This window comes from Cervus canadensis, chromosome X (genome assembly GCF_019320065.1).
Source record: "Cervus canadensis isolate Bull #8, Minnesota chromosome X, ASM1932006v1, whole genome shotgun sequence".
Taxonomy (NCBI): domain Eukaryota; kingdom Metazoa; phylum Chordata; class Mammalia; order Artiodactyla; family Cervidae; genus Cervus; species Cervus canadensis.
This window is the reverse complement of record NC_057419.1, coordinates 114,110,867-114,182,955: the sequence shown is the minus strand read 5'-3', so window position 1 is coordinate 114,182,955 and position 72,089 is coordinate 114,110,867. Positions and strand designations below refer to the sequence as shown.

General features: G+C 41.0%; 1 protein-coding gene and 1 long non-coding RNA gene across 2 annotated transcripts; both read left to right on the top strand.

Annotated features, from left to right (window-relative positions):
* The first annotated feature begins 25,070 nt into the window (after window positions 1-25,070).
* LOC122435042 lies at window positions 25,071-36,374 on the top strand. The gene is made up of 3 exons (XR_006267564.1): window positions 25,071-27,724; window positions 31,898-31,984; window positions 32,389-36,374. It is a non-coding gene; the product is annotated as an uncharacterized LOC122435042 (long non-coding RNA).
* Window positions 36,375-49,610: 13,236 nt separating this feature from the next.
* ETDB (embryonic testis differentiation homolog B) lies at window positions 49,611-49,790 on the top strand. Its single transcript, XM_043459039.1, has one exon. It carries the CDS (start codon window positions 49,611-49,613, stop codon window positions 49,788-49,790), a length of 180 nt encoding a protein of 59 aa, XP_043314974.1.
* The last annotated feature ends 22,299 nt before the right edge of the window (window positions 49,791-72,089 follow it).

Here is a 72,089-nt window from a genome sequence, read left to right as displayed (position 1 = left end):
GATTGTGTTAAGCATATTCACTGTTTGGTTTTAAACATAGATTCTGCTAAAGTAGTTTGAGAAGTGCTTGGAAGCAGTTTATGGTGTAGATCCAGCATGTTCCTTACAGTCTGTGTCCATCTGGCTCTCAAGGTAGATAGAATGACCTAGGACAACTGGCTATCCTTTGAACAGTGTTGGTAACCCCTTGCCTCCCTCAACAAAAATGCCCCTGCAGTTTTCTTCCTCCTGCCAGAATGGCTCTGTTAAGCATTATTCCTTTGTCTATACCACTTGTATCATCCCAGGTCCTTTTTTGTGATACAAATGTTTTGGGGGAGGCAACATTTTGCAAGAATTAATCATGATCTTGAAAGCATTTGAAAGATTCCACAAAGGGACAGAAGAAGAAATGGCATTTGTAAATAGAGAAGGGAGGTTATTTTTCATTAGTGTCTCAGTTCAGTCTGCTATAATAAAATCGCATAGACTTGGTGGCTTAAACAACAAAACATTTCTTTCTCAGAGTTCTAGAGGCTGGGAAATCCAAACTCAAGGTGCAGGTATATCAGGTGTCTTTTGAGGGCTCATTTCATGGTTTGGAAGTGGCTGCCTTTTCTCTGTATTCTTACATACATGGTGGAGAGAGAAGGAGAGAGAGAGAAGTCCTATCTCTTCCTCTTTTTATAAGTACACTAATCTCATCTGGGCACTGCAATCTCATGCAACCTTAGAGCTCATCTAAGCCTAATTACCTCCCCCAATGCCCTACCTTCAAATACCATCACTTTGGGGATTAGAGCTACAACAGAAGGATTTGGGAGGAGGAATACAAACTTTTTCATAGCAATTACTTTGCCATCTCACCTATTACAGTTGTCATTCATGGTTTGTTTCCCTAACTTCCTTCTCAGCAATTAACTCTGTCCTCCACCATTAAGCCCCACCTCAGAAGTGAACAGCAAAGGAGAGAAAAACATAAAGACTGATGAAAAGAAGGGGAAATAAAACATAAGATGCATGAGGAAAAATGCAATTAAACTTTTTTTGTGATAGGGCTTGGGGCCAATATTGACTTGAACTCTAAAAGTCAAGATATTACACAAATTTTGTGACACATATACAAAAAATTTCATATAGGAAATATAGACACAGAAGGGACAAAGTGGCCTTTGAGTGATGCGTGTCTTGAGATCTTAGATTCCAAAGCAATCCCTGTGGAGAAAACTTGTATAATAAGTAGTTTGCAAGTATAACTCTCAGACTGTTACAACCATAATTCTCACACAACTTGTTGATGAGTACCTGTCAAAATTATTTAATGCATTATTCAGGAAACCAGTAGAATGACAGAGCCCATAGGAAAAAAAATCATTTATAGATTTGGGGAAAAAGAATGCACTAACATGATTGTTAATTTATGTACAAACCTGGTCAATGTCTAGAAAACTATCACTTCTTAACTACATTTCTACAAACTAATTCCTTAAATCTACAGAAGTGTTTTTATTTTTTGCAATTTTCACAAGACTAACTTTCTTCTATTTTAAAAATGTCCTTGAATTAGAGACGAAAGCCTATATCATAGCAAAATGGACAGCTATATTGAGATATAATTGGAATACCATAAAATTCAGCCATTTGAAGTGTACAAGCCAATGGCTTTTAGTTTATTTACAGAGTTATGAAAAGTGCTCAACATAACTAACTTGCATAATCAGGGAAATGAAAATCGAAGCCACAATGAATGTCACCTTACACCTGTTATGATGGTTATTATCACAAAGACAACAAATAAATGCTGGCAAAGATGTAGAGAAAAATGAACCTTGGCACACAGTTGGTGGGGATATAAAATGGTGCAGCCACTATGGAAAACAGTATGGAGGTACCCCCCAAAAAGTTAAAACAGAACTACCATAAGATCCAGCAATTCCACTTCTGGATATTTACCCAAAGGAATTGAAATCAAGATCTTGAAACGAGACCTACACCCACATGTTGATTGCAGTATTATTCACAATAGCCAAGATATGGAAACAACCTAAATGCCCATCGATGAGTGAATGGATAAAGAAAATTTAGTACATACATACAATGGAATATTCTTCAGCCTTAATAAGGAAACAAACTCTAGTTGGCTTGAACCCAGGTAATTCCCTTTGCACTCCCTGGTATTCCCTTGCTCAATTTCAACTGTTAATTGCTGCACATTTGTAGCAACCCCAACCTATAAGGACATGGCTGGCAAGGACTCAAGCCCTCATGACCAGCTAAGCCATCAAGACCTACAAGATGAAATCTGAAAATGATGGAATTTTAGGCTAGATAGTGGAGGAGGAAGAGAGCGAGTCACAATTGTGGCCTGGAGATCAATGACAGCAACAGGGGTTGTAGCTCATTACACTAACCTACATCTTCTAACGGAGAAGGGCATGGCAACCCACTCCAGTGTTCTTGCCTGGAGAATTCCATGGACAGAGAAGCCTAGTGGGCTACAGTCCATGGAGTGGCAAAGAGTTGGACATGACTGGGCAGTTAAGCACACATCTTCTAAGTTTCCTCTTGCGAAGAGAGGCCATAGGAACCATGAAGAAGATGCTCCCCTAACCTGCACAGAGAAGTAGATCCATGCTGCACAAGACGCACACTGAAGTACCCACAGAAGATTACCACTCAGATCTCCTTTCTAGACAACCTTTTATGACAGTAAGAATGAGTAGCTGCCATCCAGCTGCTGTACTTTTGGACCCAAAGTAGTCTTCACACTGAGGTCATGCTCTCTTCAGGCTGCTACCAGCTAATGACTGAGGAGAGGACGGGTACTAGAGTTGGACTGTTCCTGTCTGACACAAGACTCCAATAACAGACAATATTTGCCTGAATGATGTTTTTTTCAGAGTAAGGCTCTTTCTTTCTTCTCTCTCTCCTTGTACAGCCTAGCATCATGGACTGAAGGCTCTTCCCTCCTGTCCCTTCTTCTCTTCTTTATCTTCCACAGGTGTTTCCCCCAATAAACTACTTGAATGTCTAATTCTATCTCAGCATCAGCTTTTTGGAGGGCTTCAAATCACAAAAGACAAAAATTATAAACTGGACTTTATATAAACTATGAAAAACATCATACTCGAAAATTAAACTTTCAGAAAATTGAAAAGCAAGATACAGATCTAGAAAAAAAACATTTGGAATACATATATCTGACTAACGACTGTTACCTAGAATATGTAAAGAACCATCATAACTCAGTAATAAGAAGAAAAATGACAATCAAAAAATGGCTAAGAGATGTGAACAAACCCTTCATCAAAGAAGATATATAAATGGGTAATAAAGGCACGAGTAATAGGCATAATATTACTATTCATCAGGGAAATGAAGATTAAAAATACAATGACATAAGATTCACATGCACTAGAATGTCTAAAATTAAAAATACATTAAAATAGTGACAATACCAAGTATTGGTGAGGATGTGGAGGAACTGAAACTTTCATATATTGTGGTGAGAGTGTGGAAAAACCATTCTGGAAAACAATTTGGCAGTTTCTTAAAGTTAAATATACATCAATCATGTATCTTAGAAGTTTTCCCTAGAAATAAAAGCATGTGCCCAAATAAAGACTTGCACTCACATTTTCATCAAAAAGATTAATAAATAAAACAAATATGGTATATACATACATTGGACTACTATCTAGCAATAATATGCAGTGAACTACTGATGCATGCTATAACATGGATGAATATTAAAGCATTGTGCTAAGGTGAAAGAAGCCAGGCATATTCCATTTATGTGAAGTCCTGGAATAGGAAAAATTACTCTATAGTGCTAGATTGCTTGGACTATGGGTGTGACTGGCTGCAAAGTAGCACAAACATTTTGGAGTGACAGAAGTTCTATATCTGGATTACAGTGGTATTCACACACATATACATATGTACATACATCTTTACATATGGTGGTATAAGGCCTAAAGTTAAGGCCCAATATTGTGTGCTCCCTCAACATCTAGGGAAACCAGGAGGACCTCAAATGTCCTAACCACAAGTTCCCCTCTCCAATGTGCTTCCATGCAGAGGATCCTCCAAACAAGCAACTCCTTTGATCACGGAGACCAGGCACAATTCTTGCTTATCCCCGAGTAGAGGGTTTCAATTTCCCACCAGCATGAGGAATTATTCGAACAAGCCAATCATATCCTTCCCTGGGAAACAGGGGCACTGTATCCTCTTGATATTACAAAGCCTGCCCCCAAGGCCCCTGCTTGCTCCCTCAGTTCCCAAATGCAACCCCTCATGTGGTATGCAGTGTCTTCCTCCCCTGAGTTGTGAGTATATGTGACCAATAAACTATTATTGATCTTGTTGGCCCAGTGTCAAGTGTCATGTGCTCAGCCATCCCCATAACCCTAGAGAAGGAATCCCTCCCTCGCCAGCAGGATGCATAGGAGGCAATTAAAACACACATACACTTATACACATATACACACATCCCTGGGGGGTATGTTCCAATACCCCCAATGAATGCTTGAAGCCACAGATGGTACCGAACCCTCTATAGACTATGTTTTTTCCCTATACATACATGCCTATGATACAGTTTAATTTATGTTAGGCACAGTAAGAGATTAACAACAATAGCTATTAGTAAAATAGAACAAGTATAACAATATACAGGAATAAAAGTTATGTGAATGTGGTTTCCCTCTTTCTTAAAATCTTATTGTACTGTACTCACCCTTCTTTTGTGATGATGTGAGATGATAAAATGCTTACAGATGAGATGAAATGAGATGAACGATGTAGGCACTTGACACAATGTTAGACTACCGTTGACCTGATATATCAGGGGGATCATCTGCTTCAAATGATCCTGGATCATCAAGCTATGATGATGTGGAGTGCTGGATGGCAGGAGCAGATGATGTCATGCCTGGGGATACCAGGTGGTCTGAAGAGGGTGGAGTGGGCCATGATGATGAGATATTTGATCACGTTATTCAGAATGGCACTCAATTTAAAGCTTATGAATTGTTTAGCTCTTGAATTTTCCAGTTACTATTTTCAAACCACAGTTGGCTGCAAGTAACTGAAATCACAGAAAGAGAAACTAAGGACAAAGGGGGAATCTTGTAGGTACTATATATTACTTCAAAATGCATTTCAAATTGTATTGACATGTAAACTTAACATGGGTGATTTTATTGCATGTAAACTGTAACTCAATCTACAGTTGATTTTTAAACCTGTAAAAAAAAATTGAGTTGAATATCCACAATTTAATGAGTCATTCTATTTCAACATGCTGCTGCTGCTGCTAAGTCGCCTCAGTTGTGTCCGACTCTGTGTGACCCCAGAGACAGCAGCCCACCAGGCTTTCCCGTCCCTGGGATTCTCCAGGCAAGAACACTGGAGTGGGCTGCCATGTCCTTCTCCAATGCATGAAAGTGAAAAGTGAAAGTCAAGTCGCTCAGTCATGTCCGACTCTTAGCGACCCCATGGACTGCAGCCTACCAGGCTCCTCCGTCCATGGAATTTTTCAGGCAAGAGTACTGGAGTGGGGTGACATTGCCTTCTCCACTATTTCAACATAGTGCCGTACAAAAGGTGGAGGAACTATGAGATGCTTACTAGAGACACTACCAAAATAGACTTGATGGCTCAGGAAGAACTTCTGAGAGACACGAACAGATCCTGTGAGTAGGAACTGGTCTGGTGAAAGTTATGGGACAGCAAAGAGGAAATGAAAAGTGTCCCAGGGAAAGGAGTTGAAAAGCTAGAGAGAGGCTAGCCTATGTCACATCCAAGAATGGTTCAATTCCTAAGCCAGAAACTTGGTCCCATCCCAGATCCTTACGTCTCCCCAACTTCCACCTTCCGACCAATCATTAATACTCCAATGATGTCACTTTTATTTCCCCATCCTCTTTGTCTCTAAGCCCTGGAAAATTATCACTTGCAAAATACTCATTACTGGACTTGACCTACATTCCATCTTCCCAGAATCTATCTACAACATCAGCCCCAGGTGAAGGTAAAAAGGTGAAAGGGGTGAAAGTCTCAGCCGTGTCTGATTCTTTGCAACCCCATGGACTGTAGCCCACCAGGTTTCTCTGTCCACAGAATTTCCCAAGCAAGAATACTGGAGTGGGTTGCCTTTTCCTTCTCCAGGGGATCTTCCGAACCAGGGATCAAACCAGTGTCTCTTGTATTGCAGGCAGATTCTTTACTGTTTGAGCCACCAGGGAAGCCCTAAAGTGAACAATAAAAGACAAATCTAATCATATCAGTCCCCTATTCAGTATATTTCCATTGTTCCCCAGTGAATACAGAATAATTGATATATGCCTTAAAATTACATGAGATTTTTCACGATGTAGTTTTGTACTTTTGCTATCTCAACTCCTACCGTGACCTCTTCCTGACTTTTATATACTAACCACATTCTCTCCTTCTTCTGAACTTCAGATTGAGGTGACCCTCTTTAATTGGCATCACATCTCAACACATTTACTACTTCCTCTATTAAGATGGCCCCTGACTCATCTAGGGCAGATATAAGTATTCTTTATCTTATGTTCCCACTGTATTATATAAAGCCCCAAGTCATTATCATAACCTAAAAATAATTTAAATTCTTACCGTTATTATAGTTACAGCAGGTCCTACATACTGAGTTCTCAGATTTTATATTTGTTATTTACTGAATTCTCAAAAGGAATCCAATACATATGTATTATTTTACCCACTTACATAAGAGGAAATATGGCTTAGGAAGGTTAAGAAATTTGCCTAATGTCATACAGGTGGAGTGACCAAGAATGGGTTCAAGAACTTCTTAATTAAATCAAAAGCTGAGATTTCATATAGACATTTTTTCCACTACAGCTATATGCACTCTAAATTCCTTGAAGACTTAGGCCATAATTTTGTAATGGTGAATCCATAGTTCATAGTAAAATGCCTGGGGCATAGGAAGTACCTGATAAATAATAAGTGCCTGACTGTCAATTAGTGAACCAATCGTTTAATCAAGATTTGCAGAGAAGATAGAAAAGGGATAGCAAATGAATTGTGAAGGCATTATACTAATGTTAGGCATTATATCATATGTTAACCAACTAAGACATACAATCTGATAACGATTAGAAGGCAGAATGCACCAATGTAATATAATATTTCAAATTTCAATATGTTGCTGTAAAAACATTAATCCGTGTTGTTAGCACTCTATGTTGCATAGAGATTTTGGAATGTACAAGATGAAGCAGCAGCACTAGTGATTGAACAGGTTAGCATGAAGAGAAATAGTAAGGAGTATCATTTTTGCTTTTCTGCCCATTGCAGAAAGTTATAATTTTATTTTCCTGCAGACTCTCAACCAGGTTTCTACCTAGATTAACAAGAGCAGTTCTGCACTCCCTTCTCTTCCACTTATCAAGGCTTCATAAACGTAAATGCTTTTTCTGAACTGTCATTCTAATTTCCTGAATAATAGACTGAATAAAACTTTGACAGGTGTTCACCAACAAATGTGTGGGATTCATCATTTGTAAAAATTAGCTATTCTGCTTTCAAAAGCAGCTTTTTGGAAAAGAGAAACTCTTTCCCCAAAGTCTCCTAGCTGATTTCTTCCTGACATTGCCTTAGCCAAAATTTGATCCAGATCCATTTCCCAAGGAAGGAGCATGGAACTGATGGGTTTGGAAGAGTCAGCATCTGAGACTGAGTGATCACCAGCAGGGTCTCCATCACCAGGACCACCACAGGGCTATCTTTTTTGCTGAATAATACAAGACACCACATCAGCCACAGAATGGCAGGGGACATACCTTCTGAGCAAGTCATGGACCCCACTTATTGGACCATGGAGGGAGAGGTGTCATACTCATGGAGACTCAATTTCTTTCTTAACATCGTCTGACATTTATTGAAAATAAGGGGAAAAAAAGTTTGTCCCGGTAGTGTAGAAGAGCTGGGAAGAGTGCAGGGGTTACTGTGCTCAACAAAAGGCACACATCAGAGAGACAGCTGCACATTCAGAAGAGAACTGGATTCTGGGTGAAACCAACAGGTCCACCGGAGACAATGAGTGACTCGATTTGGCTGCCAGGCAGCCCTGGGACCTAGTGGTCACACCCAACAGGAACAGAAGATGTCTCTTGGATAGGGAAGATCTGGGTCCCATCACAGGTGAAAGGCTGGCCGGCCCCTCCAGGATGGTGGCGAGCTGTTGGAATCCTTGTTTGTCCAGAGGCTGTGGCCAGCTCAGACACCTCCTCCCGGGTGAGTCCAGATCGCCAAAGGCTGCAGGCTGCAGGTGGGATGCGGTGCACGGTGATGGCCGCCGCAGCTCAGATTTCTGGCCACCCGGAGGCGGGCCTGGGAGTCTGGCAGGGGGCGGGCAGTTGGCAGCGGCCGGGTGTGGGTGGTCTGCCCAGTAGGTAACAGGAGCCTGGCTTGCAGTTGGAGCGCAGGACCGAGTCCAAGTGTGCATGGAAGAGGCTGGGCTGACCCGAGAGGGCGGCGGCAGCAACTGGAACCTGGAGAGCTATTCCTGGAACAAAGGCAAGCACTACGCGGGAGGGGACACGAGCACGGGGGAGATCGCGGCCACCCGAAGGTGAGGGGGGGACACGGCGGGAGGACGCCTGTGGCGATCTGGGAGGCGGCGACTGGCGCGGCGGACCCTCTCCCGAGCACCCGCCCCCAGACCCGAGGCGCTCCAGGCCTAGAAGTCCTCGTCCTCCACCCATCCAAACACCCGCTTCATCTCGGCCAGGAAGCCCCGGTAATCATTGAGGAGGGGGCTCTGCTTCCTGATGTAGGGGATCACCCACTGCAGGGCTGGCCCAGTCATGCGGGTGATGAGGAATGTCACCTTCAGGGCATCGTTGGTGAACAGGTTCTCGTCCACTAGCATGTAGGCGCCCGTCTGCACGATAAACTCCGGGAGCCGGTCGGTGTCGCCATCAAACGTCTCGGGGAAGGGGATCGGGTTCCTCCACCGACGCGTCTGGGGCCGAATGGGCAGGGCCAGGAGGGCCTTGATCAGCTGCACTCGGCCGTCCATCAAGCCTCGCTCTCTTTGCTGGGCTCAGCGAGGTTGAGCGGAGACTGGCAAGGAGGTGTGACGGGAAGTGCGTGTTTACGCAGGCAGACCGGTCCCCGCGTGGGCGGAGTCGTGGGCGGTTCCGGCCGCAGTTTAGCTCCGCCCAGGTGGCCTGGCTGTCACTAGTGCGCAGGTGCAAAATGGAACCTAACAAGGGCCAAAGAGGCCCCCGAAGGGGCGCTCTGCAGGAGAAGGGGGCGTGCCTCCTTGGAACCAAGGAGGCGGGCAGTGAGGGCAGTGTGCAAGGGGCGGGGACCAGGGGAGGAGCCTTGGACACCTGGCTCTGCATAGTGAGGGAGGAGAGAGTCACTGTCTAAGGCGTTGGGTTGGCCTCCACTTCACTGTTTCCACCCCTCTGTCTCCGCCCTAGTCTATCGTCTGCCTCGACCTTACGTAGCCACTTGAATGCAATTCTGTGAACATGTTTTCCTGCTTATTCATGGATCTCTCAGAGAAGAATTGCACCGCTGGTTGTAGATTTCTTTGCCTTGCACCATAGTGGGACTTCCCAAATATTAGTCAACATAATCAAGAGCAGCATATTCAAAGAATAGTGCACCATGACCAGGGAATGTAAAGGAGGCTTAAATGTTAAGAAATCTCTTGATTTGTTACAAAGCTTGCTGGAAATTCTGCCAGTTGCCCACTCTAGAGACAATTTACAACACTGCAATTTGCTTTTTATGGCCAGCAGGAGATGGAAAAGGAGTCAGCTTAGAAGATGGAGTTGTGTATAATGTAACCTATTCATAGGGGTAACATTTGTCATTCTATGGGTTAGAAGCAAGTCACAATTCCCACCCACACTCAAAGGCATCATCAGGAGGTTGGGACAGACTCTAATGTCTGTCGCACTGTGGGTGTATGTTCTACAGTTTGGTGATTCATTCATCAGTTGAAGGGCATTTGGCATGTTTAAAGCTTTTAGCAATTATAAATAAATCAGCTATAAACATTCAGATTTTTTGTGAGCATATATTTTCATTTCTCTAGGGAAAATGCCTACAAAGAAGATTCCTATGTCATATGATTCTAAAAGAAGAAAAAAAAAAAAAAACCTCTCATCAAACTAGGAATAGAAGGAAAATCTTCTATTTAATAAAGGGCATCTACAAAAACCTACAGATAATATACTGTAAAATGTGAAGGCTAGAATGCTTTCCAACCTTATTCGAGAATGGAAGCATGCCTATTCTCACCATTCAATTCAGTATTGTACTGGAGATTCCAACCAGTGAAATAATGGAAAGAAAGAAAGGTAGGAAGAAAAAAAATGAAGGAAAAAAGAGAGAAGACAAAGAATCAGAAGGCTTCTAGATCGGCAGGAGAGAAGGCAAACTCCTTGCTCAAAGAGGACATGATCATGTATATAGAAAACAGATTGCCTAGGATCTAGGCTCAACAACAACAAAAAACTAGAACTAATGAGTGAACTGAACATGTTTGCAGCACACAAGGTGAATACACAAAAATCAGTTGTGTTTCTAGTAACAAACAAGAGAACTTTGAAATTAAAAATGTTTTTGTTGGAGCGGCTGGGGCCACGATGGAGCGGGACGGCTGCGCGGGGGGCGGGAGCCGCGGCGGCGAGGGCGGCCGCGGCCCCCGGAAAAAAAAAAAAATGTTTTTGTTGCTTTTCAGCCATGCCACTTGGCATGCAGGATCTTAGTTCCCCAACCAGGGACCGAACCCATGCCCCTTGCAGTGGGAGCATAGAGTCTTAACCATTGGACCACCAGGGAGGTTCCAGAAACTAAAGAAGTTTTAAATACCATAAAAATGTTAAACATTTAGAGTTAAATATGACCTTCCTGAGATAAATGACAATACATCTGAGTAATGGAAAGATATCTATTCATGGGTTGGAAAACAATATTTTTAAGATATCAATTATCTCCAAATTAATTTATAGTATCAGGAAATTTTTCAATGTTAATATGTAAAAGTAAGTGTTTCTAAAGTGAAGTGTGAAAGTGTTAGTCACTAAGTAGTCTCTGACTCTTTTGCTACCCCATGGATTGTAGCCCGCCAGGCTCCTCTGTCCATGGAATTCTCCAGGCCAGAATACTGGAGTAGGTAGCCATTCCCTTCTCCAGGGCATCTTCCCAACCCAAGGATCGAACCCGGGTCTACCACAGTGCAGGTAGATTCTTTACTGTCTAAGCCAACTGACGCTAAAACTCATATGGAAATGCAAAGGACACACAATGACTAAAACTAGTTTAAAACAGAACTAACTTGGAAGATTAAGAATGTTAGGGGGACCACAGACTGAAACCACCCACCCTAGCCAGGTACCATAATAATGACTTTCGAGAGTTATCTTACAACATACCTTACAACATTACAGTTATCTTACAACATGTTATCTTACAACAACAGGAAGTCCTGTTAAGAAATGCAGAACTAGTAAGCTACCACCAACCAAAAGAATTTGGAAAATGTCAAAAGAATCCTTCTCTCTGGAATTCATCTTGGCTGAGCATTGTACAGTCACCAGGAAGGACTCAAGTCAGAGCAACCAGCCAGAGAAAACCAGAGATAAACCCCATTACAATGAAACGTGAGACTTCAAGCCACATGGCAGAGCAGTTCTCCTGTTCCCTTACCCTGCTGCCCTCCTCCTGGTTGCCCCTTCCCAATAAAGTCTCTTGCTTTTCCAGCATGTGTGTGTCCTCAGACAATTCATTTCCAAGCATTAGACAAGAGCCCACTCTTGGGCCCTGGAATGGGTCTCCCTTCCTGCAACAATACTATTTGACGTCAAGATTTATGATAAAGCTACAGTAATTAAGACAGTGTATATTGTCATCAAGATAGACAAATAGGTGAATGGAACAAAATATAGAATCCACAAATAGACCCACACATATATGGAGGTGTCAGTGCAGATCTGTGGAGACAGGATAGTACTTTCAGCAATGATACAGGACCAATTAGATACCCATATACAAAAAATAAATTTCTGTCAATACCTTATTGTACTTGTGCTCAGTCACTCAGTTGTGTCCAACTCTTTGCAACCAATTGAACTGTAGCCCATCAGGCTTCTCTGTCCATGGGATTTTTCAGGCAAGGATACTGGAGTGGTTGCCCTTTTCTCCAGCAGGGGATCTTCCACGACTCAGGAATTGAACCCATGCCTCCTGTGCCTCCTGAATTGCTGAAGGATTCTTTACCCCTGAGTTATCAGGGAGGCCCTATCAATACCTCATACCATACACAAAAATTAACTCAAAATGGTTCATAGATCTAATGGCACAACCTAAAATTATAAAACTCCTTGAAGAAGAAAGGAAAAAACCTGAACAACTTTAGATTAGGCAAAGATGTCTTACCTGTGACATGAAAAAGATAATCCATAAAAGGAAAATTGGGTAAATAGGACTTCTTAAGATTAAATTTTGTGTTCTTCAAAAAACACTGTTAAGAGAATGAAAAGAATAAGGACAGGCTGGGGGCAGGCGTAGGGGCGGTGTGTGTAAATCACATGCCTTTATAAGACTTGAATACAACTTGTGGAGTCCTGCCCCAAGGCCACAGATGCGAGGCCTTGCACCAAGGTCACAGAAGTGGAACCCAGAACCAAGGTCACCTCCAGAACTGACTGAGCCCTTTATAACTATTGCCAAAAGACTCCCTGATCTTCACCAGCAAACTTTGTGACCCCGAATTAGGTGAAAATGCCCACCATGGTACTCATCCTACAGTGCCCTAGCCAATCACCTAATGCCACCTTTCCAGCAGGAACTTTCTTTGTCTTGAGGCTATACAAATTGGCTACTAACCCACAAAAAGCATTTACTCTCCCTTGAGCCAGCCCACTGATCTAACAGCGTCCAGTTGGCTCTCCCTGGCCTGCTCCATTTGCAGTGCCTTCATTATCTCTGCTCCCTGATCTTAATAAAGTCACTCCCTTCTGAAATACTGAGTCTGGAAAGTCTTTTCCAATCCATGCTCAGACTGCCACAACACAACTCACCATTAAAAAAGTAAACATTCCAACTAAAAATGAGCAAAATATTTGAACAGACACTTCACAAAAGAAGATACACACACACACACACACACACACACACACACATATGTATATATATGGTAAGTAAGCACACAAAAAAAGATGTTAATCTTTAAGAATTAAGAATTGCTAGAGACACAGACATAGAGAACAGACTTGTGGACACAGCAGGGGGAAGGAGAGAGGGAAAAATTGAGACAGTAGCATTGAAACATACTTTACCATATGTAAAATAGTTAGTGGGAAGTTGCTGTATAACACAGGGAGCTCAGCCTGATGCTCTGTGACAATCTAGAGTGGTTGGATGGGGTGGGAGGTGGGAGGAAGTTTCAAGAGGGAGTAGACATATGCATACTTTTGGCTGATTCATGTTTTTGTATGTCAGAAATCAACACGACAGTGTAAAGCAATTATCCTCTAATTAAAAATAAATTTTAAAAAAGAATGGCAAACTAAACCCACAATGAGTTACCATTTAACAGTTACTAGAATGGCTAAAGTAAAAACAAACCAAAATCAGAACCACACACACACACACACATACACACACAAAACTTGACAATAATGTCACTGTTTGTTTTTTTTTTTAATGTCACTGTTTGAAGAATAAATTAATTTCTCATAAAATGCTGATGGGAATACAGAAGAGTAGAGCACTTTGGAAAACATTTTATCTCTTTCATAAGGTTCCTTTATGCAACTCTGCAGAATATAATCCCCTTGTCTTGTTGTTCAGTCACTCAGTTGTATCCGACCCTTTGTGACCCCATGGAAGACAGCAAGCCAGGCTTCCTTGTCCTTCATATCTCTCAGAGCTTGCTCAAACTCATGTCCATAGAGTCAGTGATGTCATCCAACCATCTCATCCTCTGTCATCCCCTTCTCCTCCTGCCTTCAATCTTTCCCAGCATCAGGGTCTTTTCCAATGAGTTAGCACTTTGCATCAGGTGGCCAAAGTACCGGAGCTTCAGCTTCAGCATCAGTCCTTCCAGTGAATATTCAGGATTGATTTCCTTTAGGATTGACTTGTTTGATCTCCTTGCAGTCCAAAGGATTCTCAAGAGTCTTCTTCAACACCATAGTTCAAAAGCATCAATTCTTCAGCACTCAGCCTTCTTTATGGTCCATTCAGGACTGATTTCCTTTCGGATTGACTTGTTTGATCTCCTTGCAATCCAAGGGACTCTCAAGAGTCCTCTTCAAAACTATAGTTCAAAAGCATCAATTCTTCAGTTCTCAGCCTTCTTTATGGTCCATACATGACTCCTGGAGAAAACATAGCTTTGACTAGATGGACATTTGTTGGCAAAGTAATGTCTCTGCTTTTTAATATGCTGTCTAGGTTGGTCATAGCTTTTCTTCCAAGGAACAAGTGTCTTTTAATTTCATGGCTGCAAGCACCATCAGCAGTGATTTTGGAGCCAAAAAATTAAAGTTTGTCACTGTTTCCATTGTTCCCCAGTTATTTGCCATGAAGAGATGGGACAGGATGTTATGATCTTTGTTTTTTGAATGTTGAGTTTTAAGCCAGCTTTTTCACTCTGCTCTTTCACTTTCATCAAGAGGCTCTTTAGTTCCTCTTCACTTTCTGCCATAAGAGTGGTGTCATCTGCACATCTGAGGTTACTGATATTTCTCCTGGCAATCTTGATTCCAGCTTTTACTTCATCCAGCCCAGAATTGTGCATGATGTACTCTGCATCTAAGTTAAATAAGCAGGGTGATAATATAGAACCTTGTCATACTCCTTTCCCAATTTGGAACCAGTCCATTGTTCCATGTCTGGTTCTACCTGTTGCTTCTTGACCTGCATACAGGTTTCTCAGGAGGCAGTTAAGGTGGTCTGGTATTCCCATCTCTTTAAGAATTTTCCAGTTTGTTGTGATCCACGCAGTCAAAAGCTTTAGCATTGTCAAAGAAGCAGAAGTAGATGTCTTTCTGGAACTCTCTTGCTTTTTTCTATGATCCAACGGATGTTGGCAATTTGATCTCTGGTTCTTCTTCCTTTTCTAAATCCAGCTGAACTTCTGGAAGTTCATGGTTCACGTACTGTTGAAGCCTGGCTTGGAGAATTTTGAGCATTACTTTGCTAGCGTGTGAAGTGAGTGCAATTGTGCAATAGTTTGAACATTCTTTGGCATTAGCCTTCTTTAGGATTGGAATGAAAATTGACCTTTTCCAGTCCTGCGGCCACTGCTGAGTTTTCCAAATTTGCTGGCATACTGAGTGCAGCACTTTCACACCACCATCATTTAGGATTTGAAATAGCTCAACTGGAATTTCATCACCTCCACTAGCTTTGTTCATAGTGATGTTTCATAAGGACCACTTGACTTTGCACTCCAGGATGTCTGGCAGTAGGTGAATGATCACACCATCGTGGTTATCTGGGTCATTAAGCTCTCTTTGTATAGTTCTTCTGTGTATGCTTGCCACCTCTTCTTAATATCTTCTGCTTCTGTTAGGTTCATACCATTTTTGTCCTTTATTGTTCCCATCTTTGCATGAAATGTTCCCTTGGTATCTCTAAATTTCTTGAAGAGATCTCTAGTCTTTCACATCCTATCGTTTTCCTCTATTTCTTTGCTCTGATCACTTAGGAAGGCTTTCTTATCTCTCCTTGCTGTTCTTTGGAACTCTGCATTCAGATGGGTATATCTTTCCGTGTCTCCTTTGCCTTTAAATTCTCTTCTTTTCTCAGCTAATTGTAAGCCCCACTAAGACAACCATTTTGCCTTTTTGCATTTCTTTTTCTTGGGAACGGTTTTGATCACCGCTCTCTGTACAATGTCATGAACCTCAGTCCATAGTTCTTCAGGCACTCTGTCTGTCACATTTAATCCCTTGAATCCATTTGTCACTTCCACTGTATAATTGTAAGGGATTTGATTCAGGTCATACCTGAATGGCTTAGTGGTTTTCCCTATTTTCTTCAATTTAAGTCTGAATTTTGCAATAAGGAGTTCATGATCTGAGCCACAGTCAGCTCCAGGTCTTGCTTTTGCTGACTGTACAGAGCTTCTCCATCTTTGGCTGCAAAGAACATAATCAATTTGATTTCAGTATTGACCATCTGGTGATGTCCATGTATAGAGTCATCTCTTGTGTTGTTGGAAGAGGGTGTTTGCTATGACAAGTGTGTTCTCATGGCAAAATTCTCTTAGCCTTTGACCTGCTTCACTTTGTACTCCAAGGCCAGACTTGCCTGTTACTCCAGATGTTTCCTGACTTCTACATTTGCATCCCAATCCCCTATGATGAAAAGGACATCTTTTTTTGGTGTAGTTCTAGGTCTTGTAGGTCTTCATAGAAATGTTCAACTTTAGATTCTTTGGCATTAGTGGCTAGGGCATTGACTTGGATTACTGTGGTATTGAATGGTTTGCCTTGGAAACAAACAGAGATCTTTGAGATTGCACCGAAGTACTGCATTTTGGACCTTTTTTTTTTTTTTTTTTTTTTTTTTTTTTTACTGTGAGGGCTACTCCATTTCTTTTAATGGTTTCTTTTCTGCCATAGTAGATATAATGGTCATCTGAATTAAATTCGCCCATTCTGGTTCATTTTAGTTCACTGATTCCTAAAATGTCGATGTTCACTCTTGCCATCTCTGGTTTGACTACTTCCAATTTACCTTGATTCATGGACCTAACATTCCAGGTTCCTATGCAATATTTTTCTGTACAGCATTGGACTTTACTTTCACCACCAGACACATCCACAACTGGGTGTTGTTTCCACTTTTGCTCAGCCTCTTCATTCCTTCTGGAACTATTTCTCTGTTCTTCTCCAGTATCATATCAGGCACCTACCAACCTGGGGAGTTGATCTTTCAGTGTCCTATCTTTTTGCCTTTTCATATTGTTCATGGGGTTCTCACGGCAAGAATGCTGAAGTGGATGATTGTCTTGAGATAACCAACATTCTGTATTCTATAAACATTTAGTTTTGACTATTCTTAACATTGATATAAAAAAGGAATCATATAAGTCTATACTTTTTTGTCACTAATCATCAGGAAAATGGAAATCAAAACCACAATTAGCCATCATCTCACACTTGTCAGAATGAATATCATCAAAAGAACACAAATACATGTTAGTGAGGATGTGGAAAAAAGGGAACCCTCTACTGTTGATGGAAATATAAATTGGTGCAGCCACTGTGGAAAACAGTATGGAGGTTTCTCAAAAAACTAAAAATAGAACTGCCATATAACCCAGCAATTCCACTCCTGGGTACATACCACCCAAAAAATAAAACCACTAATTTGAAAAGATTTATGTATCCCAATGTTCATAGCAATGTTTTTTACAATTGCCAAGATATGAAAACAACCTAAGTGTTCATCAATAGATAAATGGATTTAGAAGATGTGGTATATATATACTATGGAATACTGAGCCATAAAAATGAATTTTTGCCATTTGCAACAACATGGATGGACTTGAAGGATATTACACTAAGTGAAATAAGTCAGACAGAGAAAGACAGATACTACATGATGTCGCTTATGTTGCTGTTGTTGTTGTTTAGTCACTAAGTCTTCTCTGACTCTTATTGTGACCCCATAAACTGTAGCCCGACAGGGTCCTCTGTCCATGGGATTTGCTGCTGCTGCTGCTGCTAAGTCGCTTCAGTCGTGTCCAACTCTGTGCGACCCATAGATGGCAGCCCACCAGGCTCCTCTGTCCCTGGGATTCTCCAGGCAAGAATAGTAGAGTGGGTTGCCATTTCCTTCTCCAATGCACGCATGCATGCATGCTAAGTCGCTTCAGTCGTGTCCAACTCTGTGCGACCCTATGGACAGCAGCCCACCAGGCTCCTCAGTCCACAGGATTCTCTAGGCAAGAACACTGGAGTGGGTTGCCATTTCCTCCTCCAGGCAATCTTCCAGACCAGGGATAAAATTTGTGTCTCCTGCATTGGCAGGCAGATTCTTTAGTGGTATGGAAATCTAGATACTACAACAAACTGGTGAATCTAACAGAAAGGAAGTCAGCTCTCAGATATAGTAGCTACCAATAGGAAGGAGATTGAGGAGGGTCAGTATGGGATAGGTAATTAAGAGGCACAAGTTATCAGGTATAAAATAAGCTTCAAGAACGACTTCTCTAGCAGTCCAGTGGTTAAGACTGCCCTTCCAACACAGGGGGCCTGGGTTTGATGACCGATTATGGAACTAAGATCCTGCATGCCATAGGACATGACAGAAGTAATAATAAGCTACAAGAATATATTGTACAACACAGGGAATATAGCCAATATTTTATACTAATGATAAATAGAGTACAATGATATATAATTGGGAATCACTCTATTATAAACCGGTACCTTATATAATACTATACTTCAAAGAAAAAATAAAATATGATAATAGAAATAATTTGATATTAAACAGAAAAAACATTGAGTGTCTTTGGTTCTGACCCATGCCCCTGCCCCTCCCACCCCGCGAGAATCCATTAGCTCCGCCCCCTCCTCCGGCATGGAGCCCCACCCTGTGGATATAGGCTTCCTGTTGCGCCTGCGCATTAACAACGGCCAGCCCCTGTGGGCGGAGCTTCACTAGCGTTGGAGACCGCCCATGGCCCAGCCCACCCCAGGCCTGGGAAGACTCCGAATACACACACTTCCTGCCACGCCTCCTCGAGGACCATTGTGCACCCAGCAGAGCCCAGCAAAGCGAGCGAGGCCCAATGGACCGCAGAGTGCAGCTGATCAAGGCCCTCCTGGCCCTGCCCATTCGGCCCCAGACGCGTCGGTGGAGGAACCCGATCCCTTCCCCGAGACGTTTGATGGCGACACCGACCGGCTCCCGGAGTTTATCGTGCAGACGGGCGCCTACATGCTAGTGGACGAGAACCTGTTCACCAACGATGCCCTGAAGGTGACATTCCTCATCACCCGCATGACTGGGCCAGCCCTGCAGTGGGTGATCCCCTACATCAGGAAGCAGAGCCCCCTCCTCAACGATTACTGGGTTTCCTGGCCAAGATGAAGCGGGTGTTTGGATGGGTGGAGGACGAGGACTTCTAGGCCTGGAGCGCCTCGGGTCTGGGGGCGGGTGCTCGGGAGAGGGTCCGCCGCGCCAGTCGCCGCCTCCCAGATCGCCACAGGCGTCCTCCCGCCGTGTCCCCCCCTCACCTTCGGGTGGCCGCGATCTCCCCCGTGCTCGTGTCCCCTCCCGCGTAGTGCTTGCCTTTGTTCCAGGAATAGCTCTCCAGGTTCCAGTTGCTGCCGCCGCCCTCTCGGGTCAGCCCAGCCTCTTCCATGCACACTTGGACTCGGTCCTGCGCTCCAACTGCAAGCCAGGCTCCTGTTACCTACTGGGCAGACCACCCACACCCGGCCGCTGCCAACTGCCCGCCCCCTGCCAGACTCCCAGGCCCGCCTCCGGGTGGCCAGAAATCTGAGCTGCGGCGGCCATCACCGTGCACCGCATCCCACCTGCAGCCTGCAGCCTTTGGCGATCTGGACTCACCCGGGAGGAGGTGTCTGAGCTGGCCACAGCCTCTGGACAAACAAGGATTCCAACAGCTCGCCACCATCCTGGAGGGGCCGGCCAGCCTTTCACCTGTGATGGGACCCAGGTCTTCCCTATCCAAGAGACATCTTCTGTTCCTGTTGGGTGTGACCACTAGGTCCCAGGGCTGCCTGGCAGCCAAATCGAGTCACTCATTGTCTCCGGTGGACCTGTTGGTTTCACCCAGAATCCAGTTCTCTTCTGAATGTGCAGCTGTCTCTCTGATGTGTGCCTTTTGTTGAGCACAGTAACCCCTGCACTCTTCCCAGCTCTTCTACACTACCGGGACAAACTTTTTCCCCTTATTTTCAATAAATGTCAGACGATGTTCAGAAAGAAATTGAGTCTCCATGGATATGGCACTTCTCCCTCCCTGGTCTAATAAGTGGGGTCCGTGACTTGCTCAGAAGGTATGTACTCTGCCATTCTGTGGTTGATGTAGTGTCTTGTATTATCCAGCAAAAAAGATAGCCCTGTGGTGGTCCTGGTGATGGAGACCCTGCTGGTGATCACTCAGTCTCAGATGTTGACTCTTCCAAACCAGTCAGTTCCATGCCCCTTCCTTGGGAAATGGATCTGGATCAAATTTTTGGTCAAGGCAATGTCAGGAAGAACAGCTAGGAGACTTTGGGGAAAGAGTTTCTCTTTTCCAAAAATCTGCTTTTGAAAGCATAATAGCTAATTTTTACAAATGAAGAATCCCATACATTTGTTGGTGAAACCCTGTCAAAGTTTTATTTAATCTATTACTCAGGAAACTAGCAGAATGACAGGTGGTTCAGAAGAAGCATTTACATTTATGGAGCCTTGATTGTTAAATGGAAGAGGAGGAAGTTCAGAACTGCTCTTGTTAATCTAGGTAGAAACCTGGTTGAGAGCCTGCAGGAAAATAAAATTATAACTTTCTGCAATGGGCAGAAAAGCAAAAATGGTACTCCTTACTACTTCTCTTTATGCTAACCTGTTAGATCACCAGTGCTGCTACTTCATCTATGTCTGCTGCTGCTGCTGCTGCTGCTAAGTCACTTCAGTCATGTCCGACTCCGTGTGACCCCATAGACGGCAGCCCACCAGGCTCCCCTGTCCCTGGTATTCTCCAGGCAAGAACACTGGAGTGGGTTGCCATTTCCTTCTCCAATGCATGAAAGTGAAAAGTGAAAGTGAAGTCGCTCAGTTGTGTCTGACTCTCAGCGACCCCATGGACTGCAGCCTACCAGGCTCCTCCATCCATAGGATTTTCCAGGCAAGAGTACTGGAGTGGGGTGCCATTGCATTCTCCGTCATCTATGTCTAGGGGAGGTTAAAGTTTCTCAGTAGAGTCTGATAAAAAGATAGAGTTACAGAAGGATACTGAATCAACTCTGCCTCATTTCTAGTTTGGGTGATTTTTCCCATACAGGGCAGAGAAGAATCAACCATTACAGTGGTTTTTCACTTTATTGACTCTCTCTTAATTTGAACAGGTAAATTTGAGCACTGGTTCATATGACTTACGTGGAGCTGGAGGTACTAATACATTATCCTCATTTTGTATTAGAATTTTTTTTTTCAGTATCACCAGAAATAGTGGAAACAATATTAACTTGCCTTTGGCTTATAATAGGCCAAAGTTTTAAAGTGAGAGGCAAAATTTGCATCACTTACTGAATTGGAGTTTTATGATGCACAAGTTCTTAAAATAATTGACAGCTGACTAATTTTGAGATTCCAATTTAAGTTGCTGGAGGTCAGCCATTCTGGATGGTTGTGAAAGATGATTGTGTTAAGCATATTCACTGTTTGGTTTTAAACATAGTTTCTGCTAAAGTGGTTTGAGAAGTGCTTGGAAGCAGTTTATGGTGTAGATCCAGCATATTCCCTACAGTCTGTGTCCATCTGGCTCTCAAGGAAGGTAGAATGGCCTGGGACAACTCGGTATCCTTTGAACAGTGTTGGTAACCCCTTGACTCCTTCAACAAAAATGCCCTTGCAGTTTTCTTCTTCCTGCCAGAATGGCTCTGTTAGGCATTATTCCTTTGTCTATACCACTTGTATCATCCCAGGTCCTTTTTTGTGATAACAAATGTTTTGGGGAAAGGCAATATTTTACAAGAATTTATCTTGAATGTCTTAGCAAGTTTCTGTACTGATACAAAGGAATGGCATTTTTAAGGCAGAAGGGAGGTTTTTTTCTCATAACTTTATAAATGCCCCCTTTGCAATTGTCATTCTTAGGTTGTTTCCCTCACCTCATTCTATTAATGTCCTCAATATACAATCAAGAATCATTACCTCAGAAGGAGAAAGAAATATAAAGTTTGTCAAAAGAGAAGATGAACGCATGAGGGATTATAGAAAAACATAATTAATCATTTTTATTTGTGCTTGAGGCCAATAATGACTTGAAACCTATATTTGAGATAATACACAGAGATTTTGTCACGCTGAAATCCACAAAAATGTAATAAGAGAGTAAAGTGGCCTTTGGGTGCTTCAGTGTCGCAGGGGACTCTTGGGTCTCAGGGAAATCTTTATAGACTGTACTGGTGAAATAACTCATTCTTCCTCAGTGGCCTAAGTTAACCCCTGTACACAAAGGCAGCCCTAGGGAAGAGATGAAGTAGGGAAGGGGATTCCATATGGGCCCTTTGTGAGTGTCCCTGATTTGTCTACCAGAGACTTGGAGGGAGCCGAAAGAGTAGGGTGAGAGAGTGTGTACCAGGAATCCTGGGTGCTACAAAGTTTCCTCCAGTAACCTTTGCAGGCATCTGATGCCCTGCTTGCTTATACAGGTGTTGACACACTTTGGCTTCTATCATGGTGGTAGTGTGACTACTTCAGTTTATGTCAAGCAGTTCTGAACAGTAATGGGTCTACAATGAAAAGCAACACATCTAATGACACTGGGTATGGAAAGGACAAAGATCAGTCAAAACACACACGTTCAATGAAATGAAATGAAAATAAAGTAAAATGAAAGCCCATCATGAAGTCAGACTAGTAGTATGGTGAAGTGGCATGCCTGAACAGGAAGAAATAAAAGCAGTATACCAGTTAATACATAGTGGGATCCATTAAGACCTCTCTCTACCTTTCCACCACAACAGCTAATCACAGACCCCAGACGGAAAGTATCTGGACTTTGCGTTTATGTTTGTATATGGAGGAAATCCCTGACATGACAAGGGAGGTTATGGGCCAGAGGAGTCTACCTGGCTGGATTCAGCAGTCACAAGCCCAGACCAGAACTCCTAATCTTCCCGGTATTCTGCTCCTTTTAGTCCCCTTGCAGGTCATACTACCATCCCTCACTCAACCCAAGTGCTCTACGTGCCCTCCCTCTTATTGATCATCCACAGACAGTCACCAAATCCATTCTGCCCTCCTTGGTAGCTCAGCTGGTAAAGAATACACCTGCAATGCAGGAGGCCCCAATTCGATTCCTGGGTCGGGAAAATCCGCTGGAGAAGGGATAGGCTATCCACTCCAGTATTCTTGGGCTTCCCTGCTGGCTCAGCCGGTAAAGAATCCACCTGCAATGTGGGAGACCTGGGTTCAATCCCTGGGTTGGTAAGATCCTCTGGAGAAGGGAACAACTACCCACTCCAGTATCCTGGCCTGGGGAATTCCATGGACCTTGTAGTCCGTGGGGTTGCAAAGTCGCACATGACTGAGCAACTTTCTCTTTCACTTTCTACCCCCCAACCCCAAGGATGCCACCCCAAATCCAATGGCCTGCCTCTTTAGCCTTCTGATGGCAAAGGCCCTGCATCCAGTGCCCTGCTGATCCCAGAACCTATTTCCCTCTCTCTGCTGCTGCTGTTTCTCTGTCTAATGGCAGCTGAAAGCATACTGTCACATGATCAAAGGAGGGACATTTAGAATTTCAGAACCTTGTTGGACCTATGGATATAGTAAGCCTGAATTTGGGCCTTGAGCTAAAGACAGCAGCCATACTTGTTGTGCAAGCTGAGTGGAGGATTGCATACTTACACTCACTACAAGCAAGCACATTCTTTATAAGGTCATTAGGCTAGAGTCCTAAAATGAATGTATAGATCAAAGTCCATATAACATTATTTTGACCCATCAAAATCTCACCTCAGCAAGATTTTCAAGTTACATTTTCACTAGTAGTGTGAGGGAATGTCTCTTTGCCCCTATCATTATTAAATTTTAAATTTTCAATCAAGATATAATATCCCAATGATAAGTACTCTTTTTTTAAGTTTTTCCTAATTAAGTAATTTATTTTAATTGGAGGCTAATTATTTTACAATATTGTAGTGGTTTTTACCATACATCAACATGAGTCAGCCATGGGTGCACATGTGTCCCCCCATCCTGAACCCCCCTCCCACCTCCCTCCCCACCCCATCCCTCTAGGTTGTCCCAGAACACCAGTTTTGAGTGTCTGCTTCATGTATCAGTCTTGTCCTGGTCATCTATTTGACATATGGTATTACACATGTTTCAATGCTATTCTCTCAAATCATCCCACCCTCGCCTTCTCCCACAGAGTCCAAAAGTCTGTTCTTTATATCTGTGTCTCTTTTGCTGTCTTGCACATAGGGTTGACATTACTGTCTTTCTAAATTCCATATATATGCATTAATGTACTGTATTGGTGTTTATCTTTCTGACTTACTTCACTCTGTATGATAGGCTCCAGTTTCATCCACCTCATTAGAATTGACTCAAATGTGTTCTTTTTTATAGCTGAGTAATATTTCATTGTGTATATGTACCACAACTGCCTATCCATTTGTCTGCTGATGGACATCTAGGTTGCTTCCATGTCCTAGCTATTGTAAACAGTGCTGCAGTGAACATTGGAGTACATGTGTCTCTTTCAATTCTGGTTTCCTCTGTGTATGCCCAGCAGTGGGATTGCTGGGTCGTATAGCAGTTCTATTTCCAGTTTTTTAGGGAATCTCCACGCTATTTTCCATAGTGGCTGTACTAGTTTGCATTCCCACCAACAGTGTAAGAGGGTTCCCTTTTCTCTACACCCTCTCCAGCATTTATTGTTTGTAGATTTTTTAATGGCAGCCATTCTGACCAGTGTGAGATGATACTTCATTATGATTTTGATTTGCATTTCTCTAATAATGAAAGATGTTGAGCATCTTTTCATGTGTTTATTAGCCATCTCTATGTTTTCTTTGGAGAAATGTCTGTTTAGTTCTTTGGCCCACTTTTTAATTGGTCATTCATTTTACTGGTATGAGCTACATGAGCTGCTTGTATATTTTGGAGATTAATTCTTTGTCAGTTGTTTCATTTGCTATTATTTTCTCCCATTCTGAAGGCTGCCTTTTCACCTTACTTATAGTTTCCTTTGTTGTGAAAAAGCTTTTAAGTTTAATTAGGTCCCATTTGTCTATTTTTGTTTTTATTTCCATTATTCTGGGATGTGGGTCATAGAGGATCTTGCTGTAATTTATGTCAGAGAATGTTCTGCTTATCTTTTTCTCTTAGAATTTTATAGTTTCTGGTCTTACATTTAGATCTTAATCTGATTTGAGTTTATTTTTTTGTATGGTGTTAGAGATAAGTACTCTTTGCCACAATAACATGTTCTCTTTTGTCCTGCTTCACTTCTGTCAACAAAAAAATGAGGTTTTTAGAATATATTTGCTTTGTGCCTCTGCTCTCTTCTACTTTACCGTAATCAAGACGTTTGGAACACTTTTGCTTCCACTTTCACATCCCACTCTCATCCCGAAACAATGAGGTTGGTAGAGATTGTTGACATCTGAAAGTATGAAAATAATACAGCTAGAATTTTAAAAATCATTTTTTTTAATTTAAAAAATAATAATCATTTTTAGGTCTCTATAAGGAGCAATATCCAACTCGTAATATGAAAGCTTATCAATCAACTTTCAGGTATTGGATGTTAAATGACATTCTAGAGATAAAGATTATGGTGAAGTTGAATTGAGACCTTTTCAAAGTCCATGGAGGTCTATAGCAATGAAGGGTTCCCATCCTCCCAAAAGAAGAAACACATGTATACTCAATTTGCTAACTCTAGCAAATTTGCCAAGTAGAATATTGAATAAAATAGAAAGAATACCTTCCATGAGATATTGAGAGAAAACAAAAGGACTGAACATCAAATAAAACTTAATATGTAACTACCCACAAATGTGGAGCCCACAATCACACCCACCAAGAAATCTTAAGCAGAAGATTTAGTCTAAAGTGGTTCTGGACCAGTTGTTTAGAGAATATATGGTTAAAGGATATGAACATTCAAATTGACTTTCAACATGGAGGATTGCCTATAATCCTCCCAATGGCTCCAGTACTCTACTTTATTCTACCTTCATAGAATCACACAGAGACAGCCTATCTTGAAAGTCAAAGATGCATAACATCTTGACTATAACCATCATTCTCACCTCTTTTCTGTACTTCCATTACTTGAATGGCACTCTTACTCTGGATGCATTCAAAGTCTTTCTCTCTTCAACCATCCAGTTATCTCCCAAATGAGTTGAATGGATATTCTGCCTGAATGTTCAGGGTTTTTTTGTTTTTTTTTTTTTTTTTTACATCTGTGACAGATACATGTTTTAATTCATATCATCATATAAAATAAAGTCATCATACTATAAATTTTTGGCTATATGAAACTTTTAGTATTTTATTCATTTTCATAGTTTTACAGTATTAGTAAAAATAATGGCCATTATAAATAAGCATAAAATGGAAGTTGATGAAAAAATAACCCCAAGTCTTCCCTGACTCCCACCCTCCCACCAAAAAACTAGCTAGTATATGGCAAATATCCTTTTCACACATTATCTTTAGGCATACATTCACTTTGTAGTGGTGGATGGTTTAGTCGCTAAGTCGTGTCGGACTCTTGTGATCCCATGGACTGTAGCCTGCCAGGCTCCTCTGTCCATGGGGTTTTCCAGGCAAGATTACTGGAGTGGGTTGCCATTTCCTTCTCCATGAATGTTCAGTTTTATCAGATCACTAGAGCGCTTTGATTAGGACACTCCTGGGCAATCCCAGAACCTCAGGCCACCAGGGGTCATTTGAACCCATTATTTGATGAATTGATATCCACACAATTTACATAATCAAGGCTATAAAGATGAGGAGCAAAGAACTTGCTGTGTAAGGTAGCCATAACATCAGGGCAGCGTTGTTCACTCTGCCTAAAATAAAACATGTTAGTATCTAATATTAAAAGTGATGAAGATTTATGTGTCTTGAGCTCCTAATATGTACCAAAAATATTAGATGTGCATCATTCACATGATTGTGTTTCATCATCATCTTGAGACAAGGTCCATGTTTCTGCCGTCTTCTTCAGAACAGTACAGATAAACAGATATCTGCAAACAACTGTAAGAGGGACTGGAGGGGCAGTCTCTAGGTGTCTTGTTATTGAATCCTGAAACAAATGCTTATCGAAGCAGATGCTGGTAATGCTGTTTTAGAAATCTCTACCATTTTCATGCACCTCAGCTCCTCTGTGCTTTTGTTCCCAATAGCCAGAGTCTGTGGCTCTTTCTCATAGGACTGCCCACAGGCTATCAGAAACCCCTTCATCTGTAAGCATGAAGACTTAGTACCTTGTAATTTAAACTAATGATTGATGGATATGGGATTCTCTGGGAGACTTTGGTTGGTAGAAAATATTGCTTGACTCTCTTCCCTGCACCCCCTCCACAGTCCACTTCCCCACTTTCCTGTCCATATATTTTTTGGACCACTTCTTGATATACATTACTTTTACATGAGTCCTTGGCCAGAGTCAGCTTATAGGGAAACTAATCCAAAGGCACTGCCAAGTTGTTTTCCAAAATAATTCTTAATTTATGCTCCTCAATATATGTGTTCCCATTTCCTCACTAGTACTTGGCATTGTCAGAGTCTAAGTTTTTGTCAATTATATTGTTCTAATTTCTTTGTATCAGTTAATTTTCTATATTGTTAAATGTGGATGTTAACTTTTCAGAGCAACCACTAAAAGAATAGAAATAGAGAATTTAACTTCTTAACTAATAGAAGAAATTAATGAAAGAATGCAAAGAGCTTGGAACCTTTTAATTACAAATAATCACCTCTTCTTGTGATCAGGGTAAGTACTCTTCTTGTCATTACTTAAGCTTCATTCATTTTTTAATCTCAAAATTAAATATTTGTGCTATAGTTTGTTTAGATTTAGCCACATATCATCTCTTCTTTCATCCCAGATGTTTTTACTGGTATAATTTTCCTCTTGTAAAGTACCCTTTAGATATACTCTTTTAACAATGATATATTAGGGGAAAATTCTATGCCTTTCATTTCTGAAAATGTATTTTTCCCCATTCTTTTAAAAAATTATTTTTGTTAAAATAATTGTTTAAAATTATTTGTTAAAATAGTTGTTAAAATAATTTGTTTTCCCTTTCATTTACAGAATCACCCATATGTTGTTTATCCTCACAATATTGTACTATGTGCCCCAAACATTAGTGATGCAATAGTTATGACTATTCCACTCTCATTTCCTTTATCTGTGGGCATTAGTTCTGAAAGATTTGCTGCAAGTACTTTTTCTTTTTGCACAGGAGCAGGCAATGATACTATGTCACAAGGACCACTTGGTCAACAATAGTTTATAAGACTAAAATTAGTTGTAGGAAACACCCTTATATTAGAAATATTAAAATGTGATAAATTTGAATCATAGTGTTAAAAACAGTATTATTCCATAGTCTTTTAGCCTCTATTTTTACTGTTAATAAATTAGCTGTCAGCTTAATTTTGTGTTCTTCTTTGGTTGTTTTAAGAGCTTTTCTTTGTATTTGATGTTCTGCAACTTCTCTACTATTTATCTAAATATGCAATCCTTTCTTTTTCTTTTCTTATATTTAAAAACATGAGATATAGACTACATCCAGTAGAGAGCAAAAATCTTAAGCACAGGTCTAGATGAATTTTTACATATATATATATATATATATATATATATATATATATATATATATATGTAACTACCGCCTAGATCAATGTGTAGAATATTTCCAACATTCAGAAAGGTGGTTTTAGCTTTCAAATTTAAGTCTATAATCTATACTGAATTAATTTTTATGTTTGGTGGGAGGTAAGGGATAATGTTAATTTTTTCAATATGGATATCTAATTGACCCAATAATATTTATTGAAAAGGCCATTCTTTCCCATACTGAACTGAGACAGTGGGTTTGTCATAAATCAGGTGACTATATAAGTGTGAATTTTTTTCTGGACTTTTTATTGTATTCCATTTGTCTATTTGTCTATCTGCACACAAATACCATGTGCTTTTTTTTTTTACAATAAGCCTTGATGTCCTGTAGTGTAAGTCATCCAGCCTTGTACTTCTTCAATAGTGACTTGGCTGTTCTAGATTCTTTGCCTTTTCATATACATTTTAGAGTCACTTATCAATTTTTTATGGTTAACTTTTGTATCCTGTTTAAGAATAACTGAATATCATGAAGATTTCCTCCTGTATTTTCTTCTAAAGCCTGCTTAGTTTTGACTGGAATCACACTGAATCTAAAAATAAATTTGGGAAGAATATATAATGTAACAATTTTTAGTCTTTCAATTCATTAACATATTATAGCCTTCCATTTATTTTACTACTCAATTTAGTTCAGTAATATTTTGGATTTTCCAGTGTTGAAATATTGCAAATATTTTATTTCTGGGTATTTGGTAATGTATAAACTATAATAAATGGTATTATTTTGTTAAATACTATTCCCACTAGTTTATTTTTAGGAAATAAGAATACAATTAGCTTTTTACAATAGCTTTGTTGAGATATAGTCCACACACTACAATATCACTCTTTAAAAGTACTATACAAGTCAGTAGTTTTTAATATATTCACAGAGTTGTACAACCATTGTGTACATGTATGCTAAGTCACTTCAGTTGTGTCTGACTCTTTGTGACCCCATGGACTGTAGCCCCCAAGGCTCCTTGTGCATGGCGATTCTCCAGGCAAGAACACTGGAGTGGGTTGCCATGCCCTCCTCTGTACAACCATTACCACTACCTGTGCTGTACTCAATATGCCAGCAAATTTGGAAAACTAGCAGTGGCCACAGGACTGGAAAATGTCAGTTTTCATTCCAATCCCAAAGAAAGGCAATGCCAAAGAATTTTCAAACTACCTCGATAATTGCACTCTTCTTACACACTAGCAAAGTAATGCTCAAAATTCTCCAAGCCAGGCTTCAACAGTATGTGAACTGAGAACTTCCAGAAGTTCAAGCTGGTTTAGAAACAGAAGAAGAACCAGAGATCAAATTGCCAACATCCATTGAATCATAGAAAAAGCAAGACAGTTCCAGAAAAACATCTACTTCTGCTTTATTGATTACACCAAGGATTTTGACTGTGTGGATCACAACAAACTATGGAAAATTCTTAAAGAGGTAGGAATACCAGACCACCTTACTTGCCTCCTGAGAAATCTGTATGCAGGTCAAGAAGCAACAGTTCAGACTGGACATAGGACAATGGACTGGTTCAAAATTGGGAAAGGAGTATGTCAAGGCTGTATATTGTCACCCTGCTTATTTAACTTGTATGCAGATTACATCATAAGAAATGCTGGGCTGGATGAAGCACAAACTGGAATCAAGATTGCCAGGAGAAATATCAATAACCTCAGATATGCAGATGACACCACCCTTTATGGCAGAAAACAAAGAGGAACTAAAGAGATTCTTGATGAAAGTGAAAGAGGGGAGTGAAAAATCTGCTGAAAATTCAACATTCAAGAAACTAAGATCATGGCATCTGGTCCCATCACTTCATGGGAAATAGATGGGGAGACAGTGGAAACTGTGACAGACTTTATTTTTTTGGGCTCCAAAATCACTGCAGATGGTGACTGCAGCCATTAAATTAAAAGATGCTTGCTCCTTGAAAGAAAAGCTATGACCAACCTAGACAGCATATTAAAAAGCAGAGACATTACTTTGCTGACAAAGGTCCATCTAGTCAAAGCTATGGTTTTTCCAGGAGTCATGTATGGATGTGAGATTTGGACTATAAAGAAAGCTGAGCACTGAAGAATTGATGCTTTTGAACTGTGGTGTTGGAGAAGACTCTTGAGAGTCCCTCAGACTGTAAGGAGATTAAACCAGTCCATCCTAAAGGAAATCATTCCTGAATATTCTTTGGAAGGACTGATGCTGAAGCTGAAGCTCCAATCTTTGGCCACCTGATGTGAAGAACCGACTCACTGGAAAAGACCCTGATGCTGGGAAAGATTGAAGGCAGGAGGAGAAGGGGATGACAGAGGATGAGATGGTTGAATGGCATCACCAACTTGATAGACATGAGTTTGAGCAAGCTCTGGGAGTTAGTGATGGACAGGGAGGCCTGGTGTGCTGCAGTCCATGGGGTCACAAAGAGTCAGACATGACTGAGCAACTGAACTGAACTGAATTTTAAAACATTTCCATTACCCCAAAAAGAAACCCTGTGCCTCCCCATTATCCCCTCCCACAAGCTGCAACAACCACTAATCAACTCCCTGCATCTATATATTTGCCTGTTCTGGATATTTCAAATAAATAGAATCACATAATATGTGGCCTTTTGTGCTGGTTTCTCTCACTTAAGTGCTATGTTTTCTAGGTTCATCAAATGTTTCAGTCCTTCATTCCTCTTTATGGTTGAATAATATTCCAATACATGGATATACCATATTTGGTTATTCATTCATCACTTCCTGGACTTTTAAGTTGTCTGCACTTTGGGGTAGTTATGAATAGTGCTGCTATAAGCATTCATGTACAAGCTTTTGTGAGGATGTATATTTTCAGTTCTGTTAAGTACATACCTAGGAGTGAAATTGCTGGTTGTGTCATATGGTATTCACTCTATGCTTAACTTTTTGAGGAACTGCCAGACTGTTTTTCACAGTAGCTGCACCATTTTACTAGCAATATATGAGGACTCTAATTTCTTCACATTGTCACAAATACTTGTCATTCTCTGCTTTAAATTTTTATACATTATTCATGAATTCAGCAAAATCATTTAATATATTATTTCTAATTATTTAGAAATATATTAATTAATAATATTTTAGAATTAATATTTAGAAATAGAATTTAGAAATAGAATTAATATTTAGAATTAATAGAAATATTCTAATTGTTTAGATTTATTGAAATTTTCTATATACTGTCAGGCCCTCAAATAGTAGGTTTTATTTCACTTATCTTAATACCCTTTATTTCCTTTTATTGACTAGTTGTGCTAAGACCTCCAAGATATTGTGAACAAAAATGGTGCTACTACATAATTCTGTCCAGTTTGTGACCTCAGAAGAAAGCATTTGGTATTTAACCTTTAAATATTATCTTAGTTGTTGTTTCTTCTAGATATATTTTATTGTTTTTAATGAACTTACTGTCAAATAATTACAAAATTCGTATACATAGTGATATATGTGTATATGTACATATATGTTTATATATAAATGATGCATATTATTATATGGTGTATTATATGTATTATGATGCATATGATTTGGAAAATACATATTATATATATATATATTTACAGCTAAATAGAGAAAGAGAAAAAGCTAATGCAATAAAGAACATAGGAGTTTCTTGAACTATTCTTGAAACTTTTCTGAAATTTAAAGTGACTATATATAAGAGGACAAAAAGAAATATCTATATATATATATATGTATGTATATTTTCCATAATGATACTTAATGTTTCCAATTTTCAGGGACTACAAACAGGGATGCTGCTTATGGTCCAGAAGGTTGTTCATTTCTGAAGTGCCCCTTACCAAGCTAGTAACTGAGGCTGCACTCCAGCCCCAAGCCATTTCACCAAGTCAAACAATGGAACTTACTATGAGTTGCTTTTTTTAAGCAGAAAAATACCATCTGATTGCCGCACTGTGCACACATAAGATTGCTTTCACCACAAGGGGGCACCTTTTATTAATGTAGACAATGGTGCTATACAGCTTAAGAGAGTTCCTAGTCATAACACACTTTTTATTTTTTTAAATGCTACGGGCAACATCTTTATTGGAATTGCTTGTTTGTAGGGTATGTATGTCAAATTTTATAAGGCATTGCCACATTCATCTCCAATTTTGTTGTACTGTCAAAAGCAGTATATGAGGACTTTCCTGGTGGTCCAGTGGTTAAGAATCTGCCTGCCAATGCAGGGGACATGGGTTCTACCCCTGGCCTGGGAAGATCCCACATACTGCAGGCCAACTAAGCTCATGTGCCACAACTACCAAGCCAGCACACTCTAGGGCCCATGTTCTGCAACAAGAGAAGCCACCGCAATGAGAAGCCCGCACTCAGCAACCCAGCACAGCCAAATAAAATTTAAAAAAAGAAGTATATGAGAATTCTCATTTCCCCATGTCACTTCAACACTTGATATTGTCATTATTTTTACTATTACCAACATAATAGTTTTGAAATGGGATCCCATGTTGTTCTATTTAAAATCTCTCTGATTACTAATATGATTGTGCATCTCTTTGCATGTTCCTCACTTGGAATGGATTGTTCGTATATCTTCTCAGTATCTTCCATTTGTTCCTTTATTACTGCTCTCCTTCACCCTACTCTGTGCCCAGGAAGCTGACCATTATGGACTGCATAAATATCTCCCTTGCCTTCTGGATTCTTGTTGAGTTTGGCCACTGGGAAGGCTCCATCTCTACCAGACTAAAAGATGGCTGTGGCTGAGTTCTTCTACCAAAGGCCACAAATTCTGTCCAGGTTACTGTGTTCCAGTAACTATTCCCTGCTGTTACTACCCCTTCTTCCCTGGTGGTTCAGATAGTAAAGAATCTGCCTGCAATGCAGGAGACCTGGGTTCCATCCCTGGGTCAGAAAGATCCCCTGGAGAAGGAAATGGCAACCCACTCCAGTATTGTTGCTTGAAGAAGTCCATGGACAGAGGAGCCTGATGAGCTTGCTACAGTCCATGGGATCACAAAGAGTTGGACAGGACTGAGTGACTAACACTACCCCTTCATGCTTTGGGGGGAGGTAACAGCTCCCCACTATTGCTAGCCTCAGGGTATTTCAAAATCTCTTGTTGGTGTCAGTAATAGTTAGCTATTGCTACAATAATGCTGTATAAGATACCTCCCCAAAACTTAGGACAGTCACCTGTTCTCCTTGCTCATGTGCTATGGGTTATTTGGGGGCTATTCTGCTTCAAGATGCAGTTTGGATGGGCTTGGCTCTAGGATGCAAACTGTGTTCAGATCTGCTCCATGTGAATTACTATGCAGCTCAAACACTGGGATCAGCAGCTACCTGGGGCAAGCTCTTCTCAAGACAATCATATGAGTGCAAGAAGACTAGCAAAACCACACAAGTATATTGAAATCCTCTAGGCACTTCATGTCTGCTCATATCTCACTGATGAAAGCAAGTGCATGGCCAAGACTAAATTCAGAGGAACAGGTGTGTATACTCCATCCTAAAGGTGGCGGGGGCGGGGGGGGAGTGGGTAGTGAGGAGTGAGTATCTGTAAAAAATTTATCCAATGTATTACAATTTCTTTTAACCACACTGAAACCCTTTTACACAGTCTCTTCATTTAATTTTTCCTCACTGCTACATTTGTGTGTAGCATCTACTTCTTGTCAGGACCCCGATTAAGATTATATCACTCTCACAAGTTTCTATTGATTTTCCAGTTTTCAGGGATACATATTAACCCCTCCCAAAGCCTCCTAGATGATTCCTTCCCGACACCACCTTGGCCAAAATCTGCTCCAGATCTATTTCCCATTTTAGTGCAGCTTTTTTCCTTTCCTTTTGTGTAGGAGTCCTCCACAAAAGTCCCTACTCCATCTATGGCATCAACCCTTTCCCACTTCTTGTGATTCATACTAACCACCTAGTTCTTCATGTCTACATAACATGTGTGGATGTGTGTATTCATATGTAAGCCTTTGGGGGGTTAATGTATATTTAACAAAAAAGAGGGTTACATTAGGCAATTTTCTACACATTTTATCTAGAAACCTTGCAACAGTCTCTCCAAAGCAGCTGGCATAAATGTATCTTATTCCTTTTAAGTGCTGAATTATGTTCCATCATACTGATCCCATTCCTTTCTTGATGAATGAAGTGGATGATGTAATGCACTGCTCAGATCCCACTTTATGATTGAGGCACTCATGCCCCCAGATGCTAGGAATATAGCTGAATCACCCTTTAGGAATTGCTATGGGTTGAAGGGAGCTGCCTTGCCCAGGGGTACACTACTTCCTCCAGGTAAGACCACATCCAATGACCAGTCGGTGTGGAGGCACAAATACCCTGCCTCATCTTCTCCATTCATAAATTTTCTGAATGGCCATCTTAGCTTTAGATATCCCTGTAGGATAAGCTGAGGCCTCTATTGCAACTGTGCATGCTCAGTCGTGTCCCACTCTTTGCGACCCCATGGACTGTAGCCCAGCAGGCTCCTCTGTGCATGAGATTTTCTAGGCAAGAATACTAGAGTGAATTGCCATGCCCTCCTCCAGGGGATCTTCTCGAGCCAGGGGTCAAATTTGTGTCTCCTGCATTGCTGGCAGATTCTTTACCACTGTGTCACTGGGGAAACCCTTGGAACTGTATAGCTCTTCAAATTCTCCCTTTATGCAAACCTTCATTCTCTTACAAGTGCTTTTGAGATGTTTCTGGGGGAACTTACAAGTATAATACTTAGTTGGCCAAAAAGTTCATTTGGGTTTTTCTGTAACATCTTAGGGAAACTCAAACTTTTTGGCCTATCTAATATTTGGTTCTAGAAGCGGTCCTAAGAAGCAGATTATGAAATAGGATTTTGGAGCACAAGTACCTGCGAGCTGGCTAGAAATGGGGACTATATCACTGGTGGTAAGTGATGTGCTGATAACCCTTGTGATGTGGTCATGGTGCAATGGTCAAAAATTTCGCTAGTGGTAAACTGATATTGGACACTAATGGAAATAGATTTCCTGGAAGGTGCAATATCTCCGGAGTTTGAGTCATCCAGAATAAGTGGTAATAATATAAAGACTGTGAAAATAGACAATTGTACACAAGGCTATTGATGAACTGCAGAAAAACAACAAAAGGTGAAGGGTGATTAAACAGCAATTTAAGACAAAGTCGAAAGTCAGATGACTTAGACGCAGAAGGAAGAGAAGTCAAAGGATTGGCCTGTGAACTTTAGTCTTTTTGTCCTGAAATCATGGCCCATTTTTGCTTTCTACCACATATTAAGCCAACGCATGCATGAACAAAGCTCAGTCTTTTCTTTAACTCTTTCATGTATTCTGGAAAAATAACTCAAAATAAAAATTAGGGAGAGATGATTCTATTGCCTTTTAATATCACACAAGTGTTGCCCTATCAGCCCATCTGCAATCATTGACTATTAGGAAATTTAAGTTGCCCAGCCATAGATGAAGTAGCAGAGGCTTTTTTCAGCACTCATGATTTAATAGGTTAGCATAAAGAGAAACAGTAAGGAGTAACGTTTTTTGCTTTTCTTCCCATTGGAAAAGATATAATTTTATTTTCCTGCATGATCTCAACCAGGTTTCCACCTACATTTAACAAGAGCAGCTCTGCACTCCCTTCTCCTCCGCTTAACAATCAAAGCTCTATGAATGTAAATGCTTTCTCTGAACCAGCTCTCATTCTGCTAGCTTCCTCAGTAATAGATTAAATAAAACTTTGACGGATGTTCACCAACAAATGTGTGGGATTCATAATTTGTAAAAATTAGCTATTTTGCTTTCAAAAGCAACTTTTTGGAAAAGAGAAAGTCTTTCCCCAAAGTCTCCTAGCTGATTTCTTCCTGATATCTCCTTGGCCAAAATCGAATCCAGATCTATTTCCCAAGGAAGGGGCATGGAACTGATGGGTTTGGAAGAGTCAGCATCCAGGACTGTATGATCACCAGTGGGGTCTCCATCACCAGGACCACCACAGGGCTATCTTTTTTGCTGGATAATACAAGACCCCACATCAGCCACAGAATGGCAGAGGACATACCTTCTGAGCAAGTCATGGACCCCACTTACTGGACTGGGGAGGTCGCAGTGCCATATTCATTGAGACTCGATTTATTTTTCAACAGCATCTGACATTTATTGAAAATAAGGAAAAAACGTTTGTCCAGGTAGTGTAGAAGAGCTGGGCAGAGTGCAGGGGTTACTGTGCTCAACAAAAGGCACACGTCAGAGAGACAGCTGCACATTCAGAAGAGAACTGGATTCTGGGTGAAACCAACAGGTCCACAGGAGAAAATGAGCGACTCGGTTTGGTTGCCAGGGACCCCTGGGACCTGGCAGTCACACCCAGCAGGAACAGAAGATGTCTCTGGGAGTAGGGAGGGCTTCGGTTCCACAGGTGAAAGGCTGGCCGGCCCCTCCAGGACGGTGGCGAGCTGTTGGAATCCTTGTTTGTCCAGAGGCTGTGGCCAGCTCAGACACCTCCCGGGTGAGTCCAGATCGCCGAAGGCTGCAGGCTGTGGATGGAATGCGGTGCACGGTGATGGCCGCCACAGCGCAGGTCTCTGGCCACCCGGAGGCGGGCCTGGGAGTCTGGCAGGAGGTGGGTGGTTGGCAGTGGCCGGGTGTGGGTGGTCTGCCCCGTGGATAACAGGAGCCCGGCTTGCAGTTAGAGCGCAGAACCGAGTCCAAGTGTGCAGGGGAGAGGCCTGGCTGGCCCGAGGGCGGCCACAGCAGCGGGAACCTGGAGAGCTATTCCTGGAACAAAGGCAAGCACTACGCGGGAAGGGACACGAGCACGGGGGAGATCGCAGCCACCCGAAGGTGAGGGAGGACACGGCGGGAGGACGCCTGTGGCGATCTGGGAGGCGGCGACTGGCGCGGCGGACCCTCTCCCGAGCACCCGCCCCCAGACCCGAGGCGCTCCAGGCCTAGAAGTCCTCGTCCTCCACCCATCCAAACACCCGCTTCATCTCGGCCAGGAAGCCCCGGTAATCGTTGAGGAGGGGGCTCTGCTTCCTGATGTAGGGGATCACCCACTGCAGGGCTGGCCCAGTCATGCGGGTGATGAGGAATGTCACCTTCAGGGCATCGTTGGTGAACAGGTTCTCGTCCACTAGCATGTAGGCGCCCGTCTGCACGATAAACTCTGGGAGCCGGTCGGTGTCGCCATCAAACGTCTCGGGGAAGGGGATCGGGTTCCTCCACCGACGTGTCTGGGGCCGAATGGGCAGGGCCAGGAGGGCCTTGATCAGCTGCACTCGGCCGTCCATCGCGTCTTGCTTGCTTCTCCGAGCTCCACTGGACTCAGCAATGGGCGGCGAAGAGGCGTGGCGGGAAGTGCGTGTGTGCGGAGGTGGGCCCGGTCCCAGGTGGGCGGAGCCACGGGCGGTAACTGGCGGGGCTGGGCTCCGCCCACAGGACCTGGTGGTTGCTATTGCGCAGGCGTGACACTCGGGCTGAGTTGGGCGGGGCGGGAATAAGGAAGGAGTCTGGGCTAACGCCCGCCCGAGGAGGCGGGGTCCGAATCTGAGGGGCGGGTCCGAGGTTTCCTGACACAGAATGCAGTAGTCTTAAGTAGTGTGGGCTCCGCCCACGAGACAGGTGATCTGAAGTGCGCAGGCGCAACAGTGGTGGTGAGGGGCAGCCTCCCTAGGTTTGGAGATGATCAGGGCTCCGCCCCGCGAAGGGGAAATGGGCGTGGCTAATGCGCCCTTTCCACAGTTTATTGTGATCCACACAGTCAAAGGCTTTGGCATAGTAAATAAGGCAGAAATAAATGTTTTTCTGTAACTCTCTTGCTTTTTTGATGATCCGGCAGATGTTGGCTATTTGATCTCTGGTTCCTCTGCCTTTTCTAAAACCAGCGTGAACATCTGGAAGTTCACAGTTCAGGTATTGCTGAAGCCTGGCTTGGAGAATTCTGAGCATCACTTTACAAGCGTGTGAGATGAGTGCAACTGTGCAGTAGTTTGAGCATTCTTTGGCATTGCCTTTCTTTGGGATTGGAATGAAAACTGACCTTTTCCAGTCCTGTGGCCACTGCTGAGTTTTCCAACTTTGCTGACATATTGAGTGCAGCACTTTCACAGCATCATCTTTCAGGATTTGAAATAGCTCAACGGAATTCCAATCACCTCCACTAGCTTTGTTTGTAGTGATGCTTCCTAAGGGCCACTTGACTTCACATTCCAGGATGTCTGGCTCTAGCTGAGTGTGAGTGATCACACCATCGTGAATGTCTGTGGAACAAACTGTGAGAAATTCTGAAAGAGATGGGAATACCAGACCACCTGACCTGCCTTTTGAGAAACCTGTATGCAGGTCAGGAAGCAACAGTTAGAACTGGACATGGAACAACAGACTGGTTCCAAATAGGTAAAGGAGTATGTCAAGGCTGTATATTGTCACCCTGCCTATTTAACTTATATGCAGAGTACATCATGAGAAACGCTGGGCTGGAAGAAGCACAAGCTGGAATCAAGATTGCTGGGAGAAATATCAATAACCTCAGATACGCAGATGACACCACCCTTATGGCAGAGAGTGAAGAGGAACTAGAGAGTCTCTTGATGAAAGTGAAAGAGGAGAGTGATTAAGTTGGCTTAATGCTCAATATTCAGAAAACTAAGAACATGGCATCTGGTCCCATCATTTCATGGCAAATAGATGGGGAGACAGTGGAAACAGTGGCAGACTTTATTTTTCTGGGCTCCAGAATCACTGCAGATGGTAACTGCAGCCATGAAATTAAAAGACGCTTACTCGTTGGAAGGAAAGTTATGACCAATCTAGATAGCATATTAAAAAGCAGAGAAATTACTTTGTCAACAAAGGTCCGTCTAGTCAAGGCTATGGTTTTTCCAGTGGTCATGTATGGATGTGAGAATTGGACTATAAAGAAAGCTGAGTGCCAAAGAATTGATGCTTTTGAACTGTGGTGTTGGAGAAGACTCTTGAGAGTCCCCTGGACTGCAAGGAGATCCAGTCAGTCCATCCTAAAGGAGATCAGTCCTGGGTGTTCATTGGAAGGACTGATGTTGAAGCTGAAACTCCAATACTTTGGCCACCCGATGGGAAGAGCTGACTCATTTGAGAAGACCCTGATGCTGGGAAAGATTGAGGGCAGGAGGAGAAGGGGATGACAGAGGATGAAATGATTGGATGGTATCACCAACTCGATGGACATGGGTTTGGGTGAACGCCGGGAGTTGGTGATGGACAGGGAAGCCTGGCCTGGTGCGGTTCATGGGGTTGCAAGGAGTTGGACACGACTGAGCGACTGAACGCGCCCTTGAAGAGGCAGGGCCATAATCAAAGGGGCGGGGCCAAGGTTTCCAAGGCGGGCCCCCGGCTAAGAACTGGAATCAGGGGAGGAGCCCTAGACTTTATTTTTTGTAAAGTTTATGGGATTCTCCTGGCAAGTATACTGGGGTAGTTTGTCATTTCCTCATCCAGTGGATCACGTTTGGTAGCTCAGGTGGTAAAAAATCTGCCTGCAATGCTGGAGACACAGGTTCGATCCCTGGGTTGGGAAGATCCCCTGGAGAAAGAAATGGCAACCCACTCCAGTATTCTTGCCTGGAGAATTCCATGGACAGAAGAGCATGGCAGGCTACAGTCCATGGTGTCACAAAGAGTTGGACAAGACTGGGCGACTGAACAACAGCAGCAACCTAGACTTTGTGCTGTAGGGCCCACAGCACGTGAAAAAGAACACAGTTCCTCTTCTTGGAGTTGAACAGTCTTTCCTTTTCAACCCATCTTGTCCACTCACTCCAATATTCTTGCCTGGAGAATCCTATAGATTCTCCTCAGAGCCTGGCATGCTACAGTCCATAGGGTTGCAAAGAGTCAGACACAACTGAAGCAACTTAGCTAGCTAGCTTGCAAGCCCCTCTGCCCTAGGGTATCCTTTGCACACCTTCGGACTGGGACACCACTTGAGTGCAGTTCTTTTAATGCATTTTCTTACTTATCCATGCATCTCTCAGCTGGAGAAGTATCGCACCGCTGGTTGTAGGTGTGGTTGCTTTTCACCACACCAAACATTAGTCAACATAGTTCAGAGTAGCATATTCAAGGAGTAATGTACCATGACCAGTCAATGTGAAGAGGGTCAAATGATACAAAATCTCTTAATCTGGTATACTAAAAGACCAAAGAAGTTTATCAGTATAGAAACCAAAAGACAAAAGTGGTGTTTGATGCTTTCCCAATATGATGGTATACATTTCCATACATGAGAATAAGCGGAAAATGTAACTAAGACATTAACCAATTGAAAGAGGGAAAACTAACCATTACAGGTTATATCTGAATTCATTTGTATAGCTGAGTACAAAATTAATATATATTCCATACACACTTTCATATAACTCAGTAAATAATCAATTAAAATAGATCCTACTGTTAATGACTCAATTCAGAAAAGCAATTCAAAAGAAATAGTGCCTAGGAATATACTTGAAATGTCTTAAAGGCCACTTAAAGAACATTTTGAAATGTGAAAGGGGGGATATAAAAGAATACTCAAGCAAACACAAATGCAAACTCAGGTCTGAAATAGGATGGCACAACTTCTTAAAAATGCTAATTTTTCTTGTGTGAGGAGAGAGAGGAGATGTGGGCTTGTGTGCTGCCTCATACCAACAAGGTGACAGCAAATTTGTCTCCACTTGCTTGAGTTGCAACAATGCTTGGTGATCTCATGATCTTCAAGTGTAAAATCTCCTGTGGACCAGGCTATTCCAGAATTATCCACAAGTAAAAAAAATTCAAATTATATGAAACACGAGTTTTGTGACATTGGACATCAGGCAGCCACAGTAATATTCTTTAGCGTGAAAAAATACTTAAAGTGAACCCTAGTATTGCCTCAGTTTACAGTCAGGAGCAAACATCCAACTAGCCTGTTTGTTTATGAGTGTGCATTGGTTTGTTTGTTTGTTCTTGCTGATCCCAAATGGAAAGCAGATGTGAAAAGTCCTCCAAGACTCCCAAAGTTTTCTCTTGATTTTTGTCCTGTAGATCTTAACTTTCTATTGAGGATGTTTAACATCCCCTTCCCATTATGTCTCTTTCCCCAAATCTGGGTTCTCTCCATCCAGAGTGGGCACTTCTTTTTGCCACGAGTCCCCCTGGGAGAGTTAGAGTGGGAGGGTGAACCAGCCCCAAGCTCTCCCTGGTCTGTGGATGGTGACAGCTCAGAGAACCTCCAATAGCTGAGGGAAGACAACACCCACTTGGCCGAGCAGGAGTGGATCCAGTCATCCAAGCCACATCCGAATGATGACAAAGATTCATTCCTGGATTCCCATCACATGCTTGGGAAGGCCATCTGTTGCCACCTGTGGCTGTCCTAGGCTGAAATGGAGTCTAGTTGATAACAATACCCCAAATGTCACTGACCATCTGCTCATCGAACTCATTTCCTTAAAAGCTGCTCACCACCCAAAACAGCATTTCTGAGAATCTCTAGAGAGAGGTATACACACTGAAATGGAGCAGGACCCTATAGTCCTTTCCCCCAACTCCATGTCTTCCACCTATCTTTTGTCTTTAGAAAAACTTTAGTCAAAGAATAAACTTAATCAGAGAAGTGAGAAAATGTAAGAGCAAAATAAAACAGCTAAAAGGACATAATAATATTAACTTAGTCAAAAGTCAAGGACCTTTATTTCCTCCTCAAGGATTATAGAGAACAGTCTGAGCCATATCCTTTGAGCTGTCTTGTAGGTATACTGAAACCCCAACCAGGTGGAAGAAGTTAAGTACACAATGACAAAACTGCTGCTATGACCTAAGCTGCCACAATTCTGAGAACTGGTCTCAAAGATATGGGAATAAACTAACCCTGGAACTGACAATAAAGTTGAAGCCAATCAGTCCACTGCACGACAAATTTCAAGATTACTGTTAGAGCTGATTGTGCTGTTTCTGCATGTAGCCCCATCTGTCTGCCTATACATCCCTGAAACTCTTGCCCACTGATTATCAGTGGTGGGGAGTCAGCCTTCGGACAGGAGTGCCCCACCCTTCTCTATTGCCAGCCTCTGAAATAAACTCCTTTCCACCAACCTTGCCTCTTTATTGCCTTCAGAGCAGTGAGCATTTGGACCCCACTTTTGATAACAACACCATGGAGACAGTATACGGGTAGGTGGTGCAGTGACCATAACCAAGTGGGAGTACCTCACACACTCATTCTTTAAACTCCCACACACTCATTCTCTAACACAGAGTTTAATAATGGGGCTATAAAGTTCCAAGTGCTATGGGAGACCAGGGGAGCTTCTCTGACCTCTGCATGCTGAGGAACCGCTCAGGCAGGACATGACATGTTATACCTACCTTGGGGCCCTCTAGACTGGATGACAAGAACTGAGTTGTGGATACCTGTGGCCTAAGATCGTCATAAAATCCCAGGGAGAGACCCGTGCCTACTCACCCAGGACATTTTCAATCAGGAGGGACCACAGAGGTCTTGCTCTCTTTTTCCCTGGGAGAAGATTTTAAGGTCTATAATGTAAACATTCCTTTGTTGTTGTTGTCATTTAGTCTTTAAGTGGTTTCCAACTCTTTTGCAACCCCATGGACTGTGTAGCCTGCCAGGCTCCTCTGTCCATGGGATTCTCCAGGCAAGAATACTGGAGCGGGTTGCCATTTCCTTCTCCAGGGGATCTTCCCAACCCAGGGATCGAACCCATGTCTCCAGCGTCTCCTGCATTGGCAGGATTCTTTACCATGGAGCTACCTGGAAAACCCATAGGCAGCTGAAAACTCATCTGACAATTCTCTGGAACTGGGGTTCCTGAAACTTGAATACATGCTCAGCTCAAGAGAGGAAGTGTAATTCCATTTTATTGAAAATTTTACACAAACAGTGGGTAGAGTATTGCAAACAATGTCAAAAAGATTCTGACCTTGGCTTATGTATTTTGATTCTGGTTCTTCAAAGCCAGGTCTCACCTCAACACCCACTAGGCTGCTTTCTACAATCACTCAGGACTCTCCACTTCAGGGTTTTTCTCCTCACCCTTGGCACATGCTCGATGTGACCCAAAGCCAGTTGGAAGTGTGAGAGATTTATTATCCCTGGAAGTAGCTTTGTTAAATAATGGTTGGGGTTTTCGTGGCTGCATACTCCAGCTTCCTTGTCCCATACTTGAGGTGGATTTGAGGTGCATTCTACATAGTCTCCCATCATACTCCCTCTACGAATAAGCTCCAGTTGCCCCTAGTGCTCACCTGCTAGATCATCCCTCTTAATTGGCTGCCTTCCTTCTAAGTTTCACTTCCCCACACACTCTAAGGTTCCCTCTCAAGTAAACTATTTATATTCACAGGTTTGTCTCAGGGTCTACTTACTGGAAATGCATACATAGACACTGTATACAAGAAAAATGCATTTAACTTACTCTCATACTCAAATGTTTGGCTGAGGTGGAATTCTAGGTTCCAAATTATTTCCCACCAATATTTGAAAGATAGAGCCTATACCATTATTTTTTTCTTGGGTGTGACTGCTTGCATTTTTGATGTATAAGGTCTCTGTGTGTCCATTTCTGGAAAGTAGACCCTGAGACAAACCTGTGAATATAAATAGCACTTCCAACTGGCCTTGGTTCATGTCCTCTATTGATGAAGTACCTCAGGAATATGGAAATGTATGGAATGTATGGGAAACAGTAAGAGAAATGTCTGTATACTCACCTCCCAGCTAAGGAAATAAAACTTCAAACACAGTGGCTCCATTTGTCCCTCATGTAAACACTATCCTGGATTTGGGCTTTGCCATTCTCATGTCTGTGGAATGATTATGTAGAGCAAGTAGGGGTCAAAACGCAATAATTTTGGAGCTTCCAGATTGGTGAACCCATGGAGATGCAGGGAGAGTGGCCTGCCTGGTGAGGGCACAGAAGCTCTGTGTCCTTTCCTCATACCTGGGCCTATGCATCTTTCTTCTGGCTGTTCCTGCATTATATTCTTTTAAAATAAACTGTTCATCTAGCACTAAAAACCTCCTGTGTTTGGTGGTTATGAAGCAGAGAGACACCGGGGAGAAATTACTTATAATTTACCAATCAAACAATGGTATTTTAACAGCAGTGATAAAATGTACAGTATTGGAGATTTGATTATTCACCTCTTAAACCTTATTATAGGCTTCCTGGGTAGCTCAGCTGATAAAGAATCTGTCTGCAATGCAGGAGAGCCCAGTTCAATTCCTGGGTTGGAAATTTCCCCTGGAGAAGGGATAGGCTACCCATTCCACTGTTCTTGGGCTTCCTTGGTGGTTCAGACAGTAAAGAATCTACCTGCAATGCGGGAGACCTGGATTTGATCCCTGGGTTGGGAAGATCCCCTGAAGGAGAACGTGGCAACCCACTCCAGTATTCTTGCCTGGAGAATTCCATGGACAGAGAAGCCTGGCTGGCTATAGTCCATGGAGTCACAAAGAGTCGGACATGACTGAGCAACTCAGCACATATCCCCAAACATATGTGAAAATGTTAACAGTACTAAAAGGTTTGCTGAACTTTTTGCTATGAATGAATGAAATCATTTTCAGAATCATGGAATTACTGGAAAGGAAATGGTGAAAAGTCACTGTTGTCCACACAAAATAAATCTATATGGAAACCAAAGCCCAATGGAGTCTTTTATTTTCTAACTATTGAGTGATCAAGACATATTTTAGTTTTACAAAGCAGAGAAATTAAACTGTGTTCTATTTCTAAGAATGCTGATATACATGAATGCAATTAAATGATAAATTTTCTTAAATTTAAATCTAAGTGATTTAAGTGAAGCCTTTTTAATTACTAATGATCTTTAATTGTAAACTTCCAGAATCATTGTTTAAGTTAAATGGCCTTATATAAGATTTCATCCTTCTGTTCTTTTATTTAATGACATGGTTCAAAGTTACCACTGCCATAAGCATAGATTCATGTCATGCTTCACGTTAACTTGGCTGTGTTAATTCTGTATCACTTGAATTAGCTGAAATCTATCTTTACTATAGCATTCAGTTGGTAAAAACAATAAATTCATGTTGTTCCTTATGTAAAAATGTGTTTTCTTTAGGCCCTGTGATAAAGAGAAAACAATCATTTTTTCCATTAAAAAAAAACCCAGTAATTTTGTTCTCTAACCCCTCCCAATACCCTTGGGTTCTTCTTTCTCTGCTCCCCATTATCAGTCCCAGGGTCAGCCTCATGATTTTTTGGAGCACTCTCAGATAATAGAATGTCTTTGGTGACTTTAGCATTCCACACAATCAGTGTTCAGTAGTTTATACGTCCTGTTCAAGGTAATAATCACAACTCTAATCTTCTTTCAGTGTCTAATCCTCTCCCTTCTCAGGCCTGGCCCAGGCTGCAGCCTGCAGTAGGAAAGGAAAGCAGGGTGTAGTATGATGCTTCCACTGGGGCTCAGTCAGCATTTGCTTCCCTCCCCCTTTTCACCTACTTGTCCCCCAGGGTCTGTTGCACACAAGAACAAGAGGTCAAGGTCACAACCAGTCCCCCTATCTGGGTCAAGTTTGTGGGAGTGTGGTGTTTAGTCACTAAATTGTGTCCTACTCTTTGCAACACCATGTTGTAAACCCCATGTTGCAACCCTGTTAGGCTCCTTTGTCCATGGGGTGAAGTTTAGCAGCTGTTGAAATCTGACTGTTTAAATTTTTTCCCTTGACAGGGTTTTTCATAGCTACTTTAAAGACCACATCTCAGAGGAATCGGGTGGAGAGGGAGGTGGGAGGGGGGATCGGGATGGGGAATACATGTAAATCTATTGCTGATTCGTGTCAATGTATGACAAAACCCACTGAAAAAATAAATAAATTAATTAATTAAAAAAAATAATAAAATGCAGATTCCTTATAAACATCCAAAAAAAAAAAATAAAGACCACATCTCTGTGCCTTGATGTATGTAGTTCCAAATGTATGATAATGTACATATGTAGTTCCCTGACATACAGCTTCCACACAGAGAACAACCCCTATCCTCCCAGTCTCTCCCATTTTAAATTTATTTGTGGTTCTGACTTCTTCCCACTGTCTCCCTCGAACCTCAGGGGAGACAAATCAAGACCCCCAAGTGGCCTTCTTGAAACCCTAATCCCCCCTAATACTAATGAGGGCATTTTTCACATGTAAATGCAACAGATTTTCCAACTTCTCTCAAGAGGGCCCCTCTAAACTGAAATCCCCCAGCCTCTAAGTGAGTCAACATTCTCCAAAGGTGAGTAACCAGACTTCACATGTTTGTGACCTTTGGGTAGCAGGGAGAAGGGTCAGAGGTACAGGCAGCCCATGAACAAAAAACACATCAAACCAGAAGAGGTGAAAACACAGCTTCAATTTTAATGGTCCCAACAGGGGAAAGTTTTGTTGATCCACACCATTTTCGAGTGTTTTCCATAATCCTTAGGGGCTGTAGGCGGGTAAGTCACATGGTGCTTAGGTAAAGGCCAGCTCCACCCTGGTGTGTTTTGTGTCAGCCCCCACAGCCACTTTGTCAGCGCCTCATCATTTTTGTGCCTCCCTAGTTGCCTATCAAGTAAAAACATCAGGATGTTTCTGGAGGCCACGGTGGGTTTTAGGTATTCATCTGCTATCCTTCTGACGATGGGTGTGGGCCTTCTAGGACTGACTTCAGAAGCTCCTTTATCCATGACTGGTTGATGCCACAGATGGGCTTCAGCAAGAGAACACAACTGAGAAAACCTGTGAAAGATGATGGAATCCAGAATTACCAGTAGGAAAAATACCAAGTGGTTCCAGAAGCCCCTCTGCATTTCCATCTTCCCTAACAGACACACATGCCCATGCGCATGCACACGCACATGCATGCACACACACACACACACACAGTCATGAAATACTGCCTTGAGGCAACATCTGATTGCTTTATCATTTAATTCCCACATATATATGAAAATATTTTTAGAATCTCTATTTTTTCCATTAACATATTTATTAATTCCTGTTTCAACTGCTAATTCTATAGAGTAAATTTTAATATACTGTATGACATCACATGCCCGCCCCAGACTAATCCCTCACATTTTCTCTTCAAGGTATTTTTATAATCTAGTCCCTCAGTTCCACACACACAATCAATATCTTGTGATTTATGACTGAGATTGCACTGAATTCATAGATTAATTTAGGGAAGAATTGATATCATTCCAAAAATTAGTCTTCCTTTCCAAAAGAAAGTTACTTAAAAATATTATAAAGTGTCCACATAGGAAGTTCATAAAAAGTTTCATGTAAGTTTTCCGTATGTCTTTTAAAAAGTTAATTATATTTGTAGATGTTTTATACTGCTTGATACCATTTGAATAGGATATTTTATTTCTATTATATTTCCTAATTATTAGAAGCATATGCAGAATCTATTTTTTATGTGTTTAACTTATATCAACAATCTTTCCTGATCTACTTGCCCTGAATACTCCAGGAAGGCAATACCTAAGAAAAAGACAAGTTTGCTACCTTTTTGTTAATAAAATATTGTACACTAATAATAGCTCTTATCCCTCTTCAATTTCTTTTAGACACTGAACACACTATTTTAGTCTCTTTCCATGACTCTATATGAAATGGGAGGAAATCTGAAAGACAGAGCCTCTCAAAGAAGGGTGTGTGTGACCTGGGTCCATCTCACAGACCTCCTTGCCTCAGTTTCTTCAGTTGTCACATGAAACTGACAACAGTAGGGTCACCAGTGTAGGAATATATCAAATTTCTTCATAATACTCGTGCTAGATTCTTAGGAAAGCACTATAAAAACAAAAACAAAAAACACTACCACCACTACCAACAGAGTCCTGTCCACACAATTACCCCTCTTACAGCCTGTGAGAACCCATGTCATGACACTAAACAATACCCACTTGGATCATTCATCAATGTCAACTATATAGTTGTTCTGTATCAAAGACTTGCAAGGTAATAGGGCATGAGAAGTATGGCTACTCATAGTCAAAATTTCTACAATTAGACACCCCACTTACGACGTGAATTGTACATTTCAGAGTTGTGGCCAAGGCTGTATCTAGAGATTGAGACAGAAGCAGAAAATTCTACCTGAGGCCAAGTTCCTGTTTGGCACTTGAGGCCAAAACTGCTGAATACTGCCCAGGAGACCTATGGATATGCAATGGGTGTTTTAACTCCTAACCCAGGAAACGTTTCATGGGAGAGATTTTGAATGAGCCAGGAAAGATCACTAAGGCCGAGAGAACTGAGTATCCTTCCAGGGAGAAGATATGAAGATGGTACCCAAATATGGGTAGTATTTTCCCCTTTTTCTAGCACCTCTCAGTCACTCACTGTTCAGCCTCGCACCAGAGATAACCTAGCTGGTGGTATCCACGGCACCGAAGGAAAAAAGTTCTGAGAGGCATTGTGAGTCATCATGACTCCTCCTGGTTCTGATCAACCAGGCTCTCACACAAGGGATAAGACAGGGAAAGAGAGAGAATACTCCTGCTAACTTCTTGCAGTCTCTTCAGGACTCTCCTTTCAGAGAAACCGGAGTCATCTGGGTGATAAGCAATCTGGACATACTGAGGTAAAGTAACATTGTTTTTTACCATCACCATACTAGTCCACCTGATAAACTCCAACCCTACAAGTGGGGGATGTTATGAAACTGTCATTTGCTCTATAGAGAAGTGATGTGGAGCACAGGCTCTAGATACAGGCTTGGTTATTTCCAATCCCAGCTCTGTGTAACCTTGGACAAGTCAGACGAGACCCCAAAGCAATCTCTTATGAGCACTGCTGGGAACGTGTGTGTGTGTGTGGGTGTGTGTGTGTGGGTGGGTGGGTGGGTGTGTGATTGTGAAGGGAAGAAGCCCCTGGGTCCACTGGATTAAGTGTATTTCATCATCTTTTTCAGGCCTTCTTGGTTGTACTCTCTTGCTGAAGACTGTGACATCAACCATTCATGGATAAAGGAAGCCCTGAAGTCAATCCTAACACACCTACATTGACCATCAAGAAGGAAGAAAAACACCCAAAGTCCCACAGGGTCTCCAAAAATGTGCTGACCTTTTTACTTGATAGGCAACTGGGGAGGCACAGAAGTGACGTGGATTTGTCCAGATGGGTGTGGATGCTGACATAAGCCACACACAGGGTAGAGTTGGCTATTGCCAAACAGTCATAATATCTACCTGCTTATGCATGCCCATAATTTTAGGAAAAAAAGCAAAAAAAAATTGGAATAGCAAACTCCTCCTTTGTTTCAGCTGTTAAAATAAAAGCTGGATTTTCACCCCTTTTGACTCAATATGTGTTTATGCCAATACAATTTTCCTGGGTTACCCTGGAGGGGGGATTCTGTTCATCCTAACAGTCTATGCAGAGGCTCTCAGACATAGCAGAGATGGTGAGATCACACTGCATGTCTGATTTATTTCACCTTTAATTAAAAAAAATCAAGGGACATTATATAGTTCTAAGTCACTGAAGAACCCAAGACTCTCGTCCCCTAGGCCTTTTGGGAAGACACCCACTATGTTGCGCTCTAAAACCTGTTTGCTTATCTTGGTGAGAAGACACTGTTTAAGAACAGGCCATGAGGTGTGGGGGGTGGTGGCATTTAAGACAGTCTTTTTAAAATGTTGATGCTCATGAGAATATCATTTAAATATTCTGCAGCATCAAATCATCTTTGTTGGCTCTATTTACTATAAAAAATCATAACACAAGGCATTTAAAAATGGGAACATACATTCAGAGCTTTCTAATGGTATTACTTGTCATTGTCCCCAAAGAAGTGGAATCCTCAGGTCCCTTATGTGCACCATGTGAAGTACACCTGTTCAGGCCACAGTAGGGTGAACAGAATCTGTTAGACTGAAGTGATGCCAGCGAAGATGGCTCCCCAAGAGATGAGCTGGGAAAGCCATGATGCCCACTGGGGTACATTGGAAATGGGAAGTTGGGAAATCGGGTACCCAGAGTGGGAGCTAAGCTGAGAGGAGGACAGGTTGAGCTGAGAGGCAGGAGCTGTGGGGCTGTGTCCACTTGGAGGACGTGATTTGTTTCTCCAGAAGTCAGAATCACAAAGTTCAAAAAAAGGTAGAAAAGGGTAGAAAATACAAAATTCAAAAAGGCTGGCAGAAAAAGAGAGAGTCAGAGAGAGACACACACAGAGATATGGCTGGGATCCTTCTAAAGGAGTTTTTTACCATGAGATGTTTGTGGAGGCCATATGCAGCTTTAACAGAGGATCAGGATGCAGGTGAGGCTCAAGGACTAGGTTAATTGGAGAGTGCCTCACACAGTACCACAGAGAGACATACTGTCTCCTTAATTTCTGCATGCTGCCTCTCATTGGCCAATGTATCTGCTAGCCAGAGAGAAAGAAAACCATGAGAACAGCATTGTATGGATGTCAGCCTTCTGGGGCACAGAGCTGTGGAGAGAAGGGAATAGGATTTATCTGGGTGGACAAACAGAATAAACAATCCTCCACTTTTTCCACAGGCAGCATCTACTGTTGGTTTGCTCAGATGAAGGAACATTTTGTCCAACATAGCCAACTTATCACTGAAAGGTGAGATAAATTTGACCATAGTCCTGCCTGGAAGCTAAATTATAACCTTAGTGGCCAGCTGTCAGTTTTGTAGCCTAAAGACCTAAAAATGGATAGTTAATGATCCACCGACCAGGGAGTACTTAGGGCTGGTTCACCCTGCTATCCTGACTCCCCCGTGGAGACCTTAAATGACAATGAGAGGCTCTCAGCCCCTGGAGAGGGGCAGGAACTGGAGAGAGAGAGCACAGGGGGACAAAAGGTGTTAAACTCCTTCAATATCATATATTCCCTGTATACATATTTTCCAGATATATTTAAGTTGGTACCTTAATTTTTGAAATAATTACTGATAATAACAATACTCATCAACTCATTCAACAAATGTTTCTTGATGATTCTGTGTGCCAGCCACGGAACAATGATCAAAAGATATAATATTCCTGCCCTCATTGAAAGAACTTCCCTGATAGCTCAGTGGGTAAAGAATCTGCCTGCAATGCAGGAGACCCCGTTCAATTCCTGGGTTGGGAGCTTACATTATAATTAAGATTTATTGATTTCTCAGGTCCTGTGCCAAACACTTCATGGGTACTGTATATTCCTTTTAATAATGCTATGGAGTAGGTACTCTTAGCTAGTCTTTCAGCTAAAGAAGCTATAATTCAAATAACTTCAACAATTTGCCTAAGATAAAACACACTACTGCAGTGGGTAGCCTATCCCTTTTCCAGGGGATCTTCCTGACCCAGGAATTGAACTGGGGTCTCCTGCATTGCAGGCAGATTCTTTACCAACTGAGCTATGAGAGAAGCCTGTATTTTGCAAAAATGGATTTCAAACCCAAGCAGAGCTTCACCTAAAATCAGTGCTCTTAAATACTATGTTACTATTTATATTCAAATAAGCTAAAACTATAGCTGAATATATGGTCATAGAATATTCACATCCACATGACTACTGAGTATTTAAGTTTTATTTAATAAATGAATAAAAGTATTTAATGAAGTTATTTATTTAATAAATTGTCATTCCTCAGAGTCAATCATTCACATAAATATTAAATTGTAGAACTCATTTTGTATTGCCTTTGATAGATTCTTTCTGTACTTTGTAAATTTACATGTGGCAATGTATGACAATGTATGACAACATAGATAATTTTTCAATTAAACTTGGAAGGGACACAGAGATATTTACTAAAGTTTTGTGAAGATAAGAAGAGATTATATCACATATCACACAGTTAAACTTGCTAAAAATAAACCTCTAGTTTCCCAAATTTCACCTAACTACTGTTAGATTTATCACCCCGGTATCAGTGTCTTCTCTCTCACAGGTTCCCCAAACCCTCTCCCAGGCCACTCTACATCCTCAGAATTTCCCTAGTCCTTTATAGCCTCTTGTTAAAATTTGGTTTGCCAGTCTACCTATTAATAACAGGACTCATGCAAGCAATGAGATTTCAGCAAAGCAGATATGCTTGGCAGCCACTCTCTTTGTGTCTCTGGCTAGTTTCATCTTAACACATTACATTTTACAAATATTTTTACAGTTTGAATTTTATATTTTGTAGTTTTTAATAGCTTGACAATTATATCTCATATTTTAAAAATCATTTTATTTCAATGGAAATTTTAAACAGTGAAAAATGTAAAAAAGGAATCTTCTATAATTGCATCCATGCTCAAGAATTAACCAGAATTAAAATTCAGAAATATATTGTGACCATGTTTCCATATGATTAAATACTTTCCAGATCACACAGTCTTTTACTGACTGAGTCAACATATATTCATTGATTCATTAAAATATATTTTTAACTGTGTTTTAAAAACATATTTTTAGACCTCTACTTATGTGCTCTTAACATGTGTATGGAGTTTGTGACAAATTATATAGAGTAAATAATAATTTTTAAACAAAATTTCAGCCGTATACCTTTATATTGATCATTTGTGATTTAGTACATTAGCTTTAGATTTTATGCTGCTGCTGCGCCTGCTGCTAAGTCACTTCAGTTGTGTCTGACTCATTGCAATCCTATGGACTGTAGCCCTTCCCTCCAGGCTCCTCTGTCCATTGCATTCTCCAGGCAAGAACACTGGAGTGGGTTGCCACTTTCTCCTCCAGGGGATCTTGCCCACCCAGGGATGGAACCTGTGTCTCCTGTGGCTCCTGCATGCAGACAGATTCTTTACCACTGAGCCATGGGGAGACCCTTAGAGTTTATAGAACTAATTAAATGAAAATATTAAGATAGAGTATGGAAAAACCATTGAATACATTTTTTAAAACATGGTTACATAATTAAGAACCAAAATATTTATTTTTGTTATAGATTTAATTTTTCATTAAAACAGTAAAACTAGTCTCTGAAATATGTACCTTTGAAATGAAAGTCATCTTTGAAAAACATTGTCATTTTTATTGAGAACATGTATGCTTGGGGAAAACATAATTGTTTTGTTTTGTTTCTAGGCAGCAAATTATGCTCAGAGACTGAGATTGCCTTTGACAATTTATGTAACACAGGTTCACTGCGGGAGATAGAGTAATTTCACAATCCAATAGCATACAGGATAATGTCTCTTAAAAAACCAATAAAGAAATAAGAGTTCAAATCAATACTAGAGTAATGACACTATGGTTCCAGAAAAGAGGGAGATGAATAAAGTCCAAATTTAGTGGAGCTGCACCTTTCTACAGCAGGCCCTCCAGAGAGTGGGCTTAGTCAACTACAAGCAGATGCCCAGCTGCCAGGGCAAAATGTTGCTAGACCACGTTGCTAGGGAAGGTAGAAGCCATACTGGATGACAGGGCACGTTGCTAGGAAAGAAAGACACTATATTGGCAGCCAAAGCGATCTCCTTAGGCCACTGCAGGCAGGCAAAGAATCATTTGGTCCAGGCGGGAGCTTATCCTCACCCCTACCCAACTCCTGCCCACCCCTCAACACAAAGTCTTCAGAGAATTATTTAGATCCGCAAAGAGCTGCCTTGCCCAGACCAAACACTCTGGAGATACTGTTCACACCTCTTGGTATTTAAAGCTTAAATGTTCTCCAGTCATAGTCGCTCCTCCTTATGTTCTTATGGATAAGCACCCAGCAGTGCCAGTCAATAGCGGAATTAATGTATGCTTGAGAATTCTATGGACTGAAGAGCCTGGCAGGTTAAAGTCCATGGGGTTGCAAAGACTTGGACATGACTGAGTGACTAACACTACTTCTATGACAGCCACAGATACCAATGATAACATCCTGACACAGCTTCCTTAATGTGAACAAATTCACTCTCAGAGCAAAACAGCTTCATTCTTAAAACAAGTGGGTTTGGAATCATATCTAACAAATACACAACAGTAATTCTCAAAACTCACAAAAAATACCACATCTTATGATGAAGTGAAAGTGTTAGTCACTCAGTCGTGTCTGACTCTTTGAGACCCCACGGGCTATAGCCCTGCAGGCTCCATAGAATTCTCCAGGCAAGAATGTTGACGTGGATTGCCATTCTATTCTCCATCTTCCCGACCCAGGGATGGAACCCGGTCTCCTGCACTACAGGCTGATTCTTTACCATCTGAGTCCCCAGGGAAGCCCCTATGATAAAGTAGCCAAACACAATTTCTGTCAAGATATTTCCTTTATTCACTTTCTTCTGCCTTTGTCTAGTGGAGATTCACTGCCTGATGGCTAGAAACACTAAAATAATGCAGCCAGTGTAGTGGTCAAAATCATTACATTTTGTTAATAAAATTTTTAATTTTTTTCTTTCAATATGTTTTCATATCAAGATGATACAATTCTTCTGAATGGAATTACTTATTTCATATTAAACCCATAGTGTATATGGTAATACTTTATATCATATTTTTTAATGATAAAGCTTTTTGGGTAGAAAAGTTTTTTTCTTTTCTATGTTGGCTCTGATGAGCACAAGAGGCTGTGGAGTCACATGTGTTTTGTTTTTGTTTTTTTTCACTATGTTTCTCCTCTGTTGTTACCATAGAAATAAAGTAACATCAGAGGCATGTCATTTTCAATAAACATGCTTTCTTATTTGTTCGTAACATTGTTTGACAATGTAGTTTAAATCTACTATCCAGATATTCTGGCTTTTCTTTTTAGTTAGGCATTTAGGTTGCTGTGCTGCTGCTTAATATTAGTTAACAGTTTCATGATTTTTATTAGTGTGACAGTGGGTTGATATAATGGACTTCATTCTCTTCCAGCCTATTTCTGACACTGATTTTATCTTCCCAACAAAGTGCATCTTAGTCTCTCTCTGTCTCTGTCACTTTTATCTTTGTCTCTATCATATTTAGCTTAGTGTTAGTGGCTTAGTTGTGTCCAACTCTTCACAGTTCCATGGACTGTAGCCCACCAGGCTCCTCTGAAATAGCCAAATTTAGAATAATGATGTTTTACAATTTATATCTAGTCTATTATTTTAAAAGAACAAAGTAGATTTCTCTTGTCATTTGACTAATGCTAAATATTCTTCACAATGTTGTGCAGGAAGAAAGAAGAATAGCGATTCAATTATGTGTTTATTTGTTGTTCTAGACTAAAGACTCCACTGCTGTAACAAAACAGCTCCCATCGCATTAGGTTATATACTACTGAAAACAGAGAGAGAAGATCAGGATCCTTGTATTAAATTGGAGTAAATTAATTTCATTTCCAAGCTCTTGAAAGTCTTTACATGAATTACCTCATTAGATTCTTATAGCTAACCTATGAGTTCAGTCCTGTTACCTACTCTCTATTATAGCAGGAAAAAGTGTTTAACTAGGTATAGTATCTTGCCCTAAGGTACAGCTTGTTAGTAGTAGTTGTTTTTGAATCTTGGTATTTACTGCTGCTAGAGTACACATGTTTAAATTAATCATTACCCTAGAGTCTAGGTAATGATTAGTACTGACAAAGGACAGTTCATGCAAAGTGATTAAGGTCAAGACAGAAAAGAGACCATGAGGTGTCTGGGGAAAACTGGGAATGGCTTAAAATGATAAGTGTGATGGTTAATGAGCAGGAGGCCAATGATAGAGTTCCTTTGTCTGCTTGTCTTACTCCATTCAGGCTGCTATGATAAAATATCACACATTGGAAAGCTTATAAACAACTGAATTTATTTCTAACACTTTTAGAGGTTGGACGTCCAAGATCATGATGCCAGCATGGTCGGGTGACGGTCTTCTTCCTGGTTCATTGTTGTTGTTCAGTCGCTAGGTCACGTCTGACTCTTTTCGACCCCATGGACTGCAGAACACCAGGCTTCCTTGTCCTTCACCATCTCGCAGAGTTTGCTCAAACTCATGTCCGTTGAGTCGATGATGTCACTCAACCATCTCGTCCTCTGTCCTCCCCTTCTCTTCCTGTCTTCAATCTTTTCCAGCATCAGTGTCTTTTCCAATGATTTGGCCCTTTGCATCAGGTGGCCAGAATATTGGAGCTTCAGCTTCAGCATCAGTCCTTCCAATGAATATTCAGGGTTGATTTCCTTTAGGATTGACTGATTTCCTTGCAATCCAAGGTACTCTCAAGAGTCTTCTCCAACACCACATTTTGAAAGCATCAGCTCTTTGGTGCTCAGCCTTCTTTATGGTTCAACTCTCACATCCATACATGACTACTGGAAAAAAAAAAAATATATATATATATATTGACTTTGACTCTATGGACCTTTGTCGGCAAAGTAATGTCTCTGCTTTTTAATACGATCCCCTGAAGAAGGAAATGGCAACCCACTCCAATATTCTTGCTTGGGAACTCCCAGACATGACTTAGTGATTAAACAACGAGTGAGCAGAAAAGTTTAAATATGAAACGATAGGTTGACACTATTGAAAAAAAAAGAAACAGACGTAAGAGAGTAACGTAATACAACAATGATATTCAAAAAGCAGAGAAAGTATAGTCCTAGAAAAAAGAATTATTCACAGATAGTATAAGAAGAAGTTAGTCATAATCTTCTTTAATACTAGTAAGAAATTTCAACTCATGGAGAAAATGAAATTAAAGAAGGGGAGAAATTGACAACAATGAGCTGACAAAATTCTTGTGAAAATAGGAAAAAATAAAGCCATTGCTGAAGTGAAACATTATTAGAAGCATCAAGAATCAGAATGGATGGCGCAGAAGAAAAAAGGTCTGATACCAGGACATAGAACAGAAAAAAAAAAAACCCCACAAAGAAATAAAAACTACTAGAAGAAGGCAACAGATATGAAAGGGAGAGAACAAAGCACTAACCTATGGGATGTTGTAATTCCTACCACGATTCTCAACTGGAAATGTCATTTTTTACAAGGGGAAAATATCAGGCTGGTTTTAAAATTCTTTTCTGTAATTTTTAGTGTCAAAAGGCATACTAATTTACCACAAACTCAGTAGATTAAACAACAGAAATTTATTGTCTTGTAGTCTGGAGACTATAAGTTGAAGATAAAGGGGTTGGCAATTTTGGTTCCTTTTGAGGGCTGTGAGGTAGAATCTATTCCAGGCCTTTCTTCTAGCTTCTAACCATTTGCTGTCAATCTTTGGTGTTCCTTAGTGTAATAGGATTCTCCAGAGAAATGGAACCAATATGATGGGTGGATGGATAATGACAGATAGACAGACAGATTTATTATAAAGAATTAGTTCATGTGATTATGGAGGCTGAGCAGTCCCAAGACTAGCAGTCAGCAAGCTAGAGATCCTGAGTCCAAAGGCCTGAGAAATCAGGAGAGCTGATGGTCTAATTTTACAGTCTGAAAGTCAGTAGGCTCAGGCTGGAGAGTCTGAGCTGATGGTTCAGTCCAAATCTGAAGGTCAGAAAAGATCAATGTTTCAGCTCAATCAGGCAGAAGGGGTTCTGTCTCTCTCTCTTTTTTACTTTTATGAGGAGTTCCCTCTTACTCATAGGAGGGTCAATGGTTTAGTTCTATTCAAGCCAACCACTGATTAGATTATGGCCACCCACATTATGAAAGGCAACCTGCATTACTAAGTCTACCAAATTTAAATGTTAATCTCATCCAAAAAACACCCTCACAGACACACGCAGAATAACGTTTGACAAAATATCTGGGTACCCCATAGTTCAGTAAAGTTTGATACATAAAATTAACCATCGCACTTAGCTTCTGTTGCATCACTCTGATCTCTGCCTTCATCTCCACATGGTACTCTCCATGTGTACATATATGTATCCAAAGTTCCCCCTTTTATAAGGACACCAAGTCATATCAGATTAGGGGGCCACCTTAGTCCAGAATGACCTTGTTTTAATTAATTACACCTGAAACAACCCTATTTCCAAATAAGGTCACAGTCTAAGGTACTAGGGGTTTGGATTTCAACACATGAATTGGGGGGGGGCAAAATTAAACCCATCACAGAAGGCATATCAGTGACTTTTCTCAGAGTTAGGAGAGAAGAAATATGTGACACAGAAATTGTAGAGCTTTCTAAGCAGGGTCTTGAGTTGTACAACTCTAGAGGACACAATCTCAGACACTGCAAGGTGAGTTGTGTTTCTGGAGGCACCATTCACACCTCATCCTAGATGACAAATGCCCCCTGGAGTTACATACAATGGGCATTCGCCTGTTTTGCAGGCAACAGGAAGTCTCAAACATGCACTGACAAAGAAAACACAGGCAGCCATGAATCCGGCTTGCAAAACAAAATCAACCATGACCTAAAGGAATATGATTTAGGACTGGATGGACAATTATATTAAAAGGACAGTGGTACAGTGGTTGGAATTCTGTGGAATAAAAGCTACCCTTTACTTTATAAAAGTATATACTGTTCAAATATTTTTATATTAAGCTCATTTTATACTCAAAATCCAATTTTAAAAAGTCATTTTGTTTTATTTTATACTAAAAACCCAATTTTTAAGTCACTTTGTTCAGTTCTTATTTGAGCTAATGATAGTAAATACAAGTCTCTATAATTCAACACTATTACTGTTTCCTTTTGTTGTTGTTAGTCACTCAGTTGTGTCCAACTCTTTGTGACCCCATGGACTGTAGCCTGGCAGGTTCCTCTGTCCATGGGATTCTCCAGGCAAGAATACTGGAATGGACTGCCATTTCCTTCTCCATTATTTCCTTTGAACAACATCAAATATCACCCTAACAATTTACATTTGCGTACTGCTATAGAATTAAAAAATAATTTTCCAGCATCATTCTATTCATTCTCACAGCAACCTCATTTCATTGGAGCATGTATGTTACCTCTGTTTAAAATATCTTGCCTCGGGCTTCCCTGGTGGCTCAGTGGTAAAGAATCTGCCTGCCAATGCAGGGGACACAGGTTCAAGCTCTGGTCTAGGGAGACCCCACATGCCATGCAATAACTAAGGCCATGTGCCACAGCTACTGAACCTGTGCTCTAGAGCCCAGGAGCCACAACCATTGAGCCCATACGCTGCAACTAGCAAAGTCTGTACACTGTAGAGCCTGTGCTTCCCAATGAGAGAAGTCACCACAATAAGAGGCACATGCACTGCAACTAGAGAAAAACCTGTTTAGCAGCAAAGACTCAGCACAGCCAAAAATAAATAAAATTATTTTAAAAATAATAGTGTTAGGAAAAAAAGAAGCTGGCCTTATATATCTTACCTCAGATCATGAACCCAGAATCCACTTGGTACATAATTCATTAAAATATGTTTAAAATATTTTGCTGAATTTATGGCTGTGAAAGTCTTGGATAAAATAGAAAATTTTGGCTAAAAAGAATACCCAGAAGAGTATCTCGAGATGCTAGATGTGGGTGTGGGTGGACATCAGTATATAAAAGTTAACTTTAAATCAGCATCCAAACATTCTCTCTTCTGTGAGTCTTTTCTTGGTTTGGTTTTACCATGTTTTTTACTTCTGTTGAATTGCAACCTCATTTCAAAAAGTGGAACAATTTTGAATAAACTCATGTTTGTTAAAGAACTGTCCATCTTTGAGATAAAACTAAATTGTCTTTAAATATGAACTTTACACAATCCCGAATCTATCTCTCCCCTGTGAATACCAAGGAAACAGTGCCCTAAATTCAGTTTTTAAATTATTTTGCCATTTTCCAGGATGTTTAAATAGTAAGATGCAGGTAACTGAGGATTAAGATACTAATCCAGGGCAGAGAAATGAAGATTAGAAAGGTGGGATTTGCTAGACAAGCTAGTGGGATGGATCTTTTGTGTTGTACAAATGGTGTTGGTGGGGATCTAAATTCACTGTTGTCATGGAGACCTTTGCACCTGGCTGACATCTATTATTTTCTTTATTGAGATGGCAATCACTTAGCTTGTGGGATCTCTGATGCATCTCGCTTTGCTTTCTCTTAAACTGTTTGTGAATGAAAGCAGACATTAAAATATGCTAATGCAGTGTCCTGCCTTTGGGAGCTGTTCTTCCACTACATTTGTGATTTGTTAAAGCTCATCTATGGTTCATTTTAGCCATGGTGTTGGGAGGAAGACGCAGACAAGTAGGATGCCTGAAACTGCCTGCACTGTTGCCTGGGGTGACAGGAAAGTGACCTTTCATCTTTGTTTGCCTAGACTATAGTTTTCAAGTGTTTAAAGACCATTTCTTTCCAGACAATACAGCAAGGGCAAAAATAAAAGTGAAAATAACATTACTTGTTTTTTAAATGCTTTCATTTTTAATGTTGTTATTATGATGATTTTAGCTTTATTTTAATAATTCAAGCTGAGGGTTATGTGTGGAAAACAGTAATAATTTATTTCTGGCCCCATAGCTGTCAGTTCACCTTAGTCAGTGACTCACATATTGATAAAGTAAAAGCCAAATAACCAAATTAAACAAAAAGCAGTTTTAAGGAGGATGTGCCATTTCCCATGAGCCAGTTTTATCAAACTGTAACATTGTAACTGAAACATTGCAAATATTTAATAAATGTTTTTGATAAAAATTGACAGGTTATAAATACATACTTTAGATTTTATGAAAGTTATGATTATCCATGGTTAAATAGCAATTTATAACTCAGCAAGAAGTCATCCAACTAGTGTCAGTATTTAATTTGATAATGCTTTGTTATACAGCATTTGGGGCTACATTAAAGAAAACCAATTTTCTCTTCTGTATTACTATATCAGAAGCAGAAAAAGCATCTTTCCTGTCTGTCTCTACATCTATTGTTTCAATATCAAGAATATGGTACTGTTGCAGGAAGGGGAAACCCCTTCCAGGGCCTGAAGGTGGGCTCTTGTCTAACACTCAGAAATGAATTGTCTGAGGAGATACATGTGCTGACAAAGCAAGAGATTTTATTGGGAAGGGGCACCCGGACAGAGAGCAGTAGGGTCAGGGAACCCAGGAGAACTGCTCCGCCACGTGGCTCTCAGGTTTTATGGTGATGGGATTAGTTTCCGGCTTGTCTTTAGCCAATCATTCTCACTCAGAGTCCTTCCTGGTGGTGCACGCCTTGTTCAGCCAAGATGGATGACAGTGAGAAGGATTCTGGGAGCTGGTTGGACACGTGGTGTCACTTTTGACCTTTCCTGAACTCTCCCTGTTGGTGGGGGTTTATTAGTTTTGCGTTCCTTACCAGGACCTCCTGTCATAAAACAGCTCACGCAAATGGTGACTACGGTGCCTGGCCAGGGTGGGAGGTTTCAGTCAGTGTGCTTCCCCTAATAGTATGCAGTTGTTTTGCTTAGCAGACCTTCAACATAAATGCAAGTAAGTTGGGTCACACAGCAGCATAATGACTTGTAGTCAAATACAGGTGTGACAAGAGAACTTTTAACACATCAAAGCAGATTCTTGCTTTTGTGCATAAAAAGGGAAACTTTTATAAGCAGATATCTAACTGTTGGTCACAGCAGAAAGCCAGCCTTCTTTTTTTTTTGGTAGCTAAATTAGTCCCTGACAATAACTCTCTATAGAAAATAGTATTTTATATGTTACTTTGGTAAACCTAAGTCCCATAAGTCATAGGGTAAAATTGAGGACCTTAAGACAAAGTTATATACTCAATAATGTAACTGTGTCACCTTCCTCAATAGCCAATGCCTACAAAATATTAATAAAATTACCATTATTTGAACCCCCATTATCACCAAGGCATAATTACTTACCCACCCTTATTTGCTGGAGTTCAGCCCACTCAAAGAGTTATCACTGGAATTTCCCAAGTGGTCCAGTGGTTGAAAATCTGCCTGCCAATTCAGGGGACACGGGTTCAATCCCTGGTCTGGGAACATCCCACATGCTACAGATCCCAACTACTGAGCCCACACTCTAGAGCCTATGGGCCTCAACAAGAGAAGCCTACTGGCAGGCAGTTAGGGAAGCCAGAGCACAGCATGGAAGACCCAGCACAGCCAAAATAAAAAATAAATACAGATGTATATTTTTTAGGAGTGTTTCCATTAAGTATTCCTGAGCATTGAGAGTGGGACCTGCTCACCTGTGCTCTGGGACATGCTGTTTCATGGCTTGCCTGGACTTCTATTGTCCCCAGGCCTCTGGTACTGTTGATAAGGCAGAGAGGTGCCTGATCTTCCAAGAACAGCTGTCGTTCCTCCACTGTGGATGGTCATTCATCCTCCAATTCCAAGTTGTGGGACAAGTCGCTGCTCTGTTGAGTTTCTCACAGCACACATTTCAGGGAGCTGAGTGTTGTAAGGACCTTGCTAGTGGCTTAGGGAAGACCCCCATGAAGAAAACGGCTTATATTCACTCCCAGACATGGCTGCTCACTGACCACCAGCCCAGTTCAAGCAGCCCAGTTCAGCCTTGAGGTGGGGAGCACTGGCATGCCACATCACCACACCCCAGAACCCAGAACATTTCACCACAGAAAAAGAAGGGATTCTTTCCCCCTGAAAACAACTCCGTTTCTGCCTCTGGATGATGGAGCTAATACATTCATTTTCCTTAGAGGGAACCCCATGCCAATCTCCATGGAATGGACTCTGGATGCTATGGCCTAAACAAGACCATTCACAATACACAGCATTTAGCCAATGTTTGTCCTATTCTCAATCTAAATTACACCACAAAGGGCTCTTATAGTCCAATTCTATAGTCCAGTGCTGTCTATTGTGATGGTCTTGTTCAGGCCAGTTTACCTGGGATCAATGCAGTCTAATTTCTAGCCACAGGTTTTCCTTTAGTGACAAGTCAAGGTAAGATCAGACCTCTTATGCTCCCCAATTTGCTGAAAACTGTTCAGAATATTTATGGACATCTTTCAAACTCAACAATGATCTCAGGCATAGGATGCATTTTGTCTATGTGTGACTCTGCCAAGGTATAATCTATTTTTAAATATACCAATTTATATTACTAAACAACACAAAATCTTGTCTGTGGTACCTTCTGGATTCATACTTGCCTGCTGTCTGAATGACTGATAAGACTGACCAAATTAATCCCACCCTAAAAAAAAGGAAGGCTTCTTTAAAATCAAATTCCATTTGTCAATGTAAAATGCAGGAACTGTAATCTTTATAAATGCGGCATTCCAACTTGAAAAATTCCAAGATACCAGCCGCAACAGGCCCCTCATTCATGACAGAAACATAAAGTTATAATTATCTCAGAATATAAGCCAGTCATACCAGAAGAATGACTGTATGCTCCAAAGGGAACTTTAACAGGACTGAGCAACCTAAACGTGTGTCTATAAAGTTACTTTTGATGCAGAAAACTTACTTTTGTTGCAGTAGTTGATTTTTGGATGTCTAAGTCAATTTTTATATGTATAAGTTTATACTATCAGATCAAATATTTGATCAAGTTTTATGGAAAAAATGGCCTTTTAAAGTTTTGTCATATATTTCTTAAATACTGTAAGTTAAATATTTTGTTTCATTTATTTCAAAAACACAACCAAATGGAAACTTCTATTTATAATAAGGAAACTAGCTTCACTCTCTTTCAGGTCATTCATTTCATTTAATGCAATTTTAATCAAGGTTCTTTTTTTACTCACATCTATTTTGCATAAAAATCTCTTTTTTGCATAGGAATCTATTAAAAATCTTTTTACTAATCTCTGAGACAGTGAACTGAAAGTTCCTTAGTACTTACTCATTGGTATGCTGGTAAATAGTTGCCAACTGGCTCTCTTTCTATATATATATGTGTGTGTGTATATATATGTATGTATATATATATATATATATATATATATATATATGAAGGCCCTGATTTGTAATGTTTGCCAATTTTCATCGTATAAATACTTTCATTTTGGTCAATTTCAACCCACCAATGTCACATCACTAAATATACAATCTGTTCCTGGCCATTGTGAAGCGGTATACTCTCAAAAACTAGTGTCAACTAGTTCCAGCACATTGTAAGATCCACTCTCTCACTTCCCAGAGTAAAACTGAAAACACTCATAAATGTATCAGTTTCTGCAAGTAGAGGGTACAGGGTGTGTATATCGTTATTGTTAAGAGATAATCTGGTTTTTTTTTATGACAGCAATTCTAATCTATTGCTGATTTATGGGATAAGAAACACAGCTTTCTTCCTTTGCTCTCTTAAGATTGTTCAGTCCACACAGAAGAATACCTGCAGATGAGATGGGGAAAAGTATTTTTTCAAAATACTAGTCATTTTTAAGTACACTCTTCCCTTTAAATTGAGGCTATATGCAATGGACATGAGTTTCAGTAGGCTCCAGGAGTTGGTGATGGACAGGGAAGCCTGGCGTGCTGCAGTCCATGGGGTCACAAGGAGCTGGACACAACTGAGCAACTGAACTGAACTGATTTTGTTCTTGTAACAATGGATTCAGAAAGCAAAACTAAATGGTTTTTAAGCTATTGAAAATCATTGTCTTTCTTTCTAAAAACGTGATTGAATCTTCAAAAAATGAAAATCAGAGCTACCAAATGATTCAGCAATCCCACTTCTGGGTATAATCCAAACAACTGAAAGCAGGGTCTCAACAAGATATTTGCACACCCATGTTCACAGCAGCATTATTCACAATAGTCAAGGAGAGGAAGTCACCCAAATGTCCATGGATGAATGAATAAAACAAAATGTGATATATCACATAGTGGAATATTACTCAGCCTTTAAAAAGGAAGGAAATCCTGTCGCATACTGAAACATGGATAAAACTTGAGGACAATATGCTAAATGAAATGAACAAGTTGAAAAAAAGCAAATACTGTATGATGATTCCACTTATATGGAGTATTTAAAGTAGCCATATTCATAGGAACAGAAAATAGAATGGTGGTTACCGTGGGCTGGGGGAGGGGGCAAATGGAGCATTGTTCAGTGAAAACAGAGTTTCAATTTTGCAAGGTAAAAATTCTGGAGATATATTGCACAGCAGTGTGAATATACTTAACACTGGTGAATTGTACATTTAAAAATGGTTAAGAGGACAAAATGTATGAGTTTTTTACCACAATTTTTAAAAAGGTGATTGAAATGTTATGATTTGTAGTGCTCTAGTTCTTTTTCTAATCCATCAGTCTTCAGGAAGACAAGGAACCAAGTTCACGGAGAGAGTTTGGTCTCTGGAAATTTGGGTTGGACATAATTTGGTTGTCATTATGGCTGCACTGTGTGGAGGCAAGGAGATATATATAAAGGAAAAAAACAAGTCAAAGTGTCAAGTGGGCCATCACTTGAGCTGTGGACTTTGGGGCTTACACAGAGAGGAAGAAACTGCGAAAAATGGAACAGGACTGAAATAGGAGGGGTCAGAAGACAGCGAATGCTCAGTCAAGAGATATCAGAACTTGAAATAATTCTCTTGTAGGCAGTAGGACATTTTACATGATTCCTACCACTGTAATAAGAATATGTGAATTATCCCACACAAAATGAGCACACTTTTATCCCACACACTTAATTCAAACTCATTTGAACTCTGGTCTTTATTTTTTGACCCAATAAATTTATTTAGATTATAAATAGGTCAATGCTAACTAACAACTTTTGGGTTTCATTTTGCATGATTTTGAAAAATGTATTTTCTGTCACATATTTTACAGTGCATTTCAAACTCCCGTTATTCATATTTTAATTTATACACTAGAATACATTCATACATTTATTCATTCATTTTTTAACCCATCAGCCTGTGTTAAGCCCTATGATTGATATCAAGATAAGTAAAGTCTTCAATTAATCTATTAGAAGAGACAGACATATACACAAATAATTATTAAACATAGACAAATAGGTGTTTTAAGCTAGTTTTAAAGAATATCACAGAAACCTGCATATTTGAGTGTAAATTATACTCGGGGACTGAATTATCTTTGCCAATAATTTATTTAACACAGGTTCACTGTGGGGATTATAATAATTTCACAAGCCAATAGACTATAGACCAAAAAAATAAGCCAGTGAAGAAATAACATACTCCAAACCAATATTAGATTAATCACACTGTGGTTCTAGGCAACAAGGAGATGAAAGGAATAAAGTCCAAATTTAGTTGAGCTGCACCCTTCTTCTACAAGTTGGATTTTCTACAAGTAGGCTAAGGCAACCAAGGACTGACACTTAGCTGACCCCCTCGCCCCCCGCAGCTGGGAGGGAAGTTACCATGGTAGCTGGCAAGATGATCTCTTTCTAGGGGGTCGCTGCAGGGTTTTCACCACTCCAAGCAGAGTCCTTGCCTTCCCCCATCGCCTCAAGGTTTTCAGAGAACTATTTAGATCAGCAAAGAGTCACCTTGCCCAGACTGAACACCCTCAAGTTACTGTTCACACCTCTTGGTGAAAGTGAAATGACTCTTTCGTGGCCCCATGGACTATACAGTCCATGGAATTCTCCAGGCCAGAATACTGGAGTGGGTAGTTTTTCCCTTCTCCAGGGGATCTTCCCAACCCAGGGATCAAACCCAGGTCTCCTACATTGCAGGCAGATTCTTTACCAGCTGAGCCACAAGGGCAGCCCTTACTCGAATGGGTGGCCTATCCCTTCACTGGGGGAACTTCCCTACCCAGGAATCAAACCAGGGTTTCCTGCATTGCAGGCAGATTCTTTACCAACTGAGCTATCAGGGAAACTCTTGGTATTTAAAGCTTAAATGTCCCTAGCCATAGTCCCTCCTCCACATGTTCTTATCGATAAACTCCAAGCAGTGCAAAAGCTGAACTATTCAGTGCTTACAGTCAACCACAGATATCAGTGATGACACACTTCCTTAATGTAAACAGCTTCTTTCTTAGATCAAAACAAGTGGGTTGGAAATCATATTAACAAACACTGGAGAGGACGCTATTAATTCAAAAGAAGTTTACCAGGAAAGTGAAGGAGGTTGAAGAATTGGTACAAAGTTCAGAAATCTAAACAGTGTATTCTACAACTAAAGAATACGTTGACTAGACTACTGGAACTGTGAGAAAAGTGTGCCGGGTACAGGGAATCAGTTGTCTGCCTGCACCTGAGAAGCCCACCCAGTGTGAGAGGAAAATGAAAGTGTGGGTTGAGTCAGATAACTGTTTAGAAACCTGCACTTGATTCTTTAGGCAGGAAGGAACCCCTGAAAGTTTCTGAGTCATTTAAAACTGTTCATATTAAGTAGGAACATTATTGGCAACAATTTGATGAATGTATTAGAGGTAAAGGGAAGCTGTTACGGGCTAGCAAGCTATAAGGCAATCCAAATACAATATCCCAGTTAGAGGCATCAGTGTGGTCCAGGTGAAGGATGATGAGAACCCCAACTAGGTTGATGACTATGTGAAAAGAAGCAGGACACAGTTCAGTTTTAAGGTTTAATGAAAACAATTTTTTGGACAAAGGTTAGCAATTCATTAGATTCGAGGATTTAGAAAAAAGTGGAAAATGACTCAGAAATCAATTACTAGCCTCAGTGGCTGACACCGTGGGTATTTTCTTAACTGAAATAGGGCACAGAGAAGTAGAAACAGTTTTTGAGTTTAAGGTAATAGAGTAAGCTTTGAATAGATTTAAGGTGTTTGGGAGACATCAGGGAGGCAATACCTACCAAGCAGTTAAACAAAGGTGTTATTCATAGAGGGCTTACTATGTGTTGGGCACTTTGCTAAACCCTTGACATGCATTATATTGCTTAAAACTTACAATAGCTTTACAAGGCTTCTTTTGTCATTATCTTCCCTGGTAGTTCAGCGGATCAAGAAACCGCCTGCAATTCAGGAAACCCCGGTTCAATTCCAAGGTCAGGAAGATCCCTTGGAGAAGGGATAGGCTACCCACTCCAGTATTCTTTAGCTTCTTTGGTGGCTCAGATGGTGAAGAATCTGCCTGCAATGTAGGAGACCTGGGTTTTATCCCTGGGTTGGGAAGATCCTCTGGAGGAAGGCATGGCAACCTATTCCAGTATTCTTGCCTAGAGAATCTCCACGAACAGAAGAGCCTGGTGGGTTACGGTCCATGGGGGTCACAAGGAGTCGGACACGACTGAGCGACTAAGCACAGCACTCTATTATAGATTTTTTTTTTTTAAAAAGAGCCTTAGAAAAGTTAAGTAACTTCCTCTGAGCCACACAACTTGCTAGTAACTGAGTCAGTTTATATGTACCTAAGCAATCTTAAGAACCCGGCTGCCAACGCAGGAGACGTAAGAGATGCAGGTTTGATCCCTGGGTTGGGAAGATCCCCTGGAAGAAGGCATGGCAACCCACTCCAGTATTCTTGCTAGGACAATCCCATGGACAAAGGAGCCTGGTGGGCTACTGTCTATAGAGTTGCAAAGAGTTGGACACAACTGAAGTGACTTAGCACACACAGCACAGTCATATTTTATAGCTCACCGCATTGGCCACTGCCCTATATCAGCTCCCTAAAATGTAGATTTGGAGCTTGGGAGAGAATCAGGGCTAACAAAGTAGATTTGGAAGTTTATTCCACAAGCCTGTATTGAACTCTTGCCAAGGTCCAAGCATAGTGCTCTGAGTTGTAAGCACATGAATGCCATCAGTATGACCCTAGAGTGGAAATTAAAACAGTGGACTGAATCAATGAATGTGAGCAATAGGAAAAGAGGCTAAAAGTTGGGCACATGAATAGGTAACACTCAAGAAGAGGGAAAATAAGCAACAGTTCCTCTGTATCCCTCCGTATATGTAGGTTCTGCATTCACAATTACAGAGGGCTAACTGTACTAGACCATTTTATATAAAGGTGGATTTTGGTCTCCACATGGCTCCTGGAAACAATCTTCCTCAGAGGGTTGACTGTATAGTTACTAAGGTTTTGATGAGTTTACAAACTTAACAATAATTACATAGAATATTCATTTTTCCTACAAGCATTATATGTGAACTAAGAATTGACTTCACCCTCCTAAATTGTGTGCTGGGCCTTCAGGCTTTTGAGTAGCTTTGTTGTTTGTTGGTTGGTTTTTTTATGATCAATTTTGGGGTACCAGACTATCACAAAATTCTCTAGAAGTTGAAATTGTTTGTGCCAGTGAAGAGGAAGGGATATTCTTATTCCGTCCCAAATACAGAATGTGCGCTGCTGCGCTCAGTCCCTTCAGTCATGTCCCAACTCTTTTCCGACCCCATGGACTGTAACCCACCAGGCTCCTCTGTCCATGGGATTTCTTCAGGCAAGAATACTGGAGCATCATTAGCAGACGAATGGATAAGGAAGCTGTGGTACATATACACCATGGAATATTACTCAGCCATTAAAAATAATTCATTTGAATCAGTTCTAATGAGATGGATGAAACTGGAGCCCATTATACAGAGTGAAGTAAGCCAGAAAGATAAACACTGATACAGTATACTAACGCATATATATGGAATTTAGAAAGATGGTAACGATAACCCTATATGCAAAACAGAAAAAGAGACACAGATGTACAGAACAGACTTTTGGACTCTGTGGGAGAAGGTGAGGGTGGGATGTCTCGAGAGAACAGCATTGAAACATGTATATTATCTAGGGTGAAACAGATCACCAGCCCAGGTTGGATGCATGAGACAAGTGCTCGGGCCTGGTGCACTGGGAAGACCTAGAGGGATCAGGTATAGAGGGAGGTGGGAGGGGGGATTGGGATGGGGAATACATGTAACTCCATGGCTGATTCATGTCAATGTATGGCAAAAATCACTACAATATTGTAAAGTAATTAGCCTCCAACTAATAAAAATAAATGGAAAAAAAAATAAAGTATGTATCTGATAATCCTGAAAAAAAAAAAAAAGATTACTGGAGCATCAATTCTTTGGCACTCAGTTTTCTTTATAGTTCAATTCTCACATCCATACATGACTACTGGAAAAATCACAGCTTTGACTAGATGGACCTTTGTCAGCAAAGTAATGTCTCTGCTTTTAATATGCTGTCTAGGTTGGTCATAGCTTTTCTTTTCTTTTTTTTTTGGATAAGAAGATATGTTTCTCACCCTCAATGAGGCGACAGAATTCTCACAGACTCTTGCTCCTCTTTTATGTTTTGCCCTATTTTACATATACATTATCTCTAATTCCCAGCTTTTATAACATGGAATAGAGGAACAAATAACATGATGGCATAAAGAAGTAACTGGTCAAACTCAGAATGTGAGAGATTCCTTAAGAAAAAAAATCTCATTCCTTTTTAAAAATGTTTATTCATTTTTAATTGGAAGGGAAAAAAACTCATTCTAAAACCAAATCAATAAAAAGGGGTGTCAGGAGCAAATGACTGAATAAATGAAAGACCGGCAAAAAGCAAAGTAACTATGTGGGTGTTATTTGGATCTTCATTTGAACAAAACAAGTAAGAGAAGTTTGAATATAAACTTGGGACTTAAATGATATTAGGTGATTTCTATTAATTGGCCAGGGAATCACTATTAATTGGAATATCACATATCCTTATGATTAAGTGATGCATAATGCAGTGGTCATGAGTAAAATAACATAATGTCCTGGATTTGTTTTGAAATTGTCAAAAGAAGCCAAATGTTCATCAGCAGATGAATAGATAAAAAATATGTGGTGTGTATATACAATGGAATATTATTCAACCATGGTAGAGGAAGTTATCTTTCCATTTGTGACAGCATGGATGGCTTTGAGCACATTATGCTAAGTGAGATTAAGCCAGAGAGAGAAAGACAACTATGGTATGGTATCATTATATGTAGAATCTACAAAAGTGAAACTTGTGGAAAACAGTAAAACTGTGGATATGAGGGAATGGAGGGGGTTAAGAGTGATGGTGTTTAAGGGTACAAACTTGTTCAATTCAGTTCAGTCACTCAGTTGTGTCTGACTCTTTGCGACCAAATGAATCACAGCACTCCAGGCCTCCCTGTCCATCACCAACTCCCGGAGTTTACTCAAACACATGTCCATTGAGTTGGTGATGCCATCCAGCCATCTCATCCTCTGTTGTCCCCTTCTCCTCCCGCCCCCAATCCCTCCCAGCATCAGGGTCTTTTCCAATGAGTCAACACTTTGTATGAGGTGACCAAAGTATTGGAGTTCCAGCTTCAGCGTCAGTCCTTCCAATGAACACCCAGGACTTATCTCCTTTAGGATGGACTGGTTGGATCTCCTTGCAGTCCAAGGGACTCTCAGGAGTCTTCTCCAACACCACAGTTCAAAAGCATCAATTCTTCAGTGCTCAGCTTTCTTCACAGTCCAACCTCTCACATCCATACACGACCACTGGAAAAACCATAGCCTTGACTAGACGGACCTTTGTTGGCAAAATAATGTCTCTGCTTTTTAATATGCTATCTAGGTTGGTCATAACTTTCCTTCCAAGGAGTAAGTGTCTTTTCATTTCATGGCTGCAATCACCATCTGCAGTGATTTTGGAGCCCCTCAAAAAAAAAAGTCTGACACTGTTTCCACTGTTTCCCCATCTATTTCCCACGAAGTGATGGGACCGGATGCCATGATCTTAGTTTTCTGAATGTTGAGCTTTAAGCCA

What these genes read in the sequence shown, in the direction of transcription:
- ETDB (XM_043459039.1), top strand. Translation starts at nt 49,611, where the DNA reads ATGGATAAAGGAAGCCCTGAAGTCAATCCTAACACACCTACATTGACC.